The 60,948-nt window shown below is 39.4% G+C and overlaps 1 protein-coding gene across 1 annotated transcript; it reads left to right on the top strand.

The window, feature by feature from the left end:
* The first annotated feature begins 4,646 nt into the window (after positions 1–4,646).
* EIF3E (eukaryotic translation initiation factor 3 subunit E) lies at positions 4,647–60,691 on the top strand. Its single transcript, XM_048841488.2, has 13 exons — positions 4,647–4,804; positions 11,084–11,198; positions 16,414–16,531; positions 26,278–26,320; positions 26,847–26,951; positions 29,870–29,995; positions 34,001–34,125; positions 41,589–41,715; positions 44,350–44,451; positions 47,146–47,255; positions 56,643–56,745; positions 58,445–58,579; positions 60,519–60,691. Exons 1-13 carry the CDS (start codon positions 4,715–4,717, stop codon positions 60,555–60,557), a joined length of 1,338 nt encoding a protein of 445 aa, XP_048697445.1. The 5' UTR covers positions 4,647–4,714; the 3' UTR covers positions 60,558–60,691.
* The last annotated feature ends 257 nt before the right edge of the window (positions 60,692–60,948 follow it).

The following is a 60,948-nucleotide window of genomic DNA, read 5'->3' on the forward strand; positions in this document are numbered from 1 at the left end:
GAAAATACAGTGGGGAGATTGTATATACACAGACGACATGAAACAATGGGTGTTACCATACACACTGTAATGAGAGTGATCAGGTAAGGTGAGCTATTACCAGCAGGAGAGGAAAAAAAACTTTTGTAGTGATAATCAAGGTGGGCCATTTCCAGCAGTTGACAAGAACGTGTGAGGAACGATAGTGGGGGAAAATAAACATGGGGAAACAGTTTTCCTTTGTGTAATGACACATCCACTCCCAGTCTTTATTCAAGCCTAATGTAATGGTGTCCAGTTTGCAAATTAATTCCAATTCAGCAGTCTCTCCTTGGAGTCTGTTTTTGAAGACTTTTATTGAAGAATTGCCACTTTTAGGTCTGTAATCGAGTGACCAGAGAGATTGAAGTGTTCTCCGACTGGTTTTTGAATGTTATAATTCTTGACGTCTGATTTGTGTCCATTTATTCTTTTACATAGAGACTGTCCAGTTTGGCCAATGTACATGGCAGAGGGGCACTGCTGGCACATGATGGCATATATCACATTGGTAGACATGCAGGTGAACGAGCCTGTCATAAATATAAAGGGAAGGGTAAACCCCTTTGAAATCCCTCCTGGCCAGGGGAAAGCTCCTCTCACCTGTAAAGGGTTAAGAAGCTAAAGGTAACCTCGCTGGCACCTGACCAAAATGACCAATGAGGAGACAAGATACTTTCAAAAGCTGGGAGGAGGGAGAGAAACAAAGGGTCTGTGTGTCTGTCTATATTCTGTCTTTGCCGGGGATAGACCAGGAATGGAGTCTTAGAACTTTTAGTAAGTAACCTAGCTAGGTACGTGTTAGATTATGATTTCTTTAAATGGCTGAGAAAAGAACTGTGCTGAATAGAATAACTATTTCTGTCTGTGTATCTTTTTTGTAACTTAAGGTTTTGCCTAGAGGGGTTCTCTATGTTTTTGAATCTAATTACCCTGTAAGCTATCTACCATCCTGATTTTACAGGAGGGATTTCTTTATTTCTATTTACTTCTATTTTTATTAAAAGTCTTCTTGTAAGAAAACTGAATGCTTTTTCATTGTTCTCAGATCCAAGGGTTTGGGTCTGTGGTCACCTATGCAAATTGGTGAGGCTTTTTATCCAACATTTCCCAGGAAAGGGGGGGTGCAAGTGTTGGGAGGATTGTTCATTGTTCTTAAGATCCAAGGGTCTGGGTCTGTAGTCACCTAAGCAAATTGGTGAGGCTTTTTACCAAACCTTGTCCAGGAAGTGGGGTGCAAGGTTTTGGGAAGTATTTTTGGGGGAAAGACGTGTCCAAACAGCTCTTCCCCAGTAACCAGTATTAGTTTGGTGGTGGTAGCAGCCAATCCAAGGACAACGGGTGGAATATTTTGTACCTTGGGAAAGTTTTGACCTAAGCTGGTAAAGATAAGCTTAGGAGGTTTTTCATGCAGGTCCCCACATCTGTACCCTAGAGTTCAGAGTGGGGGAGGAACCTTGACAAGACGTTTTGCTGAATGTGACATTCTGGAAGGGCACAATTGTCAGAGGACAATCTTAACGGTGTATTAACTAATTGTTTGCCATTTAATTATCTTTTTTGTTAGGCATTAAAATGGGAGCTGCATTTTCTGTGTTATCATCTGATTGTCAGACAATACACATCTGTGCCAGTGTCCCACAAAGCAGCTGATCCAAATTTCTGTTTTAATATTTGTGATTTCAAAAACAATTAAGCAGTGATTCATCTTTGCTGTTAAGAAAAGAACCAGACTAATTCTCATTACCCTGGATTTTTCTTTTACTGAAGTATCATCTTTGTTTGTGTTGTACACAAGGACACAAGTTGCTGTATAGACATGCTCTGGAAAACACTTATGGACATGCTTAATTCTTAACTGAGTTCAATGGGACTGCTGGATCCCAGCCCAAGAGCTGTTTTACATGATTGGATCACTGACATAAATTAATGCATATGAGCAGTCCCAGCATTCTGTGCAGTCCTTACAGGGACAAGAGCCCACGGGACACGTTTCAGTGTAACCCAGTAGTGCAAGCAGAAATAATTTCTTGCCGGTACTGCACTCATGGGAGGGACACAAAGATGGGGGGCACTTGACCCTTCATGCGACTCCTCCTTGCCCTGCCCCCAGCCCAGGGCCCCCACGCTCTCCCCATCCACTCCAATACCTTTGTATATACAAACATCAACATGCTTAACTACTCACTTTCCCCCCAAATATGTAGTATTCAGTCTGTTTATATGGAAAATGGAAGTTGGGTGAGGTGCCATTTCAGCACATGACTTATTAAAAGACAAATTTTAAATAGAACTGTATCCTAAACTGCATAATGGTATTGTACCCAAACATTGCATTTTAATGGGAGATTCAACTTCCTTTACAGAAACAGACTCCTGAAACTATTACCCGTCCACGAAAGTGGTCCAAAGTCATGCAGATAGTCCCATTGTCTTCAATGGGATTGATCAAATGATTAAGGGTTTACAGGATTAGGTTCCAAGTTTGTAAATTGTTGTGAACGAAACTGACAATGCCTGAGATGTCAGATCAGAAGGAACTTCATTCAAATAAAGGTGGGCAGATGTGTGATAAATCTTAGCTCTGTTGCTAAGATGAGGAACATATTTTCAGCAAAGTTCTTGGCAGATTCCTGAGGCAGCTGGTTTAAGGCTATCAGTATCTGGCATCATAATCTTCACTTACAGTTCTCTCACCCACAAGCTGGAAAATGAGGCACTTGTTTTCTTTGTTTTGCTGCTCCAATTCCAGTTAACAAAATGCATCTTAGACTAGTTTGGCTACAAAAAAGAATTCTATGTACACTGGGGAAAACACCTAATTCCTATCAGGCTGCAGAACTGGGCTAACATCAGAATACAAATATCCCTTGGTCAGTGCAAGCAGAAGCATTCCTCTAATGATTGGACTTGATGTGATGGAGTATGGATGTCATGGATAATTCAGACCAATGGTGAGAAGCAGAATTAAAAACACTGTTTAAACACCTTCCGTTTCCCCCCCCCCCCCGCTTCCCCTCTTAAGGACTCCTGACCAACATAACAGCACAATACATATGCTAACAAATTTAAACAAAGCCTATGTTTAAGCCTGCTAGCACATATATTGTGCTGTTAAAGAATGGACGCCCTCCCTAACCATGTTCTGCTCCTTTAAGGAACAGAGCGCAGCCCCACCCACCTCCTCCAAAGAAGGGGGCTAGCTGATCTGGAGGATGGTGTGGACTGCACCTTTAGCAAGTTTGCAGATGACACTAAACTGGGAGGAGTTGTAGATACGCTGGAGGGTAGGGATAAGATACAGAGGGACCTAGACAAATTGGAGGACTGGGCTAAAAGAAACCTGATGAGGTTCAACAAGGACAAGTGCAGAGTCCTGCACTTAGGAACAGAAGAATCCCATGCACCGCTACAGACTAGGGACCAAATGGCTAGGCAGCAGTTCTGCAGAAAAGGACCTAGGGGTTACAGTGGACAAGAAGCTGGATATAAGTCAACAGTGTGCCCTTGTTGCCAAGAAGGCTAATGGCATTTTGGGATGTATATGTAGGGGCATTGCCAACAGAACAAGGGACGCGATCGTTCCCCTCTATTCGACATTGATGAAGCCTCATCTGGAATACTGTGTCCAGTTTTGGGCCCCACACTACAAGAAGGATGTGAATAAATTGGAGAGAGTCCAGCAGAGGGCAAGAAAAATGATTAGGGGACTGGAACACATGACTTAGGAGGAGAGGCTGAGGGAACTCGGATTGTTTAGGCTTCAGAAGAGAAGAATGAGGGGTGATTTGATAGCTGCTTTCACCTACCTGAAAGTGACGGTTCCAAAGAGGATGGATCTAGACTGTTCTCAGCGGTAGCAGATTACAGAATGAGGAGTAATGGTCTCAAGTTGCAGTGGGGGAGGTTTAGGTTGGATATTAGGAAAAACTTTTTCACTATGAGCGTGGTGAAGCACAGGAATGCGTTACCTAGGGAGGTGGTGGAATCTCCTTCCTCAGAGGTTTTTAAGGTCAGGCTTGACAAAGCCCTGGCTGGGATGATTTAGTTGGGGATTGGTCCTGCTTTGAGCAGGGGGTTGGACTAGATGACCTCCAGAGGTCCCTTCCAACCCTGATATTCTATGATTCCAAGTCTTTCTGGTGCCCCATACCTGCTAAAAAATACTTGCCAGTACTGCATACTGGAGGGTACCACCCTACTTGCCCTGCTGGTGTAGCCAGAGCAGTTTGTGTTCAGTAACTTCCAGGCAGGGCTGGGAAATGGTTTGCCCAAGGCAAGGCACAATTAACAAATGAAGCGCTTTATCTCTCCACTTTGGCAGCGGTGCGAACCGACCACCGCACGCTAAGCCGCAGCCCCGTGCGCTCCGATCCAGCGTTTAGTGCGAGCCCGCCACGCGCAGTCTCCATGCGCAGCAGCGCACGTGCGTCCTCACAGACACGAGGCGCTCTCAGCACGCTGCCAGCCTCCTTCTTCACTAAGCCCTGAGCGCGAGCACGCCCAGAACGCCCGCACGTGTCCCAGCCATCACGCATGCGCACAGACCATCTCTCCCGCTGGCGGCCAGCCCACATGCGCGCGCGCGCACTACGTTCACTCTGACCACGCCCCTTCCCCCATGACGGCGCCGCGGCCGCGTCTCTGTGCGCGTTGGTGAAGCGGCCCGGGCGCGGCACCGCCCCCTTTTCCCAAGATGGCGGAGTACGACCTGACCACCCGCATCGCGCACTTCTTGGACCGGCACCTGGTCTTCCCGCTGCTCGAGTTCCTGTCCGTCAAGGAGGTACGTGGAGACCGGGCCGCGCCCCCGCCCTCCCCCGCATCCACCCTCGGCCGACACGTGGGAGGCGGAAACCAGCCCTTGGGCCTGCTCCTTCTCGGGGGGAGGGCGGTAATGAGGCCCGGCCCGGGGCTGCCGGCCTGAGCGATGGGCGCGCCTCACGGGCAGCGTTGCAGCTGGGCGGGCCGCGGCGATGCGCTGGGAGGTCGGGAAGAGCTGCCTGGAGTCCAACGGCCTGTCCCATGTGGGCCGCTCTGCGCGCTCCGGAGTCACTGCGGAAAACGGGGGGCGGCTGGAGGGCAGATTCGGAGCTGCCTGCTCTTCTTCCCGTCCTCTCCCTAGGGGCTGCAGGGCATCCTCCTCCAGCTGCCCTCGGGCCTGTGCCGCGCGTCCCCTCACCAGGCGGGGTGGGGGAATCCTTCCCTGCCCGGCCCCCGCAGGCTTGAGTCCCGTTCCCTACCAAGGGGGGCGGGATCCTTCCCCAGCTGCCCGCGACCGTGGACCCCGTCACGTGGCAAGGTGGAGGAACTTCCTCCCCATCTGTCCACGGGTTTGGGGCCTGTTCTCCAGCTGCTGGTAGGCGTACCACCACCCCCCGCCCCGGTAAGGCGAGGGAACCTCCCCCAGATCCTCTTGGACCTGCACCTGTGCAGGCATGCCTTCCCTTCCCATCACTCTCTTATTCCCTTGCCTTGTGTCTCCTAAACCTTTTAGTATTATTGAGGAGCCTTGTGGCTCCAAGGCCTTGTCTGCATTACAGTTTAAACCCCTGATTCTCCAAAACTGTTATAGGTGAACATAATTTGTTGGGGAAGCATTCACATGGTTTTTATAAAGGGAAATCATGCCTTACAGCCTACTAGAATTTTTTGAGGGGGTCAGCACGCGTGTGGACTTGGGTGTTCAAGTAGTTAGAGTGTACTTAGATTTTTAGAATGCCTGTGACAGGGTTCCTCATCAAAGGCATTTAAGAAGAGTAAGATGCCATGGGATAAGAGGGAAAGTCCTCTCATGGATCAGTAATTGTCTAAAACATAGGAAAGAAAGGGTTGAAATAAAAGTTCAGTTTGCACAATGGAGAGAGGTGTATATAGTGCTGCCTCCCCATAGTGTACTTGGACCAGTACTATGCAACATATTCATAATGATCTGAAAAAAGGGGTAAACTGTGAGGTGGCAAAATGCGTATCTCATACATTTTGACTTTAGCAAAGCTTTTGATACGGTCTCCCATAGTATTCTTGTCAGCAAGTTAAAGAAGTATGGGCTGGATGGATGCACTACAAGGTGGGTAGAAAGTTGGCTAGATTGTTGGGCTCAACGGTTAGTGATCAATGGCTCCATGTCTAGTTGGCAGCCAGTATCTAGCGGAGTGCCCCAAGGGTCAGTCCTGGAGCCTGTTTTGTTCAGTATCTTCATTAATGATTTGGATGATGGGATGGATTGCACCCTCGGCAAGTTTGCGGTTGACACTAAGTTGTGGGAAGAGGTAGATATGCTGAAAGATAGGGATGGGGGTCCAGAGTGACCTAGACAAATTGGAGGATTGGACCAAAAGAAATCTGATGAGGTTCAACAAGGACAAGTGCGAAGTCCTGCACTTAGGATGGAAGAATCCTATGCACTGCTACAGGCTGGGCACCGACTGGCTAAGCGGCAGTTTTGCAGAACAGAACCTGGGGATTACAGTGGATGAGAAGCTGGGATTACAGTGGATGAGAAGATGAGTCAACAGTGTGCCCTTGTTGCCAAGAAGTCTAATGGCATATTGGGCTGCATTAGTAGGTGCATTGCCAGCAGATCGAGGGAAATGATTATTCCGCTTTATTCAGCACTGGTGAGGCCACATTACGTCCAGTTTTGGGGCCTCCACAACAGAAAAGATGTGAACAAATTGGATAGAGTCCAGCGGAGAGCAATGAAAATGATTAGGGGGCTGGGGCACATGACTTAAGAGGAGAGGCTGCGGGAACTGGGGTTATTTAGTCTGCAGAAGAGAAGAGTGGGGGGGATTTGATAGCAGCTTTCAACTACCTGAAGGGGGGTTCCAAAGAGGATGGAGCTAGGCTGTTCTCAGTGGTGGGAGATGACGGAACAAGGAGCAGTGGGGGAGGTCTAGGTTGGAAATTAGGAAAAACTACACCTCTACCCCGATATAACGCTGTCCTTGGGAGCCAAAAAATCTTACCGCGTTGTAGGTGAAACCGCGTTATATCGAACTTGCTTTGATTCACCAGAGCGCACAGCCCCATCCCCCCGGAGCTCTGCTTTACTGGGTTATATCTGAATTCGTGTTGTATCAGGTCGCGTTATATCAGGGTAAAGGTGTATTTCACTAGGAGGGTGGTGAAGCACTGGAGTGGGTTACGTAGGGAAGTAATGGAATCTTCATCCTTAGAGATTTTTTATACATATAAAAGGATGGGGTCTAAATTAGTTGTTACCACTCAAGAGAGAGATCTTAGAGTCATTGTGGATAGTTCTCTGAAAACATCCACTCAGTGTGCAGCAGTAGTCAAAAAAGCTAACAATGTTGGGAACCATTAAGAAAGGGATAGATAAGACAGAAAATATATTGCCTTTATATAAATCCATGATATGCCCACATCTTGAATACTGTGTGCAGATGTGGTCACCTTATCTCAAAAAAGATATATTTGAATTGGAAGAGGTATAGAAAAGGGTAACAAAAATGATCAGGAGGATGGAACAGCTTCCATGTGAGGAGAAATTAATAAGACTGGGACTTTTCAGCTTGGAAAAAGAGACGACTAAGTGGGGGGTGGGGAGAGGAATATGACAGAGGTCTATAAAATCATGACTGGTGTAGAGAAAGTAAATAAGGAAGTGTTATTTTCTCCTCCTAACACAAGAACTAGGGGTCACCAAATGAAATTTAATTGCAGCAAGTTTTAAGTAAATGGAAATATTTCTTCACACAATGCAGTCAACCTGTGGAACTCCTTGCCAGACAATGTTGTGAGGACAGAGACTATAACAGGATTCGAAAAAGAGCTAGATGCATCCTTGGAGGATAGGTTCATCAATGGCTGTTGACCAGGATGAGCGGGGATGGTGTCCCTAGCCACTGTTTTCTAGTGGGAATGGGCGACAGGGGATGGCTCACTTGATGATTACCTGCTCTGTTCATTCCCTCTGAAGCACCTGGCATTGGCCACTGTTGGAAGACAGGATACTGAGCTAGGGCAGGTGGCCCTTTGGTCTGACCCACTCTGGTTGTTCTTATGTTCTTACACATTGGTGTAAAGCTAAACTGTGACTTGCAGGCTAATCTACAGAAATTTGGGGCCTTAGTATGTTGTGTGTGTTGGGGCCTCACTCCCTCCTATTTCACTTTTATTTACGCACTTTTATTTATGCAGACAATAGAGATTTTGGGTAGGTTGGCCGGTCTCAGTTCTGGTACTTCCTGGGACAGGCCTGAGGGTGTGACTTTGCCCACCTCTGCATGATGTCACACCCAGAGTGCATGTGAGGTTATGCTACATGAGAGAGCAGGGGGCTGCAATTTTGAAGAGCATACTTCCCAGCCTGCATGACCTTGCATGCACAGAGTAGCACGCTTTTCATTATGGCGTTCCCCCATCAGATACCAGACAAAAACAAGTGTGGCTTTATCTGAGTACTGGATCTCTAGCCAATAATATTAATGGCTAATGTTAGAAAACCAAGACTACTGAGTTTAACATTGGACAAACAGTGTGTCTAGTTTTTGGGGGGGCCGTGAACTCAGAGCACCAGTACAAATGTCCTCCCTTTTGGCTGCTCATGTCAGCTCTAGTGACTGCACTAGTGTAGCTTTCCTAGACAGCACATATGAATCTAAAACAAAGCTACAGCTACCCACAAAACTTTCTAAAATACTTGTTGAAACCTAAATAAAGTAGGCTTTTCCTGCATAGAGATCTAATTATAGTTAATCTCATCACAAGCAAGTTGGCAGACTCCACAGAATAAGGAAGTACTCCCATTGTAGTCAATGGGAGTTTTGCATATACTGAATGTTTTTTATTTAGTTTTTAAAATAATACAAAAAGCACACATTTTGTAGTTGCTTAATTTGTGAAAAGTAAACATACATATAGTCTAAATGCAAAGCTTGCAGTTCTGTAGGGTAAAACACCACATAATAATCAAGTTCACAGAGGAGTAACTGGTTAGTTACTTACTACTCTTTTGTGTCTACCCTTAGATATCAATGTATTTTGTCCAACTTTATTTTTTTTAATGCCTAGCCTATTAGGAAATTGTGCAGTAGACCAGGGGTTCCCAAACTTGGTTTGCGGCTTGTTCAGGGTAAGCCCCTGAGGGGGCCGCGAGACGCTTTGTTTACCTGAGCGGGCCATACCTGCGGATGCTCAGGTAAACAAAGCGTCTCGTGGCCCGCCAGGGGCTTACCCTAAAACAAGCCGCAAACCAAGCCCCTGGCGGGCCGCGAGACGCTTTGTTTACCTGAGCAGCCGTACCTGCGGATGCTCAGGTAAACAAAGCGTCTCGCGGCCCGCCAGGGGCTTACCCTGAACAAGCCGCAAACCAAGTTTGGGAACCCCTGCAGTAGATGAATCCAAATACAGTAACTCCTCACTTAACGTTGTAGTTATGTTCCTGAAAAATGCGACTTTAAGTGAAACTATGTTAAGTGAATCCAATTTCCTAATAAGAAATAATGTAAATGGGGGGTGGGGGGGGTCAGGGAATTTTTTTTTGCCAGACAAAAGTCTCTGTGTGTGTGTGTATACACACACACAGACACATACTATAAGTTTTAAACAAACAATTTAATACTGTACACAGCGATGATGATTGTGAAGCTTGGTTGAGGTGATGGAGTCAGAGGGTGTGATATTTCTCAGGGAATGCCTTACTACTAAATGATGAACTAGCAATTGGCAGAGCCCTCAAGGGTTAACTCGTTGTTGTTAATGTAGCCTCACACTCTACAAGGCAGCACAAATGGAGGGAGGGAAGACAGCATGGCAGACAGAGACACACACCCTGTGTGTGTGTGTGTGTGAGAGAGAGAGGTGCATTTCGCTGACACCACTCTTAAAGTACACTACCTTGTTAAGTTAATCAGCAAGCTGAGACTGCAGCAGCTGCTGCCAGGAAGCTCCCTCCCTCCTGAGCCATGTCGTGTGTGTCCCCCTGCTCTATGGAGATGGGGTAAGTGGGGTACAGGAGCAGGGGGAAGGGGGACACCCTGACATTAGCCCCCCCTCCTCCTCTCCCAGCAAGCAGGAGGCTCTGGAGAGCAGCTCCAAGGCGGAGAGCAGGAGAAGCACATGCAGTAGTGGTTGGGACAGCTGAACTGCCAGCAATTGATAGCCTATTGGGCAGCTGTTGCACAGGGAACTTAGGGGAATGGGGAGCTGATAGGGGGTCTGCCGGTCCACCCTGGTTCCAAGCCCCTACCAGTTAGCTGCAAAGGGCTGCTCTTCCTGCAAGCAGTGGACAACTCAGGTGGCTGCCAAACGACGTTATAAGGGAGCATTGCACAACTTTAAACGAGCAAGTTCCCTAATTGATCAGCAACATAACGCTGTTAACCGGGACAACTTTAAGTGAGGAGTTACTGAACTTTAAAAACATGCTCAGTTGATCCTAATGTGGCTGGATAATGGGACACGTCTCTTTAAAACTATATAAATTTTGAATTTACTGTTCAGTTGTTTTTGATGTTATTTCCACAGTTCACCATTTTGATGCAATGAACTGCAGTGTAGCTGTAAATTAGTATAGACAGGAAATTTAGCTCTCCAGCTGTTGCTGAAAGGTATGTCAGGCTGCATACGGTTTCTGACTGGAGTTTTGCTGCAGGCAATTCCGAAGTAGGTAAACAGGCTGCCAGAATACCAAATAATTTCTTTTACTTAAATCCAACGTGGAAATATTACACTAATTTTTACCACAACACTTCTGCCATATGGTTCTTACTGAGTGTAAATTATCAAACCAGATACAATTTTAAGGGTCATCCAGCTGAATGTTCTTTGATGTTAAAATATTTAACATTTTACAACTATAATACAACATGCATAATGTATCATTGTCATCATAGGAGATACAAAAAGGTTATCAACTCTCCCACTAGTGGAAAAGAATTGTGGGGAGTTTTGAAAAGCTACGTAATGTCAAATTTAAGGTCATGTTATTCCCAGCTTATTCATAAATAAGCAGAGCTATCTTTAAAAAGTAATCAGATGCTTTATTTAAAGAATGTTTCAATATGTTATATGAAATCTTTTTAACTTATTGTTTCAGATATACAATGAAAAAGAATTACTTCAAGGAAAATTGGAGCTTCTTAGTGATACCAACATGGTGGATTTCGCTATGGATGTGTACAAAAACCTTTATTCAGATGAGATTCCTCATGGTAAGCTTGGTCATAAATGGGTCTGTGGATTTTGCAGTCAGTTTTCAAGTAGATGCTTGAGTGAATGAAATCGTAACAATCCTTTCCAACAGCTGCCAATTTTACGGTCTTAAAACTGTCCCTGGTGGTGGTTTTTGTTTAAAACATTTGTCATTTTGTCCTCCTTTCCTTCTGACCACTGCTCGCTTGGCACCGTATTCTGGTATGGTTCTGAAGAATACACTGATAGTTGGTAATAACGTGTATGCAGTACTTGGTACCTATGGAATAAAAGTATCAGTATTAAGTTTAAGGAAAGATGATTAATGAAAGCAGGTGCCTTGTTCAAAAAAAGGTCATTGTCACTAATCTTGTAAAATATTTTCTTTCATTTAAAAATTTAGTTTCAAAGTGGTATTAAGAGTACTTCATGACCAATAACAAAGACTTTGGGATTACCATAACTCCCCTGATGCTATATTATTGGTTACATATTCCTTGCCTGTGAAAATATAATATTGCACACTTAGAAGTGTGTGAGAGGGAGGGCGGGCTGGCTGGCTGTGTTAAAACTTTCCTTTAAAGCATTCAATCTTGGAAACCATAGAGACAAGATATTTCCATTTTAGTACTGCATATGAATTACAGGTCAGTTGTGATTGAGGTTTAATCACGTGTGGAAGTTCAAAGTTATGGTTCCTATGTCATGTATAAAAACATAAAACAACAGAGAGGTCAAACGTTCTGCGACAAGGGGTGAATTATCCTTTCACCCAGAGTCTAGGCATTGGGGCTACAGGTAAATTAGTATAACTTTGCACCTAATGTTACTTACAAAAAAACTGTTTAGGGATCCTTAAGGTTCCAAAGTCAGGTACTCAAAAGTTAGGAATGACTTCATTAGTCTTTACAGGATCACATAAAGCTTGTTCTACAAGACCTCTGCTTCACTGATTGTTCAAGATGAGGCAGTGAGTAACAGAAAGTTCTCTTGTGTTTAAGACAATGGGCTGGGACCAAAGAAATCTGGGTTCTACTCCTGGCTCTTCCACAAACTTTCCTTTTGATACTAGGCTAGAATGTTGTTACACAAACATGCCCGGGGAGCAAATTAATTAAATTCAATTCGAGCATTTCCTAACTTTTGAGTACCTGCTTGGCAATCTTAACATTTTTATTTAAGTTTTTTTTCAGTCTTACAGTAGACCATTTCAGCTGATGTGCAGTTATTTAGTTGGATAATGTTTCACTTTAATAGCTTACATATATGTAGGAACAATTCCTTGAAGTTTGAGAGTTCATATCTGGAAGAAGGCTGAGGGAATAAGTCTGGTTATTGGGACACCTCTGCCTGCATTCCACACACAATCCAGCTACATTCCCCCAAAATTATCCTTTTTTTTTTTTTTCATTTTCTAGAGCATGTAATTTATTCTTGAAAAATAAACTATTCTGTATTATTGACCATTTGATACCTATTCAGCTATACTGCTATTCCATATTTCTTATAATAACTTGCACGACAAAATTTCTTCTGTACATGATGATTCAAATGTTAACCATCATTAACTTTATTTAACAGTGTAAAATGAAGTTTACTGCAGGTAACACTTTCAGAGTCAAATACTATTCAGGACTATTTGCTTGCTTGGTGCTCTGTGCAAGAAATCTGACCTATGGCGCACTTCTGTCCACTTAATTTTCTCTCTGTACAGACTACTTTTATACTCATAATTTATAAGTAGTGTAAATTATTCTTTTTACCCATACCATGAAGATTTACGTATGGGCAACTCTCACTCTTTCTGTCAGCTGAATAACTGTTGCCAAGGTTATAGTTGAGTTGCATTCTTAAGAAACTTTACAGTATTAACTAGTTAAAGCTAGAAATTTAGTGAAAATACATTAAACAAATGCATTCACACACATTTAATAATTATATTTTCTTCTGCCTTCCTTACATTTAACTTGTTCAACTGCAGGAGTCACAGAATAAACATGTTTCAGAGTGGTAGTCGTGGTAGTCTGAATCAGCAAAAAGAACCAGGAGTACTTGTGGCACCTTAGAGACTAACAAATTTATTTGAGCATAAGCTTTTGTGGGCTAAAACCCACTTCATCAGGTGCATGCAGTGGAAAATCCAGTAGGAAGATATATATGTATGCATATACACAGGGAACATGAAAAAATGTGTGTTGTCGTACACACTATAATGAGAGTGATCAATTAAGGTGAGCTATTATCAGCAGGAGGAAAAAACCTTTTGTAGTCATGATCGCGCTTTCATATAATCAGGAAGGTAACTGAATGGTTTCTCCTTTTGCCCTCTTCTACCCCCACCACCTTCATTTTTGTAATCACAAGAGTCAACTGAAGGTGTGGATAGTTCCATCATATTGAAGTACCACTTATCAGGCAAGTGATTCTCAGGTTTGGACTGGCTTGTGAATTACTCACCATTCCCAGTTCGTCCACTAGAACTCGTTCTCAAATTTGTGGTGTGATTATGCCCAGGATCATTCTTCTGTGGAATTAATACTGTAGTTGATTGCAGTGGTTGTTGGGACAACTTCATTCTTTTCATTACCTTTGGGCATGGCTACACTTGCAGATGTAGAGTGCTGTGAGTTAAACCAGCCTTCGGAGACCGCAGCAGGGAAAACACTGCACTGTGTTTACACTGTCAGCTGGAAGCGCCCTGGTGTGACCACATTAGTAGCTCTTGCAATGCCACAAAGAGCAGTGCATTGTGGTAGCTATCCCAGTGTGCAAGTGGCTGCAGCGTGCTTTTAAATGTGTGGGGGGTGGAGGGGGTGTGGAGCATGTTGTGTGTAGGTGTTGGGGGGGGCTGAGAGTGTGTCAGCATGCTGTCTTGTAAGTTCAGACAGCAGCAGACCCTCCTCCCCCACGCCTCTCTGTCTCACACACTCACAGCAAGCAGCATTCCACAGTAATGGTTGCTTTGTCCCGGAGCAGATAAACATGCTGGCTGTCAGAAATGGAGCTTTGAAAGGGCATATCCGCATTCCTGTAGCCGATTTCAAAACAATGAAAAGAGTGGCCACTTGACTTCAGGGGATTATGGGATGTTTCCGGAGGCCAGTCACAGCGCAGTAATACAACACCTCGTTCACACTGATGCCTGGACATTTCAGCCGGGGCGTAGCAAGCTTTATGCTTCTCGTGGAGGTGGATTACCAGGAGCGCTCCAGCTGCAGAGTGCTTTATGTGCCTTGCCAGTGTGGACACATCAGGAGTTAGTGTTCCTGGGGCTGCTTTAATGCATTCTAACTTGCAAGTGTAGCCACGCCCTTGGTCTCCTTGCTGGATTGGTTGGCGGGTCCTCTTGCTCCATTAAGTTCTATACTCAAATAGCAGATTTTTCTCAAACTTTGGCTGTTCTCTGTTCCAAAGCATGGTTTCTTCAAGTTGATATTTAAATGTTTCCTCTATCACACATGGTAGCACTAGATGTAAAACTATAGTGTTCCTTACTATTTCTACCAGCTTGAAAGTTATTTTGCAGATTAGGCTGCTTATAAGCATCCTTCTTACTTTTCAAATACGTTTTCTGTCAGAGTTTGAGTGCTTGCTGAACAAAAATCTAGCCTAGATTTGTAGAAGATTTTTCGTACAGTTTCAGTTCAGCAGATAATTATTCCATTCCCCTTGAATATATGTAGCATTTTCCTTTCTGTTGCTTTTCACCTTTGCAACTTTGTCAGAAGCAAGCAAATGTATCCAAAATATAGTTTCTTCCTTCATTATGAGTGAGAAATCTTGTTGTTCACGACTGTGCTGTAAAACTCTTCCATAGAGATAGTGACTTTTTATTAAGCTAGTCACTTGTATAATAAGTCATGGATTCCAAGTCCAAAAGACCAGTGTTGTCATCTAGTCTGACTTTCTGTATAATGCAGGACATAAATTTCCCCAATAAGTCCCAAAACATATCTTTTTAGAAAAAACATCCAGTCTTGATTTAAAAATTGCCAGTGATGGAGAATTCACTAGGGCTCTTGGTAAGTTGTTCCAATGATTAATTACTCTCACTGTTCAGAATGTGGAGGTACACTTTAGTTCCAGTTTGAATTTGTATAGCTTCAACTTGCAGCCGTTGGATCTTATTATACATTTCTCCGCTAGATTGAAGCGCCTAATATTAAATATTTGTTCCCCATGTAGCTACTTATAGACTGTAATCAAGTCACCCCTTAACCTCCTTTTTTGTTAAGCTAAATAGACTAAAGGAACTCTATCACTGAAAGGCATGTTTTTTAATCCTTTAATTATTTTCATGGCTCTTTTCTGAACTCTCTCCAATCTATAAACCTTCTTCTTGATTTGTGAGCACCAGAATTCGACAAAGTATTCCAGGAGCAGTCAAAGCCAAATCCAGTGGTAAAATAGCCCTTATTCCTACTCAAGATTCCCTTGTTTATGCATCCCGGGGTTGCATTAGACCTTTTGGCCACAGCATCTCACTGGGAGCTCATGCTCAGGTGATTAGATAGAGACTCCCATCCTATAAGCATGCTTTGTGTTCTTTATTCCTAGATGTATACATATATATTTAGCCGTATTAAAAATGCATATTGTGTGCTTGTCGCCCATTTATCAAACAGTCCAGATCACTCTGTATCACCGACCTGTTCGCTTCATTATTTACCATTCCCCAAATTTTTGTGCCAGCTGCAAACTATCCATGATTTTGTTTTCTTCCAGGTCATTAATAAAAAATGTTAAATAGCATAGAGCCAAGAACTGATCCGTGTGGCCCCCCTAGAAACCCTCATTCAGTGATGACTCCTCTTTTACAATTATTTTGAGATGTATCAGTTAGCTAGCTTTGAATTGATTTAATTTGTGCCATGTTAATTTTATATCATTCGTTTTTTTTAATTCAAAATGTCATGTGGTACCAAGTCAAATGCTGTACAGAAATGTTATCTCAGCACTGTTACCTTTATCAGCTCAACTTGTAATTCATCAAAAAATACTAAGTTAGTTTGGCAGGATCTATTTTCCATAAAGCCATGTTGTTTGGCATTAATTATATCACATTCCTTTAATTCTTTATTAATCATTGTGGCAGTTAATGTGGCTTGACTGAGGGGACAAATGAGCTGAGGTTTTTGGATACCAAGGTACTCAGCACACTGCTGATTCTACATGAGATAACTACAGGCTGCTTGCGAAGATGTTAACTTTACATTGTACTCTTTCTTTATCTAGCTTTGCGTGAAAAGAGGACTGCTGTTGTTGCACAACTGAAACAGCTTCAGTTAGAAACTGAGCCAATTGTCAAGATGTTTGAAGACCCAGAAACTACAAGACAAATGCAATCTACTAGGTAATATTTTCTTTAATACTCTAGACATTGCAGGAGTTCATCTTCCCAGATGCCTTGTTGGACCAGTGTAAAGAGGCTTTCTAATTAACAGTTGTCAGTTTAAAGCTGAAAATCTTTGCTCCCTTTGCCTGTACCGGATGTTAATATTTATGCTGTGATGTCTTGGCCCCCATATGATGATATTCTGCTTACCATTAATAATGTCTCTGTGAGGGAAAGCTTATACTTCAGGATGTTGACAACCAAAGTGGTTAAATATAAAAATAAATCCTCTTGTAAGAAATGTTTTGTCATAATTTAAATATTGTTTGTGTTTAGGTGATGAAATGGTTAGAAAGGCCTTTGAAGTCATCCCTGAAAAGCCCAAGTGATATGTTAATTTTCTGCTGCTCTTTTCACATAACACCTTCAAAGTAGAATGTTGAAGTATCATCCTTCCAGGCACATAATTTGCTGTTGTAATCACCTTCAGAGGTAACGAAAGTAACTTCGTAAACAGCTAGAAGCATCAGCAACCTGAGGCACTTTCATAGGCCTGCCAGTTCAAGAAGCGAGTCTGAGGGCTTGTCTTCACTACAGGGGTAAGTCAACCTAAGTTATGCTACTCCAGCTACGATGTAGCTTAGGTCAATTTACCCCGGTGTCTTTGCTGCACTGTGCTGCCAGGAGATTCTCTCCGGTCAACTTCCCTTACTCTTTCAGAGAGCTGGAGTACTGGGGTCGACCAGAAAGCGCTCTGCCATTGATTTAGCCTGTCTTCGCTAGATCCGCTAAATCGATCTCTGCTGCATTGACTTTTGATCTCCCTGTAGTGAAGACCAGCCCTGAGAATTGCAGCCTGTTTTCTCCTTAGTGCAGAATGTTATATTATGTGCAACACCTGAACCAAGTTGTTCAGTAGCTTTCATTAGAGAGTTTCAAAAAATGCCGTACCTGAATTTCCCCCCCCTTCCCCCCCCAAGAAATATTTTTTTAATGCAGCATATCATTGCAATTCCTTAATATTTGTAGTACTCATGATAAATGGCATGGACAGAATGGCAAGCTAACATTTCAGTACTCTGATAAATTTTGAGTTGTTCAAATATTTCTGGGCATAAAATGTAATTAATATAACCAGTTGCAAAGAAAGCACAGTTATTCCCATTAACCCATATGAAATGGGCTTATTTCTTAAATATCTTAAATTACATCCTGCCAATACACTACAGTGAACAATGAAAATAAAATATATTGATGCATCTAATTATTAAGGTCTTCCTCCTGCAGTTGAAGCCATGTGGGAGTAACCTTGCACCCACATGGAATCCCCTTAACCTCAGTGAAGCTCAACATGAACATGTATTCCTGCATGGATCTGCTTGCAGGACCATGGCAAATATTTATAATACATAAGGCTGAAAGAAAATTGTGGGCCATGATTTCTGTTGTAAAAACTTCAACTTTCAACACTCACTGCAACTAACAACTCTCACCACAACTTTTGTACAATATCACTCACTGAAACCTGGTCATGATGGAGGGGTGGCAGGGCCAAATTTCGGTGAGTTGGTGAACATGTTGGGGGCAGAGGTGGAAGAGGAGGAGGTGGGGTTGGGGTTGTGTTCCCTGGAGGGCTCAAACTTTGCCCAGGTGTGGTTCTGCCTCTGCCAAGTGGCGCAGGTCAGGCCTGCTGAGCCTGTGTCTCCTGCATGACTTGAGCAACTTTGCCTCTCATGGTAAGTGGGGCCAGGTGGGTGTTGGGTCTTGTGCCTTCCACAGGATGTGAAGCTGGGATGGGGAGCCTCCAGGGATCTCTGCGCTGGGGCCAGCTCTAGGATGCATGGGTTTGGGTGTGCCCTCCCACCCCGGAATTGGAGGAATGCGTGGGGAGTATCCAGCTCCTGATAAAGGACCCTGATGCCAACTTGACATCTAGCCAGTTACAAACAAAGAGTTTGGGTCCTGAATCCCTCGAGCTGCCCCCACACACCTGCACCGTCCACACCTCTGCCCTGAGAGACCTCCACACCTTTGTCCTGAAGGCTGCCCTAACCTGCAAACCCTACCACATCTCTTCTTTGAGGGCACCTCTGCACACACTGTGTGTGTCCTTGTGGTCTTTTTTATGGTAATTGAACTAAAGGCACTAAAAACACAACTGTAACAATTGTGGACAACTTCTGAACCAAAAAAATCTCAATTTTCTTAAAGCCTTAATAAGTAATGCTCAAGCTACGTTATTCTAAGAATTCTGGGAAAAAATAGGCTGTAAAAAGTATAGTTAATAACAGTTTACTGGAAGTGAAATTTTGTGGTGTCTGATATTACAGAAGGAATAGAATTGTGCTTTTTGAGTCTGCCTTTGTTCTCACATTATACTGAGACAGGCTGTATTTTGGGAAATGGCAGACTAAAATGATTAAAATGTATTTATGTATACATAAATTTTACTGATTTGGGGTTTTTTAGAACTATAAATTACCATATGACATACGCAGTTCCATATTCAGAGGTGAGAACTTACAGTAACTTACTTCATAGTAACTGTATTGCTCCCCAATCTTGGGTCGGTGCTGCGCAGCTGACTAGGACCCCCATGTAATTTGAGTTTTGAGGGCAGCAGTTCACCTCATTTCCCAAAAAACCCACAGCAAAGGGGTATGTTCTGTCTTCTGTGCTCATCTTTTTTTTTTTGCTGATGATATAATTCTCTATGCCTGTTGCGCGAGTCATAAAATCAACTAAAAGCAGTTAAAATAGAAATGTCCTGAGGCTTTCCTTGGGACTTAAATTAACTAAATATATTTTTTTGCTTCAGTTTGTAGTTTAACAAGTAGTAGGAAATAGCTTTGTGCTGATTAGTACCTCAGGCAGTTATAGCTGTTTTGTTTAACTGTCACCGTCTTGTGCATTCTTTTTTCTTTCCATTTGTCAGATAAGACATCTGCTGTTCAGTTTGAATCTGCTTCATGTGTGACTTGCCACTAAGCCATAGGGATAAGCTCCCTATGGTATATCTGTTTAGGACTCTCCCAACTTGTGAGCTGTCACCACATCTTTAGGGAGTTTGCGTCTCTAAAGTTGTATAAGGACTACCCTCCTCTCTTGATAAATCTGCTGACTAGAGGTTATAATGGTAAATGGTGCTGTCTTTTCCTTCTCTACTTGCACATCTTGATACAGTGTTTGCACTTGATAAGCTGTGAATTGCTGCACACCATATCTGTACTGTCTTGAAGGGAATCCTGTTTCTAGTAATTCATTGCCTGAAGTCCCTCACTGCTTCAGAGCTGTTCTGAGGGATTTCCTGCATACCTCAGATGTTGGAAGGTCGGTCACCAGGGCACCCGACTACTTAAATGTTCCCTTATGATGTATTCCCATCATGAAAATCTATGGATATTTTTTGCTGTCTTTTCAGTTCACACATGCATTCTTGCGTGGACAGAGAGGTATCTTATGACAATACAAAGACTTTAAGGATGCTCTTGTTCACACAGGTATCTATGATTAAGAATTGGTACAAGAACAAGATACTGTTAGAAGATGCTTACAAGAGCACATACAAGTGTGGCCTTGGGAGCCACAGGCTCGGGCAGCCTCCTTCCAGAGATTTTGTGGCAAGGTGCACAATAGGAACAGAACCTTTTAATTTATCTCAAGACACTTAATATCATTGTTTGATTTAGTCAGTTACACAAAATGCCTTACTGAGATCAGTTAGCACTCAGTAAGTTGGGGATTCAGAATGACTTATGTTTTTCAAGGTCTCTTGCTTAGATGTTTAAGGTTGGCACAAAGTGAATTGAAAGCAGCCAGATATTTATGCTGGAAAACTTCCCTCGTCTAGGAGGAATCTGTGTGAGAACTCTACCACGTCCTGTGTGAGGGGAGGCAGAAGAAGAGGCAAGGGGATGTGGTGGATCAAAGGTCTGCTATGTCTGATTTCCTGCTGGCTTTAGGCATAGTTGAGAATCAAGCCCTATGTATCCTGGAAAGCCACACAAGGGATACTTGCCAGGACCGGAAAAGGCTCATTTTACTGACCTGAAAACCTCAGAATACTGTGACATAAGTTGTTGAAGCTTTCAGCATGGATAAATGCATCCATATTCTACTTGGCTAATGGTCTTACAAACTGCATGCTAAAATGTGATATTGTCATCCTTTCTCTTGTGGAATTCAGTACAGTGTACTGAGTTGGTGCATATATCAGATTTTATTTTTTACATTGGTATTTCCTTAATATGATGTACAAATATACTGTTGTGTTTCACACATGGTTGTGAAGGGTCTGCTCTTATAGTTTAGGCTTCAAAATTGTCAGCAGCAACTAAGGGGAATTTTCTTGTTTCATATAGGGATACAGTTCACCCACTAGATGTCTTTTTCTTATAGTATATGGCACTATTGACATTCACTGCTGTAGTTTGAACTGGTGGAAGTCTCATGTAAAGAAGAATCATAATGTTATTAGTACTCAAGATGGGGAGAGTGTTGAGTTTTTTGTAAATCTGAAAGTTTGACCAAACAAGGGAGATTTCTTTGAGGGAGCTCAGGGGATCGGTCCTTGTTACCTTGTAGATGGTGAAGTGATCATGGCTGTTTAACCAGTCTACGTCTCAATTTTGAAGTATATATTCACATGGGTATATGGGATTGTAGTAGCCTTCCAGGGTCTTGAGTGTCTCATGATTTCCACGTTAGCACAGGAGATGTGTAAAAAAGCTTTTTCCCACAAGGGAGGAACTTGTAGACTGAATCTATGACAGCTTTATTCTTCCCAGATAAATATCTGCTTATAGTAGACGGCAAACTGTATATACTTACTGACTTTGACGAGGCAGTGAATTTTTAATATGTAAAACTGCTTAGTTCGGTGTCTGGGGAGTACACAACGAGACTAGATTAGAACTTAATTTTTATTAAAAAAAAAAAATCCCCATTTTTGAATGAAAACTCATGAGTGAAATTGTTAATCTTTTTCCTCTGTATTTGAGGTTTTTAACACTCTTTATCAATTGAAACTTCTTAATTGTCAGTTCCTTCCGTGTTTCAGTCTTTGCAGTGGGGTGTTTCTCGTCTCCATGAGATCTGTAGGCAGACCAGTTCTTTGCTTTGAGCCTGGGTTTTGGACCACATTTCAGGAGGATTTTCTTCTCCAAGCAGCACATATGGCAGATTCCAGATCTCTTTGTAGCAGAGCTTCCACAGGATTGTTAACAAAATGTCTGTTTCCTCATCAGTTTTGAGGTTTTTCTCCTCAAAAACTGCTAAACTTCAAAAAATATTCTTCTGGCCTCCTGAGGAGGGTTTGAAGAACACTTCTTCTAGACAGACAGTAGGCCGCACAAACTCAGCTCTCCGCTGCTATGTGGGTGAGGTCTATGCTGAGATGGTTGAGCAGGCCACCCGAAAGCTCCCTTCCCTGAGACAAGGCTGGAATCGGTAGCATTGAACCAGGGTATATTTGTAAACCGCTCCCTGCTTCTCACCTACATATTGGACCCCTGTTCCCATAGCTTGCAGAGCAAACATTAAAGTTTCACTGGAGCTTTTCTTAATCACTGAAGCTCACAGAAGGAAAAAACTCCTGCTCCCAGCCAGCATGCAGACAAGATCTGTGCTGAGGCAGTTGAGAACGCCCCAGAGCGCACCCTCTCTCCCACAAGCTATTTTACTTGTGAGGGCTCAGCTGCATAAGAGATACCAACCAGTTGCTGTGACCTCTGATACAAATGATTTAGTTGTCTGCAGTGACTATAGCTTGCTCAGTCTGTGCGGTCAATCCCGTTCCCTGGAAGATGGGCTTACCTTCTTTCCCCTTCCAGGCATCCCACAGGAGGCCATGAAATGGCTGTTTTCTTTAGGGAGGCATGCAGGACACATGCCTGCAGACTGTTGTTTCAGACTCCCAGGTAAAGCACTCTCCCCCTCACAGGAGCTCCTTACCCTTTGTCTCGGGGTTTGGCCCAGGGACTGGTGACTATGTTGCTCACAATCAGTTAAATGAAGGAGAAATCTCTAAAACTGGGGCTTTGAGCATGGTACCTCAGACTTGGCTAACCTTCCCAGAATTAAGCACACAAATGAGGGTCTAACTTTACAGGTGCTTATGTTTTTTAGAGAATGAAAGACCTGTTTGGTTTTTTTAACTTGGAAATGGAAAGAGAGCTTTAGTTTTTTCTCACCTGTTTTGAGGGTGCGAGTAAGGTGACGTGAAAATTCCTTGGACTAAGGACTAAAAGGTCTTCATTAATCTGCCTGCTGCAACTTCCTTAGTAAAGGGCATAATCATATCAGCTGACAGAGTATTCCTGCCAAACCCACAGACTGGAGAAATAAGATCATCACTCAAACTCAACTTTAATACATCCACATAAGCCTTGAGAGTATTCTCTTGTCTGCATTCTCTTATCATGGAGGTCGTTATTCAACTCGGAGGCCATTGTTGAGCATGTTCCTAAATAAATAAATTACATAAATCTACCTTTAATGAAATTTTGTTAGCAACTTTCCATGACTGATGCATCACCTAAGATGTGCTGACATTCAAACTTCCAAAGACTTTTCTGGGGACAACTGTTGCGCCATGGTAAGAAACCAGAGTTGCAGAATATCACCTGATATCCTTCCAAATATTTTGTTGATAAGCTCTTTGGGGAGTGTAGAGACAAAGCAGTCACTGAGCACTGATGCTTTAGACACTGGATTAAGTCCCTCCCTCCTTCCAGTGGGAGAGTCTTCAAACAACCGTATCTCTTTGTTCCCTTTGAAGCCATTTTTCTTTCCAGTATAAAGATTGCCCATTAGGAGGAAGCCATTGCTCATTTTTCTGAGAGTTGGAATACCACGGCTGGGATTCTCTGGAAAACCATCCAACCCTTAAAGTTTCTCTCTTGAGCTTCCAAAAGTGGGGAAGCTTTCTCCTCCCAATGAGGGGTGCTTCTCATGGGAGTAAACTACCCAAGCAAATGGGTGCTTGACACAATCAGGGAAGGATATTCAACAGAACTCACACATTGTCCCAGGAACAAGATTATCCTTTTCCCAAAAGTAAATTAAAATAAACCATGCTCAACAAGAACCTTTGTATCTGAAGAGGCAGGGTTCAGTTGTCCATCTCCTACACATTAGAGAACTAGAACCATAGAGAGAGAGAGAGATTTTGAAAAGGGCACAAAATTATTTGTGGTACAAAGAGAAACAATGGTATACAGTCCAGTTTTTTATATCTCAGGTCTCTCAACAAGGAGATTGATATTCCAGGGGAAATACTCTAATGCTATCTTTACAGCATTGTTCCCCAAACTTCAGAATATGAAAATAAACCTCTTAGAGATCTATTAAGGATATGATTGGGGTGAGTCACATGGATACATCAGCTTCTGCTACAATAAGAAGCATTTTCAATAGAATACATCCCTTTTGGACTTGTAAATTCTTGAATTTACTTGTAAATTCTTGAATACCATGTGATCCCTCCCTTCATGTGAAAGGGATACTACCCTTGTCTGGCCAGTCTTCTCATTATGTTACATAGGGCCCAGCCACCATTGATACCAATCTTTAGAAACATGGCAGTGTTTGGAAGAAATGTGTAATGGAACAGGGTGCCTCAATAGCCCTTATGCTTCTTTCAATTCTCTGTGGATAAGTTGAATTCTCCCTCCCAGTGGATTATTTATGGCTTTATACAGTCCACTATAAATACTGTCTGATGTGGAGAGAACTGAAGGAAAATTTTGTTTTGTCTGTGAATATTCATTCTAGGACCTTTTGTGTCACAGGCAGTCTCTCCCACAGAGGACTGCATTATGTCCAGGGTTTTTTCTAGCTGTTGCTCACATTTGAAAGGAGGAAGGTTTTCCTCTGAGAAATCCCTACATTTCATGTCAGTGTGCTGCTGCAAATCATTTGAGTTGAATAACAATATTAAATTTTTATATAGTATGTTTCCAACGCTGAAAAATATTATCGTTTGGGAGAGTTCATCCTGACGGACTGTCCTAAACCCAGGCTTGGAACAAAAATCTGGCCTGTTTCCAGTTGCTGTGGGATTAGGAAATGATCCATTGTCAAGACTGTTTGATGTGGAGGACCCTAAAATGAAAATTCACAGCTAAGTCAATTATCCTTGTCCCCGTTGCTCTTGTAAATGAAGTATCAATAACTGCACAGTTTTGATCAGTTCCTTATCTTTATTTTTTCAGCTTTTAAAATGTTAATGTATATTCGACCTTTTGAGTAAGTCTTTGTATATAGTCTGAGTTTAAAAAAGATATTTTTTTTAAATCTGTTTTGCACATATCCAAACTGTAGTTGCTCTGAACAAGTCATGGCTAATTTCTGGTACAACACCAAAGATAGTAAAAAGTCCTTGGCTTGTTTATAGTTTCCTGGAGATCCTTGAAAAATACTGGTGGTCTCAAATTTGTAAATTGATAAACATCCTGAATGAATATTAATTTGTCTATAAAGTGCTTTAAGATCCTTTGGAAGTAATTTCATAAATGCAGTATAATGTTGTTGATAATTGATTTGAATGCAAAACTCCCCCATGCCCAAGTTCTTAGTATGCAGGGGGTTGTTTCTTATTAATGGCATGGTAGTTTTTTCAGCTAACAGTGGCAGTAGTGCAGCGCACAGTAGTGCTCCTTAAAAAATGCAAGTCCATTTTTCTCACCTTCTAATAACTTGCTGAGAAGCTAAGCTGTTTCTCTGCATCACTCTTTACTGCAGTGGATATTAGGGAGCTGTCTACATTGGACCTGCTCTCTTTCTGGTAATAAAGATGAAGTGCTGCCAGAGATTGAGGTGTCGGAAGTAGAAGTGCTGGAACAAATTGATGATTTAACAAGTTGCCAGACCCAGAAGGTATATATTAAAGAGTTCTGAAAAATCTGAAACATGACCAGCTAGCAAAAATGTACAATCCCATTAAGAAGAGCTACTGTATTGGAGGGTACCAAATGTTGTACCTGTATATTAAAAAAAAAAAAGTTCTAGGGGTGATCTGGGGAAGACCAGTAAGCCTTGCATCTCTTCTTGGTAAATTGATGGAAACAAGGGAGTTCTGAGAAAGGTGATGAGAAAGATAAGAGTAGGGACATGGAAAACTCTCCTGTATAGAACAGTTGAAAAGATTGGGGTTGTTTACCTAAGAAATCAGATTAATAAGAGGGGACATGATAAAAGCTTATAAAATCATGAGTGGTAGAGAATGAAGCTTGGGTGCTTCTCTTCTCTTTGTTGCATAACAAGGGGACACTCAGTGAAATGGAAAGGTGCAAATTCAGAACTGACCAAAGGGAAATATTTTTTCACCAGCTGCATAATTAGATAGAACTCAGTTGACATAGGATGTAATTTGAGTCCAAAGGCGAATGGCTCCGCTGTAGTCCATGGTAGTTTTGCCACTGAGTTCAGTGGGTCTGGGACATCATCCCAAGAACTTATCAATATTTGGAGGGATTGGACGTTTATATGGAGACCAAGAATATCCAGAGTTGTTATGGTGAATGCTAAATTCTTTTAGTTCGTTTGACAGCACATCATGGCTATTCAGATTCACAATTTATTCCGTATACTCAGTCCCCTGGGTTTGTGTGGGCCTTTCACACAGCAACAGATTATAGGGATACTCAGGAGAAGTTTAAAAAAGAGACTGTTGTGTGTTCCTTTTAATAGCTTTATTTAGTATTACACATTAACTTGTGATGGTCAGCTTAAACCTGTTTTACAGATCTTTATTTTTGTTACAGGGATGGTCGAATGCTCTTTGATTATCTAGCTGACAAGCACGGTGTAAGTTTTTTTTTATTATTATTTTATTTTTACATTTTTAAATACGTAAGAATTACAGGCTAAATTATATTCAATCCAACAGTCCTGCAATATCAAGAACATGGCATCCTGGCCTATCTCTCTAGTTTAAATGTAGCTGATGTGCAAAACTTCTTGCATGAAAATGTTTAAAAGCTTAAATTGAACTAAATGTGTTACAAACGTATAAAAGCAAGGAAATCTGGATATTAATTGCATCCTTAAAACTTGTGGTTATGCTTAATTATTGTAGTACCTTCTTCTAACATTAGTGTTATTACTGTATTCGGCAGAATGAATAAAGGATGAAGTAATTATTTCAGTTTCAGTGTTTTAGTTTCTCTGGTCACTGCTATCATTGCATTTATCATCCAAAGACCCTGAAGCTCTTTACAGGCTACTTACGCATCTGTAATTAAATGTGACTACCCACTATTGAGTCATTTCACAACCCATTGCCATTACATCTCTTTCATAATGAAGACAAACATTTTGTATTCTTTCTCAGTTTAGACAGGAGTACCTAGACACTCTCTACAGGTATGCAAAGTTCCAGTATGAATGTGGCAACTATTCAGGAGCTGCAGAATATCTCTACTTTTTTAGGGTTTTGGTAAGTAGTTGTTTTTTTCTTAAGTATTTAGGCCACTTTGTTTTCTGTAAAAATTCTAAATATCCTGATTATAAACTTCCTGAGACAATTATTCAGTACAAGAGGAATACTGAAAAGATACACAAGCTCAGAATTAGTGATTCTAGTTAGTTATTTGCTAACAGTTTCATATTCTGTTTGTGATTATAGGGGGAAACTCTGGTCTGTGTAAGTAATCTATTTAGATTGCAAGTTCCTTTTGTCAGGGGACGTGTCTTCATTTGCATCTTGCACAATGCCAAGAGCACAAATAATATGATACTGTGTAGTAACTGTTCGGAAATAACTTTTCAGTCACTAAGTCACGTTCATCGGTTCTGTTCTTGAGATCAGATAGCACATTCTATTTACAAGAATTCTGCTCTGCTAGAAGTAAATGTAAAACACCTGCCTAATTTCAAGAATGGAAAAGTGAAACAGAAACGTTTCTCAGTATGTCATATGCATGAATAGACCAACACCTAGTTTGTATGTTTAAGTCTTATCACACCTCACTATGATCTTGAGAATTGCAATGTTAAAAATGAACAATTAGCAAAATTTTCAAGTGCTAATTTTTGTTCTAATTTAAGTTTTAAAATTTTAAAAGTTGTAACTAACTGTATTAGATTCTTCCTGTTTCTTCCTATAAATCTAAACTGGAAGAGTATTATAAACTGTAACAACTAAGCATAAGCATTTGCAATCTAATTCCTGTGCACAAAAAGTGGTGGTGAAAGGTTTACAGGTAAATTGAAAGTAATCAGTGGTAATGCTGAACTTACAGCTTCCTATCGAGAATTCCATCTGTCTTCTCTTGAATATTATGGAGGATTTAGAAGAGTAAAAGTTGTGCTTTAGAAATGTTAACAGCTTAAACAAGGATTGTAGAACCAGAGCCATGGTTTCATTACAACTACATGAAAAGAGTTGGTTATTCATATCATTTGTTAATGCTGGGAGTGAATTTTGAGAATGAAGATTTAGTGTCTTGTTAGAATCCCAGCACAGTAAATTTATTGTTGCTGGTCAGTGAGTGACTGTGCTGTTTTGCTAGCAAATGGAAATTTAAGGTAACTGCTGGAAAATCCAGATATTGAAACTATTCTAGCATATCCATCACTGAAAGCCGTTCTCTATGAAGAGCCAACTGTAATGACATGGAGTTGAGCCAAATAGTGCACATGAACCTTAGCAGCAAAAAATTCCTGCTAAAGTGCAGCAAAAAGCTTTTCACATTGGCACTTGGAGCATGTGTAGTTCTAATAACATGTCCCTTTCTAGAATGTATGAATGGTATTTGCAAAGTAATTCGTAGTAATTGTGTATATTTACTGTATTTTATTTCTTGCCGTTAATCTATATTTCTGTTTTATTATATTCTATATTTTATTTAATCTTTTGGATTCAATTCAGTGGTTCTGGAATAAATCAGACACTACTTATTCTGTTAATTGGTTACAATTAGATGTTAAGTGGGTTCCAAAGCAAATAACTAATAGTTTTCACAACAATAATACAATGTTCATTCATCAAAATAAGGCTGAAAGAGTAGGGAGAACATATTTCAGTATTGAGAGAGCTTTTGACAGGAGGAATCTTATGTGACCCATTACTCATCAAACCTTTTTATACAATAACCTGTTCAATGAGATGTACATTTTATGTATTTGCAGAGAACTATTTTTTGTGTTTTGTTTCGGATAGAGATGCTATTTCATGGACAGTTGTCCTAAATCCTCTCCTTTGTGTTTCAGAATTTGAGCATGTTAAAAATAAAATGCTATAATTCGTTCTTAAAAATTAGTCTTGAAAGCAGTTTTAGTAAAAATAATGTGTGCTTCTGGTATGTTAGTACCTTGAGCGGATACTTATGTTACTCCTTTTGGTGGGAGAAGATTCATTTAAAGTAATAGTTAGTGAAACATAAGCCATGAAAGAACCATTGTAACTATGATCTGAGATTAGAATTTGACACTCTGAATGACCTAGTGTAGTTCAGTATTGTATAAACTAAACCTGATTGACCCCAGAACTACCCTTACTTGAAACAAACTTGGTGAACTGCTCTGAGAAAAATAGCTTTCAGGGGGGTTGGATATGGCCAGGGACATACTGCCTAATTTAGTAGGACATGTTTCTTTTGCCACATGATTTTATCTGAAAGGATTTTCTACTTCTTTGTGGTGGTCTTTGCATATTCTCACTTGGGGGATGTGGTTCTCTAAGGGCCATTGAGTTTTGGGAACCTCTTCTAAAAGCATTGCTTGTTAAGACTGCATGAGCAGCTCTGTATGGCACCAAACATTTGGAGCTAAAGTTATTAAAGTGCCAAGTGGTCACCAACCATTTCAGTTCTTTTTCTGGTTTGCTGTCATTTTGGGTACCATCACTGTGTGCCTGGAATCTTGCTTTTTCTGGTTTTTTTACCAGACTTTTCTGTTTTATAAGGAGCAGTTTTAATATAGTTAATAGTTTTGTTAGTCCTGAAATGGTTTTAGATCAGTGGTCCCCAAACTTTTTACCTCGCGCCCCGCCCTTCCCTGAAGCCAGGGCCAGGAGTGGGGGCATGACTCCAGGAGGGCGGGATGTGGCTAGGGTGAGGGGGGCTCAGGCTGGGGCCACAGCTGGGGGTGCGGCCCTGGGTGCAGGGCCAGGAGTAGAGCTCAGTGGAGCTCGCTGTCCGCCCCATTGGGGGCTGGCCTAGCCCCGAGTTGCACCCCCATGAATGGCGTGATATTTTTTATTAACCAGTTTTGTTATTTAGAAAAACTTAGGCCAAGTGAGTGTGTGGAATTTGATATTTTAAAAAATCGTACCAGCAGGTATCTAATACATTTGACCAAGTAAAAGTGTTAAATGATTGTGCTTATTGTAACTTTGTTTACTACTTTGAACAGGTTCCATCAACAGATAGAAATGCTTTGAGCTCACTCTGGGGAAAACTGGCATCTGAAATTTTAATGCAGAACTGGGATGCAGCCATGGAAGATCTTACAAGATTGAAAGAGACTGTAGATAATAATGTGAGTTAAAATTTGAGCATATTAGTAAATTTAAGGTGAAGGACGGGCAGACTAAGAAAAACATGAAGAGATTTTGCTATTTAAAAACACTATCTTTTTTTTTGAGCTTTCTCATACTTTGCTCTGAGGAGAAGCTATGGTTGACATTGCCAAGAAGTATTTGCATCGTGAGCCTTGTCCAATCCTCTTCTGTTGGAGAGAAGATCACAAGTGTGGGCTTTTGGGGGGCAGTAGAAAAGGGGAAAAGAGCAAAAGGAGTAAAAGAGGTCCTGGAAGACTCCTTGAGAAGAGACTGTAGCGACTCAGACATGCATGGGATTTTAGTACAAAATCTAAGCCACGAGGAGGAAATAAATGAATTTCAGGAGATTGTTTGTATAGACGCTGATTTATTGAAATTAGTGCGATAAAATATTTTATTTGAATTGTCATATAACTAAAAATCTTACTCCTTAAAATTGTTCACGCTTCCCTTTCATCCAATTTGAAAATGTTTGTGAATTTGAAAGATGCTTCCCTTAAACTAAAATTAAGATAAATCCCTATCATACAGGCCTGTCTGCAGCCTCCAGAAGGATTAAATTAAGCGTGGGGTATCGTCTACATGCTGGGGCATCACAGCATGTAGAAGTTGTTTTCTGGTTGAGTACTGAATAGTATTACTATTTCCTGTCTCCATAAGGCATGACGATGCATTACAATTTTCAAGGCCACTTTGGACACAAAAATAACATCTGTCTGAAAACAGTATAAACTAATCTGTGTTCACTACCTGATAAAGATTTGAGAAAATTTCTTTATTTTTGTTTTCAATGTTTGTCATAACTTTGTTCAGTTAGTTTCTTCTGTCTTTTGAAGAAAGGGGATCCTGGCGTTAGCCTCTAAGTAGCTGTTGTAATCTCCCTAAGAGACTGGGCTTTAAGGAAGTCAATCAGTAGTTCTAACACTAATATTTCAAGAGCTATCTGGAAGTGCTATTTCTGCAAATGATGACAAAAATATAGTGTAGTTCAGCAGATTGGGAAATCTGGCACTTAATTTTACCTATATAACCTGTACTTTGTGGGTATCCATCACTGTTATGTTTGAATTGTCACAAGGATATCTGTTGTATTTGATTTGCTATTGGGAATATGCTGTCCATCTTGTCTTAAGAGATAGGATTGACTGGGCAACTTCAAAGGGGCTTGGATTTTTCCTTAAGTCAGAGTTGCATTTATATGTCATAGCATGGAAGAATAGCTCTACTATTCTTACAGCATAATTTGACTTCCACTACAACACAGTTAACACTTCGGTAACACATTCCTTTAAAAGAAAAGGAGTACTTGTGGCACCTTAGAGACTAACCAATTTATTTGAGCATGAGCTTTCGTGAGCTACAGCTCACTTCATCGGATTCATACCGTGAAAACTGCAGCAGACTTTATATACACACAGAGAATATGAAACAATACCTCCTCCCACCCCACTGTCCTGCTGGTAATAGCTTATCTAAAGTGATCATCAAGTTGGGCCATTTCCAGCACAAATCCAGGTTTTCTCACCCTCCAGCCCCCCACACACAAATTCACTCTCCAACTGTGCCCACATATCTATTCAGGGGACACCATCACAGGGCCTAATAACATCAGCCACACTATCAGAGGCTCGTTCACCTGCACATCCACCAATGTGATATATGCCATCATGTGCCAGCAGTGCCCCTCTGCCATTTACATTGGTCAAACTGGACAGTCTCTACGTAAAAGAATAAATGGACACAAATCGGATGTCAAGAATTATAACATTCATAAACCAGTCGGAGAACACTTCGATCTCTCTGGTCACGCAATCACAGACATGAAGGTCGCTATCTTAAAACAAAAAAACTTCAAATCCAGACTCCAGGGAGAAACTGCTGAATTGGAATTCATTTGCAAATTGGATACTATTAATTTAGGCTTAAATAGAGACTGGGAGTGGCTAAGTCATTATGCAAGGTAGCCTATTTCCCCTTGTTTTTTTCCTCCCCCCCCCCCCCCCGACGTTCTGGTTTAACTTGGATTTAAACTTGGAGAGTGGTCAGTTTGGATGAGCTATTGCCAGCAGGAGAGTGAGTTTGTGTGTGTGTGTGTGTGTGTGTGTGTCCCTGGAAAAAAAAAGGGGGGGGGGTAAGAGAGCCTGGATTTGTGCTGGACATGGCCCACCTTGATTACCATGCACATTGTAGGGAGAGTGGTCACTTTGGATGAGCTATTACCAGCAGGAGAGTGAGTTTGTGTGTGTATGGGGGTGGGGGGGTGAGAAAACCTGGATTTGTGCTGGAAATGGCCCACCTTGATTATCATGCACATTGTAGGGAGAGTGGTCACTTTGGATGAGCTATTACCAGCAGGATAGTGAGTTTGTGTGTGTGGTTTTTGGGAGGGGGGTGAGGGGGTGAGAGAACCTGGATTTGTGCAGGAAATGGCCCAACTTGATTATCATGCACATTGTGTAGAGAGTTGTCACTTTGGATGGGCTATTACCAGCAGGAGAGTGAATTTGTGGGTGGGGGGGGTGGAGGGTGAGAAAACCTGGATTTGTGCTGGAAATGGCCCAACTTGATGATCACTTTAGATAAGCTATTACCAGCAGGACAGTGGGGTGGGAGGAGGTATTGTTTCATATTCTCTGTGTGTATATAAAGTCTGCTGCAGTTTCCACGGTATGCATCTGATGAAGTGAGCTGTAGCTCACGAAAGCTCATGCTCAAATAAATTGGTTAGTCTCTAAGGTGCCACAAGTACTCCTTTTCTTTTTGCGAATACAGACTAACATGGCTGTTACTCTGAAACATTCCTTTAAGAAATTAATTAACAGTGGTAACTAAAAATATATGAAAATTGTGACAGAGTACAGGAAATTTGTTTAAAGTATTTGTTAGGAGAAATATGGAAAAAATTGTAGTTTTCTCTATAGTAACTTAGTAATGTGGAGTGGTCATAAGTGTGTGTGTGTGTTAGTATGTAGATGGTGAAATGACACTACACAAAGTTTGCTATGTTTCTACAACTATGCCACCACAACATTCACTCTTGAAGTGAGCAGTATTCACTCATGATTCTGGTGACTACCATTGTTAGTCTGAGGGAAAATCTGGCTGCTGGACTGTTTGTCAGATATCTACTACTTCAGTTTCTGACAGTGGCACTGATTGCCAAAAAATGACCTGGGAAGAGTGGGTTGATTTACGGTGTCCTTTCTGTGATTCTGAGAGAGAAACTATTTCAGAGCTGGCTATTTTTTAAGTGATTTACCCTCTAAATGGAAATCTTGAAGGTTTTAGTACATTTTTAAATGTGTTATTCATTGTCTAGGTGGGTGGCAGCTGATGCCAGGCAGGTTCCTCTTCCTCATCTTCTAACCCCTCCCTCCCCCCTTTTAAAGCTTCTGAATCTACATGGTTACAGCAGGTTGTGCTAGACTTTGGTAGCTAGAGGAAATTTCATAAGGAAGAATATCCATGCTAGTACTGTGATCATACTCTTTAATGCTAGGATCACTGGTCTACTGTGCATGGTCATAACCTTGCAGCTTCCATTGTTTGCCAGTCTGCTGGAGGTTGTTGAGTTAACCAGCCAATGAAGTGGTGCTGATGGTGGGAGCTGAAACTCATTATTTTTTGCAGGTGGGGGAGTTGAATCCCTTCCTCTGGCAGATCTGTTACTTAAGTTTAACAATTTTTATTTTATTCCTGGGGTAGGGTGATAATGTTGTATTATCACCCTCTAAGAGTATTGCAGAGCTAAACGAAGTATGTAAATGGCGTAGTGGGGAGCAAGGCTAACAGTATGGGAAACACTTGTTCTACACCATCAACCCCTATAAAAGAGGGCCATGAACCAAATTCAGAATGATAGAGGGGAGATGGAGCATTCTAGACATTGCCATCATGATCCAAGGAGAACTTCCATAGTATTGTCATGTTTTCATTGCATCTTATCTGCACCAGTTTAAAATTTTATTTTGTCTTGTTTTCAGTCAGTCAGCTCCCCACTACAGTCTCTTCAGCAGAGAACATGGCTAATCCATTGGTCTTTGTTCGTGTTCTTCAACCACCCAAAAGGCAGAGACAACATCATTGATCTCTTTCTCTATCAACCACAGTAAGTTGCTTGTAGTGTAGACATTAACCTTGTACTGAGGCAGAAAGTGGGTGTAGGACAAAAATATTTAACAATGGTATGTTCAGCCTTTTCAGCCGAAGGGCCAAATATATTTCAAAAAGATCCAGAGGCTGCATTAAACACTTCATTTGCCTAGGTTCCATCAGAGCTTTTTGAATGCCTAACTTGTTTTTCTTAAGACTGACAGCCCAACAGGCAAGCCAGCAATGGAGCAGCAAGAAAACTATGCTGCTTCCTTCCGTTTTCCCTCCCCTTTGATGCAACAGGTTGCCAGTAGGGAAGGGACAGCAGCCATTCATAGCACTCTTATTTCACCCAAACCTTCTGCTAGGGCTGCTGAAGATGTGGTATCTTCTGCTTCCCTCCTTCCCTGCCGTAACTATAGGCCTGATTAACAATTTCATGGTATGGTTCACTTTCAGTTCATAATTATGTACATATTTTCTTGATGGTCCTTGTCAAGGGCCACAGTTGCCCCTGAGCCACAAGTTGGATACAGTTGCTTTAGAATCATAATGTGTGTCTGAGCTGAAGAATGCAATATTTAATATAGACACTGTTATTAGATGTAATGTTTAAACATGTACTTATGTGCTTAGTTTTGTAGAGAAATATTTGCTAACTTGGACATAAAGCCTCCTGAATGAGTTTAGTTATTTATTTTAAAGTAACAGGCCTCTGACTTGAGGCAGTTTCTCCTGCTGGCAAGCTTCCCCTGGTTTGCCATCAGGGAGAGGCATCTGACCAATGTGATGTCCTTCCATTTGCTCTGAGCCACAGAAGAAAGCGGTAATAGGTAGCACACAGCACTACGTGCTGCTGATGAGTCTTGGCACATATTCCACATCATTGAGGTGGAGCTGGAAAGCTAATTGTGGATTTGGAGAATGCTGTCATATCACTCCAACCGTTCCTGAAACGCTCAGTGGTCAGTTTGGGGAGGAGTTAGCCTCCGTAGCACAGATGCCACTCTGCGCCTCTTCTGAGACTTGTTGTCAAAGAGCTTCAAGTGAGCCAGGAGAGCCTAGCAGGGAAGAATATAGACTGGGGGATATATAGAATTGCTGTGGCAGTCCAGCTGATCCCCACACATGTTATTTCTTCAGCTAGGCACAGGGAAGGCAGAATCTATACCCTCCTCAATTCCCTAGGTTGGATAATTCTCTTCTGCACAGTAAAAAGCATCACAAGCCAAGGAGTCTCAGTAAGTCCCTCAGCAGCTCATGTACAGGTTAAAAAAGAATTGGTGAAAAAAACTTACAGTCCTTAGAGGTATGTCTACCCTGCAGTAAAAGACCGACAGCTGGCTTGGGTTAGCTGACTCAGGCTCTCAGATCTTGGGCTGCGGGACTATAAAATTGCAGTGTAGACGTTTGGGCTCGGGCTGGCCCCCTCCCTGCTTGCTTGCGGCGTCTCAGAGCCCGAACTCCAGTCCGAGTCTGGACATGTGCACTGCAGTGTTATAGCCCTGCAATCCAAGCCCCATGAGCCCAAGTCAGCTGACCAGCCCAACCATGGGTCTTTTATTGCAATGTAGACATACCCAAGGAAGTCCACATGAAAGCCCTCTTAATAGATGAACTATCTGGGATCTCTGAGAGAATGTGAGAATCAACATCACTTTAATGGTCAATAGTATTAAAGACTCATAATATATTGGAAAGAATTGGTTTTGTCCCCTAAGCGGCAGTGTGAATCAATGAATGCTGTTTTAATTGTTGTTAGCGTTAGTACAGTCTACCAGATTGTAACCGTATTTGGTACAATAAAAATCATTTAAAAATCATAAAATGAAATCTTGGTTACATAATAAAGCTGATACAACTTATATCAGTGCAAGTAAAAACTGTGATGATTGCTGGTTTTAGGTGTGGACTTATTTTGATATATTTCTGAAAAAAGGGCTCTGGTACACCTCTGGTAATCTTGGATGTCATGAATGTGTAGTAGAGCAAGGGGGGTGTAACCTGTTTCCAAGGTCTGTATCACTTTACAGATTAAATCCAGTACCTTGAATTGCACCTAGGAGCTGATGGGAACCCATTAAAGCGAATTGACACAGGCATAATGAGCTCACATGGGCCTGCTTTTCTAAGCACATGGACCAATGCATTCTGCTGTCCCTTATGTAGGACTGTCTCATTCCTCTCTGAGAAAAAATGAGGCTGCACTTTGTCAGCCAATCTAATAGGTTGATGAAAAATCCTTTACCTATTAACTTAAATGTCTGGCTCTCCAAGTGCTGGGAGTATTGTTTATCCAGCAGGCCCTCCAAACTGTTGCTCTTTGGCTAAATCTAATTAACATTTTTCTTAAAATTTCCCATCATTGGTGTATCAGCGGTGGTAGCAATTTTGGGAGAGCTAATATAGACCTACTGCCAGCATTTTAACCACCAGCTCTGTGGAGGAGGCTTTAGAGATGGCTTTTGTTAATTTTCATTCTTACATGTAGAATGCAGATTTAATGTCTTGGAGTAATCTAGCTGGGATAATTAAACATGGTGTTGTCAACTAATTTAACTCCAGGTGAATCATCCCAAACCCTTATTTGGCTTAATCTAATCAGTGACCATTAAATTAACCCTTTCACTCGCCGTATCAGCGTGTTTGTTTCCATCTCAAACAATTACAACAAAAAATTTAAATTGCAGAAAATATACCATGAAAAGAGATTGTGTCGTGTTAATTGTATTTGGGCTTTATGATGTGGACAGCTGTCCATTATGAGCTGCAGACCTCCAGCTAACTTCTCTTATAGCCATGAAACAACCATCATATGGTAACATTTTTCAGTCACTACCGATAAGGAGGACTTGAATTGATGCTTTCAAATACAATTACATTATTTTTATCTTTTGGTCTTGTGATTTACAGTATTTCCTGATGTTAGAGTAATTTTGTGTGTTTTTTATCGTCTATATCTATTTTAATATTTGTATTACCATAGTACTCAATGTTCCACTAAAATGTGTAAATTAGTAATAATGTTACATTGTGTTGTACAGCCATGAAAGGAACTAATGTAAAGAGATCAGAAGAGTGTAAGGAGATGCCTAAGATTTCCACAGTTGTGAAGTTTACTAGTTTTACGCACTTAGTTACTTATTAATCTAATATTACTGTAAACGAGCATTAAGCAACAAAGGGATAGTTAATTTAGGAAGAATTCCTTTTCTGTGGATAACAAATAAAGCTAATAAGTATCATATTTGCTACTGTAATATAAATATAGAATGACAATGCACTTTTAAATTGGTTACATCATATGCACTGATAACATTGCCTGATTTCACTTTGAATTTGTAAATGGAGAGAGCTTGTGCTTTTGAATCTCGTCAAGATGTAAAACAATATGTAGGCTATCAAGTAAATAGATGCAATTAGAGATGAAACATTGCCTCAGTGACTTAAGATACAGGTGCTATTGAAAGAATGCATTTGTAACATAATTCTTTGGATATTACTTTTCTGAGTCATAGCAATGCAATCAAATTTTTTTATTTAGCAATTGGATTTTTAATCCTTTTTCCTTGTAACAGCATTATAAGAAATGGACTTAGTTTTCTAGAAAGTTTTCCATTAACTCTTTTCATATGAAGTTCTTTGGGTTACAGGAGCATTTAAAGCTTTTCAGTTTGTTAAACAGTAAAAGAAGGTAGTCTTGAATTAATTAATCTTTTAAATCTTTAATTTTCTTCTACCTGATCAAGGTCCAATAAAGTATAATTAAAATGCTGCTTAGAAAAGACAGCTGCACATCAAAAGCTTTTTTTATAATAAGTAGTTTCTGTCTTGGAGCCTCCAGTTTTTGAACATCTGTTTGCAAGCCACATTTTCATCTCAAACAAAAAATAACAAGACACTCTTAAATTCTCACACTGAAAACATTAAACACATTATGTTCATTCTCCTGACTTTGGGTGGGTGTCTTACACATCAGTGGTTGATGAGAATGGTGTCATTTTCAAAGCTTTAAATATTTAGAGGAGTTTTGATCCTATTTATCTAATTTTATTTCATAGGTGACCTGAAAAAGTTAAAAAAAGAAATTGCTATGTCTTTGCTAATGTTTACTTATTTTCCCTAATAGCTAAATTAAACTGGGCATTCCAGAACATCTTTAAAACAAATTTATTTTGGGGAATCTAGTCACAGCCTTAAATGCTTTTGTTGGCCAGTCTCCCTATCTAATATGATGCATTCATCAGCACGCCAGCCTCAGCTTACAGAGTTTTCTTAAAAACTCATTTGCTTTATTACAAGTAACATCTAAGATTACTATAACTGAACGACTAGAGAAATTATATATATATTTTTTTTCAATTTTATTTTATTTGGTAGAGCTTTGAGCGTAATCACTTTCACGGTTTTCCCTGCATGTTCAGATCTGACTAGATTGTTTTAAATTGCATTATATGTTTTGGATTTAGTATTAGAGAAGTTTTACTTGTTTGATTTCAAGCAACGAATGTACTTCTGGAGTGCATACATGAGTACATCTTCCTAGGAGAACTAGTTAATATGTGAGGGTTGTGGGGGGGAAACAGTTTTTTGGAGAGAAAACTGAGTGTATTTACATATTTTGAGCTTGTAACTGAAATATAAATATTAAAATATATTTGAAAGGCTTTTTGAGGCTAAAAATATACCTATTCTTAAAACTTAAAAGATAAATGAAAGTATCAAAGCTCCTGTTATTCCTATTAGGAAACAAAAGTTATAGAACAGTCTTGAACCCTGAAATTGAAGGAAAATTGGAAGAGTTGTGAATTATTCAGGGGTCTTGGTTTGCTGAATTTTAGAAACTTCTGGAAGGCATGCAGATCATTTAATAAAGCAGTTCCATGTAAAGCTATATAACACTCACCCTATTTTTCATTCTTCAAAGAGCTGAATTTTCTTCAGGTAGTTTCTTAGACCTGGTCTACACTAGAAAATTAGTTCAGCATAACCTCATTGCTCAGGGCTCTGAGCTGCATAGTTAAGCCGACCTAAGTCCCTATGAAGACAGTGCTGTGTTGACAGAAGCATCCTGCCATCAACACAGCTTCCACTTCTTGGGGTGGTGAGTTAGTTATGTTATGAGAATTCCTCCTGTTGGTATAGGTAATATCTACCCTGAAGTGCTACAGCTGCACCACTGTAGCGTTTTAAGAGTAGACAGGCCCTTATTCTAACCGTTGTAAATGTGAAAGCTACTGATGAATGGGTGTTAAATTCATACACTGATGTTTGGTGAGGATCCGTCTTTCTTAGCATGCCTAAAATTAAAAGAAGGTGGTAGGAAACCAGCAGTTGAATGGACTGAAATTATAAACAATTCTGAAGCGTGTAAATGTTGTCGAGGTAAAAAATAGCAAGCTAGCACAGATACATGCCGTCTCTGAAAGTGCTGAAAAATCAAATGTACCATTGAATTAAACTTTATTGAAATAAAAGAGCAGAGCATTGGGATTAATCCTGTAAGTGAGTCATTTTCATTACATTTGTAAAAGAAGTGTAGCCATGATAATGATTTGCTATTCCAGGCCTCTTACAGCTCTTAATAGTCACTTGATTCAAGTCTGCATTTGTCAACCCCCAAAAATCAGATAACTGGCAATGGTATTGTAAAAACTAAACGGCACAGACTTGAACTTGATCAGCATTCAACTTTGTTTACATCATTGCCTTCACTGTAGCACAAAATAATCAGTTTTAAGAAATTGCAGAAGTACTTTGTCTTGGATGTATTTGTGCTGAAAGATTTAAGCTCTACTTCTAGGTACTGCAAATAAAGAAATACAGGCAAAATTAAAGGAAGAACTGAAAGTCACTGTTAACACTGATGCAAAATGACCCAATAATGGCTACAAACATTTATTCAGGGAAAAGTGTGGTCTTAATTTAGAGCCTTCTGTTCTAAATATGAAAAGAAGATTTCAGAATATTGTGTCCAGGTTGCTGAAGGTGTATTCCAAGAGTTCAGAGAAAGTATTCCTTTTCGGTTTTTGTATATCATGCCCATTCCCATGGAATTTGATCATCTTTGCCTTTTGATCAGACAACTAACATAAAATGAAACTGCTGCTAGGAGCAGTCACCCTAAACTTCTGTTGTGTAGGTTTTCAGCATGCTAAAGCTTTTTGAATTGGTAGTAAAAACTAGCAGTCCTAAAATACACTGTGAAGTTTAAAAAAGCAAACAAACAAACAAACCTTTTGCAGTCATCTTTAAGGGTTCCTCCTTTGAAAAAGGATTGATGTTCCAGCTTCCTGAAGACTCTAGCACTGAAAGGAAGATATTCTCTACATTTACATGCAATTACCAGCAGTATGTTGAAGTTTGCACTAAACACGAGGAGTACTTTTGGTGAAAAAATAGTGTGCTGTTTGTAGAAGGAACTCTACAGATGGGCTCTAAATTTACCAAAATAACGTAAAGGAAGCTTTGGAGAAGCTACAGATTAGAGGTGTGGTGATGCTATTCTTGTCTTATTGGAGTTCTAGCTTGATCTGATAATAACAAAACTGGAACTACACAAGAAGGTTGAAAATCAAGATGCTATGGACATTTTCAGACACTGGCCCACATGAGTGATCTCAATTATCTAACCTAATAGGCTGAGCCGGGAACAGGAATATGAGGCTGGAAAATGCCTGATGGATCATAAAGTTAGGTTCTTTACTCTTTCCTGTCATTTAAAATTGAAGAGGCACATTTCTAGCGCAAACGTTTATGCGAAGGAGGTTGTCAGTTTGATGCATCATAATAGTGAAAAATAGAGGAAGAATCAGAAGACAAAGTGGTTGGATTGTTGAGTTAACACCTGCATTTCTGTCCATCCAGTTCAGTATCAACAGAGCACGTTTTGGGTTTATTAAGATTAGCTTGGCCAAAACTTCATAATAACGTTCAGAAAAAACAAACTGGTAAAGATATATTGGTGTGAAAGTGTAGATGAGGAGTAGACTTAACTCATTAGTAGACTGGGATTTCTTTTATTGTCCAGGGTTTTTTGTTAGTTTGTTATTGGGGTTTTTTTTTGTTTTTGTTTTTTTTTGTTTGTTTTTTGTTTTGTTTTGTTTTTTTGAATAAATATTCTTACAAAGTTAATCATATGGTATGTTGGATGCTTTCCATTTTATAAATCCCTTCTATGGGTTTATTCACTGGGTGTTTGGAGTGAAAAAAATTGCAAGCATGTGTGATGATGATATGAAATGAAGTCCAATTTAGCATAATTCTCTGAAAACATTTTATAACTGAGAACTTCAGTTAACCTAAATAATAAAAAGAAATGTCTGCTTTATTGGTATATCTACACACATTTAGGAAATAGTACAACATTATATAAAGTTGTCAACTGTTTTTATCTTCTGATGTCACTTAGATGTAAAACTGCACCATTAAAATTAATTATTAAATATATAAAAATTACAAGTGAAATATTTTCTTCAGGTATCTTAATGCAATACAGACTATGTGCCCCCATATCCTTCGATATCTGACTACAGCAGTCATAACAAACAAGGATGTTCGAAAACGTAGGCAAGTGCTGAAAGATTTAGTCAAGGTTATCCAGCAGGTAAGAAATAAAACCCCTTTTTATATGTTCGATCTTACTAGAAAAAAATTTTCAGTTTCATGTTTTTCTTGGTGTGTAAATTTTTCTGAAAATACACTTGAATCCTGTGCTTTTACTTTTTGCTGCTTCCAGTGCACCTCTTCTCTTTTGGGGTTCTATTTTCTCTTTAAAAATCAAGTGGGATGAATTGCAAGAAGAAAGAATAATTATATTTTCTCTCAATCCCCCATTTCCCAAATAAAGATGAAAGGCTTTACTGAGAGATTAGGGGACAAAAAATAAACATGAAAATATTTTGGATCCAACTCTGTTGCTCCCTCTCACATATCCTGTACTACAACTCTTGTTAAAGTGAACAGGAAACTTTGCTTACCCAACAAGTTTAGGGAATTTTTAAGCCATCGAGGCCTGGTCTACACTATAAAGTTAGATCAACCCAGCTATGTCAGTCAGGGGTGTGAAAAAATCCTCCCCCAAAACCAACGTGGTTAAATTAACTTAATCTCTGGTGTTAAACATATTCTTCCATCGACCTAGCCACCACCTCTCAGGGAGGTGAATTACCTGTGCCCATGGAACCCCTCCTCTTGGCATAATTAGTGTCTACCCTAAAGCACTACAGCAGTACAGCTATAGATTTTCAAGAGTAGACAAGCCGTGAGCCAATATACACTGACCTAAAAAGCATTATATCCCATGTATCAAGCTTCTTCCCTAACAACACTTGCACCAAAGTGGCTATTTCAAGATATTTTTAGTCCATGTTTATAATGAAAGAATCAAGATACTTACTGAAGGAACGTTTTGATCCATTGTTGGAGTCCTTTGTGTCTTTCATAGGAAAGATGGCACCTCAAATCCACATGGCTGATTGTTAAACAAACCTTTGTCTTTTAGACATGTTTGAAAATAATGTTAATATGTCTGATAGTTGTGCTACACATACTAATGAAATCAATGGGGGCATATAACTGATTTTTCTAAATCTAAAACATAAGCTTAGTTAACTATGCACAACAAAATGTAAAAATTGAAGTATTGCTACAGGTTTTCAAAACATTTGATATTAGTGCCTAGAGAACTTAATTTCTATCAATTTGAAATGTTAATACTATACATTAAGAACCAACTTCTACCTTGGGTTCCAGTACATTTGAAATCTTGATGCAGTAATGAAAGACAACATAAAGAAATGAAGCAGTAGGATCTGCATTGAATTTTACAAGCGTTAAGAATTCTGACATTGTTTGGAACAATTTTTTATGCATGGAAATTTTTTATCTATATTTCTTATTCAAACTAAATAAAGATTGACGTAAAATACATTAGTAGAACATATTTTATGTTACCAAACCAAAATATGTAGGATACATAACAAAACCTCTCAGTACCATTCAGGGAATAAGTATTCCAACAGTCTTTTTATGCTGTTAAGTCACTTCTGTGTTTATAATATTAGCTCTGAAGTAACACTTTTCATATATAGATTTCAAAGCAGTTATCCTGCTTTGACAGATGGGGAAGACCTCTAACTGGTGGACTACACTTGAAGGTTATAGAATTATCAGAAACTGATATATTGGCCTCCAACTGTTGTACTTCCTTAGATTGCAATACCACAGGACTCTAAGCTTTGCTAATTACATGATGGGCATCAATAAATTGATTAACAAATGTAGTACTTCACAAAATTTAATAGTTGCGAAACAGGATTGTAAATGAGAAGATTTATAATTTGTTACATCCAGTATTGAGAATTTATGTAGCTTCCTTTCAAAGAAGGAAAGTTTTATTTATTTGGTATTACAAGTTGTACATCTTAGTTACTGCTCACTTAAACTGCCAGTTGTCTGTAATACTTAAGTATCGTTTTTCAAGTAAACAAGTTGCATGGTGCCTTTCTATGTTAAAAGTTAAACTTCTTATTTGAGAAGTACTTGAAAGTGTTTCGTAATTGAATTATGAAAGTCATGGATTTAATTTCAGGTCTACTATCATCGGGTTATTTCCTTGTAATTAAAGAAATTATTTTTGTAATGTTTCAATATGAAAAGTAATTCTAAATATTTAGTTTATTAAAAATACAAAATGGTTTTGATTAACATTTAGACACCATCTCATTTGTAAAATGGGAGATCATTCCTAATCAAATATCCTGTATCAAACTATGGTCTGAAATGAAAATACAGCAAATTCAGATTTGTCCCCAAACTTAGATTTTGAAGAAACTACATATTTTGAAATGAAACAAAATACATAGTGTTTTTTAATGAACATTTCAACTGAAGTATTACCAGCCCAAATATTGCAGCACTGGTTGTAAAATTGATTAATTTTCATTGTCCAAGGTGTGATAGCTGCAAAAAATAAACGAGGCATCAATAGTAACAGTTCTTCCATTTCTAATAATCTTAGGTGGACTTAGTTACTAAGTTAAATAAAATTGTTTAATGATTTTAAATTGACATGTATTCTTTTAAATAAGATATTTAAATATTTATCTTAATTGGAAATAAATTGGAAATTGTCAGTGCTGGTTCATTTAAGAAATGTAAAATATACTCTTAATTGATTTTGTGAATATTATGAAGTTTATTTCTTGAAATATCTAATATTCTTGAATGACTTTGACAGGAATCCTACACATACAAGGACCCCATTACAGAATTTGTAGAATGCTTGTATGTTAATTTTGACTTCGATGGTGCCCAGAAAAAACTGAGGGAGTGTGAAGCGGTAAGATTTTTAGCTTGTGTAAACTTAACAATTTTGTTAGTTTCAGATGTTGGCAACATAAATATACTAAACATAGTCTTACAAAAATTCTTTCAGTGAATCTGGTGGTAAATAATCTTTCACCTTTCTTAAATGAAAACTCCTGTGACTGATTTGGACCCATTTTTTGACACTTTTTGAAGCAGCTATCACAGATACAGCTGTTTTTGTCATGGGGTGAGAGGCCATCCAGGTCTGCTAGATAGTACAGGTTGAGAGAAACATGGGTCTGCCACTTTGAGAGGAAGCTAGCGCGTCCCCATCCCCCCCCGCAATAGGGCCACTATCCCATGCAGTTTTGGGCACTCTGGTATGAATGTCTGCTTTCCATAAACAAGGAATGATTTTCTTTCAGAAGAATTTAAAATATTTAAATAATGCAAAATATATATTTCCACAACAATAATGTGTCTGCTTTTGTTTTTTTTGCACTACTCTGGGGTTTTCAAGCTGGTTATCAGCCGCAAAGATGACTATCTTAGCTTCTCACTCTCTATAGATCATATAAAACCTTCCAAAATTAATAGGAAAGAAGAAAAATACTGAAAGGTAGTAAGTTTAGCTGCCAAATTGGTCAGGCTGGGAAAAAATCCTTTTTCTCAGAACATGAAGTACAGTCTGATCAAGTTATTGACAAATTTCCTGACCACCAAACACGGACATCAGAGGAGCCTGAGAGCAGTTGATGGAGCAAAACAGCATTGAGCTTGACATGTGGAGGGAAGAGAACATATGAATAGAACAAAGATTCCACTCAAGCCTTGTCTATATATGGAACGTGCTTTGTATTAGAAAATGTGATTTTTGCCTTGAGTGTAGACAAAGATAATTGTGTAGCGTTAACTACAGCTAGCTAACATTTTTAAACACAGCTGCCCTTGCAAACAATAAAGGAAGACTTATGTTTAATGTTAGTTAAAATATTTATAATACATTTTCTAGCCCAGTGCATTTTCCAATTTATAAACAGCCTCTATGATAGGAGAAGGGGCTTAGATGATATCAACAACACAAGTAATGCATTGTCAGGTGGGCTTATCAGGAGGAAGTGTACTACTGAGCATGATCAGAAATCTGTGGTGATTGCAGAGAGAAGAGATGGGCTGTGGGCTTTTCACCTGTAAAGACTGTCATTTTTACTAAAAGGATAAGCAAAAGTTCATAAGTTCGCAATTTCATATGACTCAAGTATACCAGGGTTTAACATAGTGCAGCTGGCCCTCCTGGCTCCTGCCTCTGCTAGGCTCAGATAAAGTCACTCAGAGACCCTTGGGTTCTGCAACCACTGGTGTTTTTATTTACATGTTTGTGCTTTCACCACCTTCTCACCATACACAGTTCTGTGTCTGAACCCAGGAAGGAAGGGCTTTCTCCCTGCCTGCACTCCCTTGCTCTGCTCTGTCTCACCATCCTGGCTTCCTTCTTCCTAGCCTCTTATATAGATCTGGGCTAATTGGTCTGGCAACTGACTCTCATTCCCCAATTAGGGCAGGGTCTTTCCAGCCAGCTCCACTTTATTCACCTAAATGGGGCTGGTGTGGCAGGGGGCTGATTCTGCAGTCTTGCTGTTCAACACCCTGTCACACAGGGTAATTTAAATTTTGTATTCTTTTGGGATTTGTGGCTAGTTGCTAAAACTGAACTGTGAAATTTCTCCGCTATTTTAATGTGTAGGTATTAGTATTTAGTACATGTTATGTTTTTGTAATTTTTGTGCTACATAGTGTGTGGCATATTTTCACATATGTATCTGCTAAGGTTATTGCAAAAAAGTAAATTTTATATTGTCTGTAGAAAGAACTGAAGCAGATTATTCATAGATCAGAGAGATCTTGTAATGAATCATCTGTGATTGAGTCTACAGTTCTGAAACTTTGGTTGCCGTGGAATAGCATAGTTATAAATATTTTAAGTTAAGAGAAATAGGTATAGATTCTGTAACTATGTTATTTTACCTTGGTTCCTCCAAACTTGGTATTAGTAATTTTAATATGTAGCTGCAAAATAACCTCATTTGCTCTGCAGAGTAATCTGCTTTGTCAGTAGAGGTTATAACTCCTGAAACAATGTACTTAAATTTCAGTGTTGATACATGGATGGGATGAAAATTCCTATAGTTACAAATTTAATCTATTACCATAATTATCTGATGGAAAATCTAAGGCTCGTGTAATAGAGAATGGAATATTGTGTTCGTGCAATTGTGAACTGCCTCTTGATGGCACTAGAGTCAATATAGCTGTGGGAGAATGAGCTAGAGTCTGTTTTGGCATGCACATTAGCAGAATTGTTGAGGTCACTGTCCACTCAATATTGTCCCAGAATTGCAAAAGTGGAAGTGGAAATAAATACATTGTTTTTACTGCTGTAGAAAGCTTTTATTAAAATCTTGAGAATTGGAGGACTAATTGTCCCCTCACTGGAAGAAGACTTGGATAGAAATTGCACATATACAGTGGACAGGATAATTGGGTTTTAGCAGATTATGTTCTGCAAATTTGTGTTAATCTGTAAAACTCTGGGTATGTTTTAAAATATTCCAGAAACTGCTTCAGAAGACACTAATCACTGGTTTTAGTTACTGAGGCTATCTGCATGAGTAGGTTTACTTTAGATATTGTTTCCATCATTATTCTCTTTTCCCTGTTCTTACAGGTGCTTGTGAATGACTTTTTCTTGGTAGCATGTCTTGAAGACTTCATTGAGAATGCTCGTCTTTTTATATTTGAGACTTTCTGTCGTATTCATCAGTGTATCAGCATTAGGTAAGAAAACCATAAACACACGTAGTAATGAACTTTTTTTAAATTTAACCCATTAATTTATGTTTCAGGCAATTGAGGTCTGTTTGTGTTCCAATAAGAGTCCACCATCGTCAGAGAAAAGGAAAAGCATTATCTAAAATAAATACAAATGGAAAATTCACTTCTAGTTTGCAATAAGTTTTGCATTTATATTTAAATATTTATAATTCCCTGTTTTTACATGCATTTATCTTTTTTTGAAAAACTTTCCTATAAAGCTGGTCTCTGCCTAAAGGTAAATAATTTTTTTTGGCAGTATGGAAGCTTTCAGAGCCCATATTGAACTGGTAGGGCTGGCAGCTGGAACCAACTTTTACTCATTAGTGGAACAAATTTGATCTGAAAGTCACTGTATGAAAGCTATGCATTCTTTGTATTTTTTTTTTGTTTGTATTTTTTTTTAAAGAAAGTTTTTAAAACTTAGCGGTCTAGCTACATGTGGAGTAGCCTTTTTGCTCAGTTTGTTGTGGGCGGGGGGGAAGAACCACTGAGCATGCCCTGTAGACATCTTCTGATTTGCCAGATCCTAATGAAGTTGTGCTGCTTGGCATCATCACAGAAGTCTTGGAGATATACACACACTATCTGGCCTGCTGCTGACTGTCTTCACTTCCCTGTCTACATACACACTGCGCCTAGCTTTTTATTAGTTCATCTAATTAAATCTTTGTTTTCGGCTTTTGGAGGTAGTAATACCTCAACTATATTTCCCATACTCTGTTATAACCAAGGTAACTTCTTTCACAGCAAAACAGATCTGTTTATTCCAGCACAGTTCTGTTTTGAGTGGATTAATTTTTATGTAGTATATTACCAGGTAGATTGTAGCACTGAGCTGATAGAGTTTATTATAAACACGATCACTAAATCCTCTTGCCACCATCAGCAACATTCCATATCATATCAATTGTATAACCTCCCTTGAGGGTCTCAAGTGATACTAGTATCTCTAGCACACAGTTCCTGGTTTGAATCTAATCTTAGCCCCTAGTTTACTCTCCAACTAATGTTGAGGCACAAGGCTGGGGTTAGACATAGTTGTAACCAGGTCATGGCCAGTATGGTTAAGTTGTAGTATAGTTGGAACCTAACCATGTACCCCATAACCATTTAAAAATCCTCTGTAGTTCAAGGCTTTTGAACAGTTTGTTTGTTTGGGGGGGAGGGGGAATAGTAGGGAAACTGATTTAAAAAAGAAACAAATGTTGAGCCCTGTTTGATGTTACCAGTAATCTCTGTATTTTGAATATCATGTGGTTCCCAGCACCAGTGATGGAAATTGGAACTATATGTACTAGTGGACCAACATCCATAGACTGATGGTGTTTAGGATATACAGATTTTCATCAAAATGTATTCTAGCAAGTATTTTTTATGTAGCATATTTTCAGGATAAATTAGAAATCAGTTTATTGTTAGGGAAATGTTTGCCAGAAATTATTAATGTAGTGGTACAATGATAGTGAAGCTGACTACTTTGAGATATATCATGTGTTTTTGAAATGTAAAAGCAGCTCTAAAATGAAACTTGGAAGAATTCTCAACTGCAGATAAAGACAGAATATGGAAGTGGTATTTAAGCGCTTATCTGAAAATATGCTTCTGCATCCCTTTGTGTCACTCTGTTAAAGAAACAGTTAAGATGTTTAACTTCAACAGAGATGGAATTGGCAAAAGACTCTTTTTAGTATGTTATGAAGTCAGCAAAAAGTTCATTTTCCTATTCTTGTAGTTATAGTAGATAACAGGACAAAAAGTAACTTTTATTCCAGCAATCTCTGCCTAAATGCTTTTCATCACCTATTTTTCATTATTCAGCATAATTTGTCTTCATAAACTGATTTTGAAAGTGTTTTTAAATGTCTGGAATTCATGTTTACCAGATAATTGCTGCCTTTAGTATTTATTTTATATGGATTCCTTATTAGTCAGATTGAATGAAGTCTTTAACAGATTGTGATGAAAGTTTAAAATTAAGAATGTGAAGATTAGTGGGGATACTGTTGTTTTCATTTGCCTATAAATTAGGCATAAGAATTTTAATCAGCCCTACTTAATGATGCATATATTAATTGCAAAGTTGTAATGCTATTAAACTGCACTAGATGCTATGTATCAAGTTAGGATTTTTATTTTGCTTCAGTATTTTTACATCAGTTATGGCTGATGTAGGAGTATAAAAGTTTTTAATGAATGCTTAAAATTCCTTCAAGTGAAAAAATAAATAAAATAATTTGTTGTAAAGTACTACACTAGCTAGTACAGAATGCTGCAGTTTTTTCCTTAGCAACACAGGCTACTGCAAGGTTATTAGACATGTCCTCTTCTCTCTATGCCTGCTTCCCATAGACTTTCAAATCAAGTTCAAGGTCTTAAGAGCTGCTCATGGCTCAGGCCCAGGATATCCAGAAGATCACATAAACTCTGGGTTGAAAACCGTGGTTGAAGATTTCTGTAGCACAATGGAGCTCTCCAGAAGGGTAAAGCTTGTCTTTGCAAGAGACAGAACTTCCTCGGGGCTGCTTTGAGACTGTAAAATGAACTCACCCGAAAACTGAGGACCATCACAAACCTCACCACTTTGCACTCCAAGTGCAAGGCACATTTCTTTGACCATGTCTTCTCTAACAAATACACAGCAGCAGATGTATTTAAAAACAAACCTCCTAAATCCCTACCAAAACATGATGCTCCACTGCACATACTTCTCCCCCTCAAGAAGGGGCTGAGAGAACAAACGTGACATGTAGTCACGTTATTAATGCACTATTGGAAGGTGCTCAGATACGATAGTGATGAGCATTGTATAAAAACCTGTATTGAGTAGAATACTACCAAAACTGAGCTTGTAGTTAACAGGCACGTGGTTGACTCTGCTTGATGTGAGTAGATGAGTCTTAAGTTCTTTATATTGGTTGTGATGTGTGTATGTGTATATATATGAGTGCGTGTGTTTATACTTGAAGACTAGCATTTTGCTGTCTTAAGGGTGAGAAACTTTCAGAATTTAACTAGAGGATCATTTTTGTTATGTTGTCCAGCAGCCTTTATTGGCTGGGGGAGATAGACTAATTGGGTCTACTCAGTTTTTTATTTTGGAGTCTGGACATGGATTTCCTTGTCACGTGTTGACCCAGGCATTCACCTCTTCACACACCTCACTGCTTTGTTCAGTAGGTAATCATTTGTTAGTCCTACTCCCATTTTGAAGCCCAAATCTCAACTCTGCGTACAGCATAACAAAACTGATTGTGGGCTTCTTACAGAAATATGTAAGTGTTTCATGTATGGCAGACTCCATAGTTCCGTGGATTGGTCAGCTAAGGGATTTTTTTTATTGAAAGGCTGACCATTTTATTTTGGAGTCCAAAGACGATGACTCCAAGTGAATCCCAGTGCTATTCCTGGACCTGAGAACTACTTACCCACACCATATTGCTTGGTAGTATTGCTTAATTATACAGAGCAAATTTGAAAACAATTAGTGGGAAATCTGTTTTTCCATATGTTAGAGAAAAATAGATGTCTTACTTAAAAAATTAACTGTTATTTCCATCTGTTGGGCAGCTGACATTTCCAAAGGATGCAATTACTTTGTTAGTTGTAACTTAAATTTTACTTCCTAAATCATCCTGCAATCATGCCTAATGGTGAACAATGGATTAAATTAATTCAAAATGTGGGTGGGTTAGCTTAAAACGTATGTCTTTATTTAGTAGAGGAGCTGAATACTAGTGATTTAGTCCCCCGTGTTCTCTCCAGGCCCCACCCCCCACTATAAACTTTGTGCAAAAGAAACCTGTTTCAATTGATCTGTGTATTTTAAATATCTTGAATCCTTAATTCTATATCTGCAATTCTGTAAACTGTTTAAATAGGGGGAAAGCCTTCATTGTAAAATGAACAAATGGAGTTGAGGTTGTAAGACACTTAACTTAGGCAAAATGATCTGAAGAGTTGCATCTTGAAGCTGTTTTAGTCAAAGTCAAAGTTTTTGTTTGAGACAAAAGAGACAGAGAATATGAATTTACATTTTCTAAGTATTAAGTTACTTACAATAATAAAACTTTTATTAGCACTTGCAACTGTGGGCACTTTTAAAAATGATAATCTAGAACCCACATTAGTTTCAGTTCTGCTCTTTATTAGAGCAGGGATGGCTTATAATTGTGAATTAATTCAGTTGATCATATCAAGAAAAATACCCCCTTTGAATCTCTGGGCACTTTTATTGAGCAAGGTGTATTATTGTCAGTAGTTTAGTTTCATTTCATCTTTATTCTCTGTAGTTACCGTTGAATTATTGGCTCTAGCCACAGGTTCAGGAAAGCCATAAAACTGACCTCTTTTGCTAATCTTAATTTTCAAGTTTACCTTTAAAAATATGCTTAGTCTTTCACAATGATCATTCCTTTTACAACCAGCATTTGCAGCTGGTGCTGAGGTGTGCCCAATGGGCAGGAATTCTGTGCTTTTGGCTTGAGAAATTATTAAATAAAAAATCAGTTTGAATACATTGTTTTGTTAGCAAATCTTCTTGTTTGCTTAAATTGTATGTGTGTTTTAAGAACACTGAATTTAACTTACTATGGTTTCTTGATGTTTATTTAGGAGCAGCTTGCAAATTGTTTTCTCTTAGAGGCTGCTGAGCCAGATGCCTGGAAAGTTGTAAACTAGAACACTGACTACAAATTTACATCACATTTGAAAATACTCAATGTAAAATGACTGTGGACAAGGTTAGAAGTGCAGTGTGATATAAAGCTTAAAAAAGACGTGGACTAATTAAGTATCAGAGTGGTAGCCATGTTATTCTGGATCTGTAAAAGCAGCAGTCCTGTGGCACCTTATAGACTAACAGACTTAGTGGAGCATAAGCTTTCGTGGCTGACGAAGTGGGTATTCACCCATGAAAGCTTATGCTCCAATACGTCTGTTAGTCTATAAGGTGCCACAGGACTCTTTGCCACTTGAACTAATTAGATGTTTTTTGCAGCCATTCTGCAGTCAAATGTGTTTTCTATTATAATAATGCAGTTAATGGAAAATCAAATATAAATGTTGATTTGTAATCATATACATTTCATTTTTGAAATGAAACTTTTTCTGCATGTTCCTCATTAAAGCACACTTTGAAACTAGTGTTTTAAAGAAAACTTAATTTTTTTGCATTTAGCAACAGGCTTCAAAAGAACATATCATTTTGAGCTTTAATTTTTAAATGTGACCTGCAAATATATTTCAACAACAAAAAGACAACATCAGATATATTTTGTAAATGTCTCAAATAAGTAGTGTAAGAACAACATTGAGCATGTAAGTAAAAAAAAAAATCTTGTTTTGGGCCTTCAGCAGGTAGGCCTACTGTAGATAGACAACACCTGCTCTGAGTAAAGCCAGCTACAGACAGAATGTATCATAAATCAGGAAACTCCATTGAAAAGCCTGGACCTTACCTGAGGAATGTAAATATTAAGATGTCATTAAGATACTGGAAAATCTCTCAGAGCTTGTCTTAAAATATTTTTTTACTCTTTGGCATGTAGTGTTTGAAAATATACACTATTATGTGCCTTAAACCTCTTCCTTTGACTATTGTTGACACCAGCACTTAGAGCAGGGTAGAGCTGGATATTGACAAATTCAAAAAGGTTTTTGTTTGTGTTTTTGTAAAATCCACCTATCATATGAATTGCAAAATGCAAATTATAGCTTAAGTACTATGCATATGGGAGCTATAGAAAAAACTAAGATAGCTAGCACACATGTTAAGAGCACTGCTCTGTTAAAAGAACAGGTTTCAGAGTAACAGCCGTGTTAGTCTGTCTTCGCAAAAAGAAAGGAGTACTTATGGCACCTTAGAGACTAACCAATTTATTTGAGCATAAGCTTTCGTGAGCTACAGCTCACTTCATCGATGAAGTGTAGCTCACGAAAGCTTATGCTCAAATAAATTGGTTAATCTCTGAGGTGCCACAGGTCCTCCTTTTCTTTTTGTTAAAAGAACAGTGTCAAATTGTAGTAGATAAGGTCTGAAGTGTGTTTTTGTTTTTTATTTTTAAGCACAAATATCCTGATTTCACTGAAGTGTGGTTGTTTGCTTGCTGTATTAGGACAGTGACTGAGATTCCAAAGAAATAGTCATTCCAAGACTGGAAGAGACCTTATAAGAAAACTTGTATTACAATAAGTACACACAGTTTGCTTGCCATATAGATCTTAATTCAGGAAAAGACTTCAGCTTGTGCTTAAAGTTAAGTGCTTTCCTGAATCAGGGCCTTATGCAGTACAATCTTTTTAATTCTGTTTGCTATTAGATCTTTGCTAAAAGGTGGTGAGAGTGGTGTTGCCACTTTTAATAGTATTTTCAGTCTGCAGAATATGAGCTATAATGAGGTTTCGTTGCTAAATGTCACTAACTTTTAAACTATGCTACAGTACATATATCCAAGTACTTACAAAAATAAAGTTCTTTGTGGTGCATTATCCTTGACATTTTATTTTAGTTATTTGCTAACTTGAAATATTTGCAAAAAGAAAAGGAGGACTTGTGGCACCTTAGAGACTAACCAATTTATTTGAGCATAAGCTTTCGTGAGCTACAGCTCACTTCATCGGATGCATTCAGTGGAAAATACAGTGGGAAAATTTCCTTACCTGATCACTCTCATTACAGCGTGTATGGTAACACCCATTGTTTCATGTTCTCTGTGTATATAAATCTCCCCACTGTATTTTCCACCTAATGCATCCAATGAAGTGAGCTGTAGCTCACGAAAGCTTATGTTCAGATAAATTTGTTAGTCTCTAAGGTGCCACAAGTCCTCCTTTTCTTTTTGTGGATACAGACTAACACGGCTGCTACTCTGAAATTTGAAATATTTGGTAATCTGCATTGCAGATACCTAGTCAGTGTGAATTGATGATCTGTTCCACAGCAGAAGCTTTTTTTAAATAAAAATGAATTATATTACTGTGGCCCAAAGTAAGTTACTTAATACACTGCATATTTTACCCTCTTAAGTTTTCTAAAAACTGCATGTCAAAAGTGAATGCCATCATCATTTGTCTTTTTCTTTTGTGCTTAAGTTAATATGTTTAGTGTGAGTTCTATTAACTGGCTTGGATAGAAAGTTACTGACTACTCTTTTGGCAATTAAAAGATGAATTGCTTGCAACAGGAAGTGGTAAAACAATGAGGGGGGGGCTGTTCTATAACTTTGTTACCCATTTGCTTTTGGGTCAGAAATGTCAGGTAAAAGCATCAGACATTAGCCAAGTCTGGAAACTGATAGAAGCATGAGATTTATAAGCCTCCAAAATGAGCTAAGCTCCAGCAGGAAATGCAGAGAGTTTATTGGAAAGCCACAGGAAACACCAGCTGGAGGAATTATGGCTGGTCAAAACAGTGCCTGTTCCACTAAATAAAATGACACACATCCCCACTTGCGTTTTTCCTTGAAGAATGAGAAATTGCAAGAAATCTGGGGATTGCTCAAATAAATTGGTTAGTCTCTATGGTGCCACAAGTACTCCTTTTCTTTTTGGGATAAAGTGTATCATCCTCAAGAGGGTGATGAAATTGTCACGAATCTTCTATATTAGAAATCCTCTGAAGTTCAGGAACAAGTGTCATGACACAGCACATCAAAGTGAACTGCCAGCTGTGTGGTGCTTTACTGCTAATTGAGTTAATGTGAAACACTTCCCTGAACCAATTATCTAAACTGTATTTAAATCCAGCCAGCCTTCAAGAAAAGGAAAAGCAGCTCAGATGGTCTCTTTATAGTGTTAGTTGCCGTTTTATGTTGTGGTGAGATTACTTAGGCGCCTAATCTTATTTAATACCTTTGGTTTCTGGAATATATAGTCATGATATAATAAAATTTTGTAACTGTTCATCAACATTGAACCTTTTCCATTTATGAAATGACATTTGGATGACTAAGCATGTGGAATGTAAAATCAGATTTTAAATAATATATTAAATTATTTATTACAGCATGTATCATTCTTGGCTTTTTAAGTGTCAAACAAACTTAGGGGCTTTCATCTTACAGTGAGTGTGTTGGCAGTAATTGTAGCATGTCAGTAAGTGTTGGGTTGGTTGTATGGGGTAGTCTACTATAAATTTTTTTCCTGTGTATTTATTTCCATTCCTACAACTGAGTACGACTGACTGTGTCCTGAATGGTATGAGTGATGGAACCATAAAGCAAGGGAGTCTTAGCCCTGCATGTGTCTTAATCAGTTAAAAATCATTATTTTATTTCATGAAGGAGGGTTTGTGGTAGGTATATCTGTATTTTTGTTGAACGTACTGTTTAGATTATTTTTGGATTGCACACACACTGTCATATGCAATATTTGATTGCTGTCAACCAGAAACCTCACAAGCCAATCAAGATTTTCAAATCGTTCAGGTTCACGCTCTTGGCTACTGTATGCTGATTGGCTCCTAAAGAAGAGGCCCTCTTCATTAAGAATGTGGCTATAATTTAGTGGTTAGTTTTGCCTACTATGAGCCATCTTCTCAGCTATTTTGGAGCAATTTTATGTCATTCTATGGGATAGAGTTGCCGCAAAACTGATTTACCTGGTAGCAAGTTGCTTATATGCCATAGACCTGCTGTAGCTGCTACACTGCTCCTTCCCCTGCGACTGGCATAACAATGTGGCCAGAGCATCTATAGTCTATAGCAATCCCCAGCTCCTAAGAAGGCTCTTTGGGGCCATAGGCAGCTGGTGCAAATTCAGCCTTTGATCTGCTCTAACTTTTGTGCCATTGAGAGGGAGATGCATGGCTAAAAGTTTAAAACAAACAAAAAAACTGTTCTAGCATTTTTTATTTCTACACAATAATATATTCCACACTATTTCAGATCCAGTAGGTGTCCACATAAAAGTACAAATAAATCTTAGATAATTTTCAGTTTCATGCCAGTATGCTGAAAATTAATTATCTAGAGACAAACATGTAAAATAGTATAGTTTAATTCATAGGACTGTGCTTGCATCTTGCTTGCATCTGATTGAGTATACTCCTGCTTAGACTTCGTGTAATTGCTTGTGCATACTATAGAAAGTTATGACTATACTCTTATGACAAAACCTGTGGTATATGAAATTATTTCAAAGTCAAATGAAAACATGATTCCCAAACACACAAAATTTAGCACATGATAAATGTTTTTGCTAATTTGCATCTTCTTGTTGTTACTGAAATTGTCAGCTTACCTGATCACTGTTAAGTGACCCCTGGTGCTTGACATGGCAAGTATTACACTAACACGAGAGGTGATGATTATTTCTGTCTTTTGAGAGCAGTCTGTTTTTTCCTTTCGTCAGTATGCTGGCAGATAAACTAAATATGACCCCTGAAGAAGCTGAACGATGGATTGTCAATCTAATTCGAAATGCAAGACTTGATGCCAAGTTAGATTCAAAATTGGTAAGTTTTGTACTTCATTGTGTAGAAGAGTCCAGCTTGATTTGTTTTATCATAATTTTCTTTCATACTAGTTGCTAACAGTGTTTGTAATACTAATATATCTTTACATATTTTTTATTCTATTGATTCTGAAGTATGGTGTTCTTCCTTTACCAATTTTGGCACTGCACAAACAGTTGTTGTTGTAACAGGTATAGAGGTCATTAATACTAGTTCTGAGAGCAGGAGTTAAGCCTGTTTGTCATGGTATGGTTAAAGTTACATTGTCGCAGTTGTAAATCATACTTTTTTGTAATCTTGGATATACTCACAGTGGCTTGTAATATTTTTTAATCCTTTATAGTTAACTGGACTATGAGTGAAATTTTAAAATACACCTCTAGCCCCCATATAACGTGATCCGATATAACACGAATTCGGATATAATGCAGTACAGCATTTCTCCTCCCCCCCTCCGTCCTGTCCCCCTGAGGCTTACTGTGCCAAACAGCTGATTTGCAGCAAGCCTTGGAGGGAGGTAGGGAGAAGCGGGGAGGAGGCGAAGCGGAGGTGAGCTGGGGCGGGGAGCTGCTGGTGGGTGCTCTGCACCCACCAATTTTTCTCCATGGGTGCTCTGAGCATGTGTTAAGGGGGCTGGGCCGGGTTCAAGGGGTTGGATAAGAGGTAGAGGGTCTCGGGACAGGGAGCAGGGGGGTTGGATGGGTCGGGAGTTCTGAGGGGTCAGTCAGGGGGCGGGAAGTAGGTGGGGTTCGGATGGGGGCGGGGCCAGGCTGTTTGGGGAGGCACAGCCTTCCCTGCCCGGCCCTCCATAGCAAGTTCGATATAATGCGGTGAGATTTTTTTGGCTCCCGAGGACCACATTATATCTGGTATAGGTGTAGTTGGTCAAGTGAAGTACGGTCCTGCACTTAATGGCATTTCTCTGTTTGTCTGTTGTAATGTGATAATTTGTGTAAAACACATCTGATCAGTTCCAGAATTTGATATCAATGGGTTTCCATCCCTTTTTGATTTTTTTGGTAAAAACGGAAAAAGCTGATTTCCGCTAAACTCAGGCTAATTGGCTGACTTGCCTTTGATGTCACAATCCCACTAAGAAGCTTCTGAATGCTGAGTGACTTTGAAAATCTGGCCCTTATTTGAGTGCCTAAATGGGAGCCTCTGAGGTCTTTTGCTAATCTGGTGACAATTATTGTGGATGCTGAGGATTTGAAAAGCTGGCCCAGAGATTTTTGGCCTACCTCCTTATTCACTTCTATTGTGGCGACTCCTTGCAAACCCTGCTCTCCATGGGAGGGGCGCTGTCTCCATTTCTCCCTCCCCCACATACATCTACCCTCATGCCAGCAGCTCTGAAACAGAGGGGGATGGGTGAGAGTGGGACAAAAGGGCTTGTGTGTAGAATAGAATGGTGTAAGTAGTACCTGATGTGTGCAATGAACTTGGCCTACATAAGCAGTGGATTGTACAGCTCTCTAGTATAAGTATACAAGAACAAAAAATGATTTACACAATTGAATGAAGACTGCTTTGGATCTTAGAAATACTCTCCACTTGAATATGTGTGTGTTAAGGGCAGAGTTAGTTGTTTACAACCTTAATTTTGGCATTTCTTATCACTTTTGAGTGGTTAAATGTTTTTGCATATTTGGTAAATTAAAGTATGATCCCTCATGAGTGTGTTCTATTTAATTTCTAGGGCCACGTAGTTATGGGTAACAATGCAGTCTCACCCTACCAACAAGTGATAGAAAAGACCAAAAGCCTGTCTTTCCGGAGTCAGATGCTGGCTATGAACACTGAGAAAAAATTGAACCAGAGCAGTAGGGCTGAGGTAAGTACCAGTTACACGAGTCTGTATTTCCATATCCTCTTCTAACTTGGAGAGAAAACTACAGACTTTTGTTGTTGTCACTAAACATACACTGTATATTCTTTGCTTCTCACTCCCTCAGTGACATTTTTAACTGCTGTGTGGCACTGGAATTAAATTGAAAAGGATTTATTTTGTTGCCATGAGTTTACAAGTGGGCAATAGTTCCTGCTTTCTTTCATCTCTTATATTCCTACTTTATTCTTCTAGCTCTTCCTTTCACCCCTCACATAGTTCCATATCCCTCTTTCCATTCTCTGTTTTGGTTCTCGTCCTCCTTTAACAATGCCCTCTTGTACTTTATAGGGGTATAGGCAATTCATTAAACTGATTCCTGATGTGGCATTACAGAAGCATCTATCTAACATGAAAAGGGATGGATATATGCTAACCTAAATATATTTATACACTGAGTTAGCAAGGTCATCCTGTTTGTGAGATATTATTTCCTACCATACTGGAGATGCCAGTTCTTTAGTAAGTCATGCCTTTGCAGTCATGTCACTCAGAGGATGTCTACACTGCAGTTAAAAATCCACAGCTAGCCCGTGCTAGCTGGCTCAGGCTAGGGGTCTGTTTATTTGCGGTATAGAAGTCCAGACTCTGATTGGAGCCTGTGCTCTAGGACCTTGCAAGGTGGGAGGGTCAAGTCAGCTGTCGCGGGCCAGCCACGGGTGTCAGACTGTAGTGTGTAGACATACCCTAAGTTGATATAGTTAGAATACAAACCTCCCTTAATCTATGGGCAGCCATGCACCTGAAGAAAAAATGAGACTGACGTTAAAACGTGGAAATTGAATGGTTGTGTAAAATTCTAAGACTGTCTGAATCAGTTTGTTTAAGGACTAGAGGCTGTATTGATGAGCTTAACTACATGGTTTTCAGTATAACCAGAGTGAAAATAAATGATTAGTTTAAAAGGAAGGAAACGTCTCCTGCCCCAACATAATACATATACATAGAGCGAGAGAGACTCTCTTGGCCTCCCAAGCATAGGCCTCGACTCCATGGGTGCTCCAGCCCACAGAAAAAAATTAGCACCCACCAGCTTTCTTCCCATCTTCCTCCCGCCCACTGTTCCCCGGCATATAAGAGGTGCTAGGGAGGAGCGGGGACAGGGCACGCTTGGGGGACGAGTGGGGTTGAGCACCCCCGGGGAAAAGAGGAAGCCAGTGTCTAAGCTCCCAAGTCTCTTACATTGAAGGAAGAGAGAAAAGCAGAAGACTCAATGAAGTCCACCAGGGATCGTGCTATATTGATTTAATTTACCTGAGACATTCTTACATGATATGGTTATATTCTGGGGAAAACCCATAGATAAAACAGATTTTTTGAAAATTTCTACTAAAGTTTAAAAAAAATACAAAATAAAATTTTAATTGGCATTTATCACTAAGGCTGAAGGGACCATTCTGACAAACTAAGGTAGATAAGTTTTTAACACAGTAGAAAATCATGTAAAGGTCAAGTAACAAAATTTGGAAATAGTGTTACTTTGAGACACTTCAGGACTGTTCAAAAATACTTTGTTTCCTGCCTTTCTGAACAAGGGAAAATCTTTGTGGCAATGTAGCTTTGTTAATAGAACAAGGATGTCACAACAAGTTTACTTTAACTTTAAAAATATGGTATGTGGGAATGAATCACTATTAAACACTCTGATGCTGATAAATGTTTAAGCAGTTCATTTATCCATGTATTATGACTTGATTGATTATTAAACTGATTCCTGTTGGGTGGTATTTACAGAAGCAGCCATCTAACTTTACGAATAGGTTATTTTAAAAAGTTATTACAAATAATAATGTGGTATATGCTGTTAACATTTCAGTGGCTAACATAAACAAATGGCTTTCTTTTTTCCTGCTGATCCTTATTTTTTTGTTTTATATATTTTTAGGCACCTAACTGGGCTACTCAAGACTCCGGCTTCTACTGAAACAGTTCTGAGGGGGAGAAATATCAAATTTTCATTTGAGAGGAGAAGATAAATATATTGTGTACCTTTTCTCAAAGAGCTAATTCTGGGAATTTGTAATACATGATGAGTTGAATAAAATTGGGTACTTTTAACTGTGTAGCTTTATAATTTGAGTAGTTACACGTTTAAAAAATTTGCTACAAGATAAAATTTGCTACAATATAGTTCAATTCTCCATATTTTTAAATTAAAATTTAAATGTTGACTGCATTTTTACAATAGGCCACAAGTTCCACTTGGTCCAAGATCAAGTCTGTTTTTGCATCCATCTCTGCTTGGAAACATGGGAATTCTATTTCTAGCTATTTATTTCTTTGTATATTGCCAACAGCCACATCATCAGATAAAG

Source organism: Caretta caretta, chromosome 2 (genome assembly GCF_965140235.1).
Source record: "Caretta caretta isolate rCarCar2 chromosome 2, rCarCar1.hap1, whole genome shotgun sequence".
NCBI lineage: Eukaryota > Metazoa > Chordata > Testudines > Cheloniidae > Caretta > Caretta caretta.

Coding starts and splice junctions, on each gene's coding strand:
- EIF3E (XM_048841488.2), top strand. CDS start 4,715: ATGGCGGAGTACGACCTGACCACCCGCATCGCGCACTTCTTGGACCGG. Junction 11,199..16,413: donor TTCAGATGAGATTCCTCATG/GTAAGCTTGGTC, acceptor TTCTTTATCTAG/CTTTGCGTGAAAAGAGGACT. Junction 56,746..58,444: donor CCAAGTTAGATTCAAAATTG/GTAAGTTTTGTA, acceptor TTTAATTTCTAG/GGCCACGTAGTTATGGGTAA.